The sequence below is a fragment of the Stenella coeruleoalba genome, assembly GCF_951394435.1.
Source record: "Stenella coeruleoalba genome assembly, chromosome: 5".
Taxonomy (NCBI): Eukaryota; Metazoa; Chordata; class Mammalia; order Artiodactyla; family Delphinidae; genus Stenella; species Stenella coeruleoalba.
The window spans coordinates 131,930,538-132,002,626 of NC_137150.1; the positions used below are offsets into that span (position 1 = coordinate 131,930,538).

Sequence of the window (72,089 nt, forward strand, 5' to 3'; positions counted from 1 at the left end):
GTAAAAAAAGAATTTTTAGCACTAGCTCATAGTAAAAACCCTGGTGTTTATGTCATTATGATTATTAATAATACTATTATAATTATCCTTACCCCTCACCCACATTGAGAATTATTTTTCAAGTAGCTTTAATAATTTGAAGACAAAAACAATTAGGAGACAAAAAAGAAGTATCTTGGTGTTGTTTTTTTGTTTGTTTTTATATATTTTGTTATTTATTTATTTTTGACTGTGTTGGGTCTTCGTTGTTATGCACGGGCTTTCTCTAGTTGCAGCCAGCGGGGGGCTACTCTTTGTTGTGGGGCGCGAACTTCTCATTGAGGTGGCTTCTCTTGTTGTGGAGCATGGGCTCTAGGCGTGTGGGATCAGTAGCTGTGGCTCGCGGGCTCTAGAGCGCAGGCTCAGTAGTTGTGGCTCATGGGCTTGGTTGCTCCGTGGCATGTGGGATCTTCCCAGACCAGGACTCGAACCTGTGTCTCCTGCAGTGGCAGGCGGATTCTTAACCACTGCACCAGCAGGGAAGTCCTTTGGTGTCGTTTTGATTCGCCCACTTGGATACCTGGAGAGGGTGACCTCTCTTCTTTATTAGCCATTTGTATTTATTTTGTGCACTGTCCCACCATTTCCTTATGCGTTTTTTTAGTGAAGTATGGTTGATTTATAATGTTGTGTTAGTTTCAGGTATACAGCAAAGTGATTTGATTATACATATATATGTGTGTGTGTGTATATATATATATAATATTTTTTGATTCTTTTCCATTACGGGTAATTATAAGATATTGAATATAGTTCCCTTGTGCTATACAGTAAACCCTTGTTGTTTATCTATTTTCTGTATGATAGTGTGTATCTGTTAATCCCATACTCATAATTTACCCCTCCCCGCCCTCCCTTTTGGTAACCGTAAGTTTGTTTTCTATGTCTGTGAGTCTGTTTTGTAAATAAGTTATTTTGTACTGTTTTTTCGATTCCATGTCCTTATGCATTTCTGACACAGCGTCAAGAAGGGCTTTGGGCTGACATTGCCCATTGAATAGAACTGATGTATTTTAATGTGCCTTGTGCCCCACTCCCACTTCAACTCAGGGAACGCTATGATGTCATGATCACAGACAGTCCTTGAAAATTAATTTCATTGCTCACTTGGAACAAAGTTTGGGAAGCAGGGATGTTTTCTCCGATAAATCAGAGCAATTTCATGGCTGTTGAGGAAAAGATGAACAATATGACCCACTCATTTTTAATGGAGGCACTAAAAGTAGAGTGACTCTTATTTCTTTAAGATGACTTTTAAATTTATATGTAAGCTCCTTCTTTGTCCAACCAGTCAACAGCCCACACAAGTCAACCAATGGGCAGGATTTTCAACTGGAGAAATGAAGGAGGAAGAAATTGCAACTGCCCCACCAAATCACACCTCCCTCTTCTCTCTCATTTTCAATCGGGAAATTATCTGCACCCCCTTCCAACTGTAGTTTTTAACTGACACCTCAGACACCATCTTCTAAGGACAGGGTCTGTTTTGGGAGATGGCTACCATCTCCCTACGATCCTTTCTGCAAGGTGCCCTAGAGATAGGCAAACTCAGCCCTCTTCCCACCAACTTTCAGCTGTACTCTGAGGGCAATCCTAGGCGGGCAACCATGATGGAAGTTGTAGGGAAGGAGCTATGCTGGACGGGGGATTAGAAAACTAACGAGCTTCCTGTCCCTGTTGCTGACCATTTGGCCAGGCCAGACATTTCTCCAAATGGACTTCATAATAACACAAACTGCAACAGCAGAAAGTAGAAGGAAAAGAAAGATGACCAGGATCCTATGTACAAAGAGCATAGCCCACACTACATGATTTAATCCCCACCCAGCTGCATTGAGAGAGTCACTTTAAGTTTTTCAGAGACTAAATATCTGATAAGACCCCAAACTCCATTTTTCCTCTCCCAGTCCTCTATCTCAATACCCACAAAGACACTCCCTGGGCTGCACTCCATCCCTCCCCACACACTCTGATTTTAGTGTCATAGATACCTGTGGGGAACTGTTTGGTGAATAAGAAGCTTGTGGAAGAGAGAAAATCTAAAATTAATAATGCTTTTTAACCAGAGGGTGAGTATGGGCTGATTATGCTATTCATGAAATCAACCTGCTGCAGGGAGATGGGACAGAGGCACGTCAAGTGAGAGAGGAAAGACGCACATCAAGGCGACCTGTGTGTTTTTTGTTTGAGCGGCCGGATGACTTCCCCTTATATAAAGCTGTTATTCACATTACTCAGAGAGGCCTGACATGTGTCAGATGCAGAGCGATCACAAGGCGTGACTTTAATGCGTCCTGAAAATGCAGTCATGCCTTCATCCTTCGACCTTTCAGGGTCGCAGGAACATGAAGCATCTCACTGCTGCCATCCTGTCCCTGGATGCCCCAGACTTTGCTTTCTCAGCTGCAGGGCCCTAACTGTTATCCAGCCATAAAGGATGCTGTTCAAGAAGGAGCTGGAGAAGTCACACTCTCACACCAGCTCCTCCAGGAGAGCCGAGGGCCATGTGAGGAACAGGAGGTGCTGGTCTCGGTTCAGAAGCCCCCTGGCCAAGGTAGGGGGGCAGCTGCTGAGGACACAAGGCAGGAGACTTTCCAGGCTTGGACGCTGGTGACTCAACTTGAGGCCCAGTACTTCTCCAGACTCCATTTGCAGAGCTGAGCAAAGTCTTCAAGTTTTTACCTGTCAAGTTGCTGGAGACGATCAAGTCAGATGACACATTGCGTTGCCAGGGGCTGAGGAACAGACAAGTTCAAACATTGCTGCTGGGAGGGTGAATTGGTACAATCTCTGATATGGGCACCTTGGCAAATAAAATCTCTATCCAGATAAAAAGTGCATCCTCCCCTTAGCAGAGTCATCCTTCTTCTAGGATTTTATCCCGTGGGTATCTTACATATACACAAAATGCAGTATTCCTAGGGTATTCAGAGCAGTATTGTTTGAACTGGAAAGAGATTGGAAACAACCCAAATGTCTATCAGTAAATGACTGGTTGTAAAAATGAAGACACGTACGTACAAAGGAAATCAACATTGCCGTTGAAAACAAGAATCAACACTGTACATTCTGAAACAGAATGAGCTCCATGATAATATGAAGTGAAAAGAGAAAGTACGCAGTACTGTGTATAATATGCTACTATCTGCATAACATGTATGTTTATGTACATATATGCTTCTGTATATGCAGAATTGCCCTGGAAGTATCCACAAGAAAGTGGTTAACTGCAGTTCCTTCCAGAGAAGAGAAGAAACAGGTGGCTGGGAGATAGGAGAGGAGAGAGAGTCTCTTTGCATTATATGCCCTTTTCTCTCTTTCAAGTATGGACTGTATTCAAGTATTAATTTTTTTAACTGAAAAAAATTAGCTATATGACTGTTAGTATTATTCGCAGGAACTCTTCTAATGTTCTTGAGGTCAGACGTCCAAAATCAGTCTCCGTGGGCTAAAGTCAAGGTGTTGGCAGGACCGGTTCTCTCTGAAATCTCTAGGGGAAGATCCAGTTCCTTGCTTTTTCCAGCTTTTTGTTGTCACGTGGCCGTGTCACTCTGACCTGTGCATCTGTGGTCACATCTCCACTCTGACCCTGACCCTCCTGACTCCCTCTGATAAGGGCCCATGCGATTACATTGGGCCCATCTGGATAAGCTAGGACAATTAACAGGGGATTACGATGTGGACGTATTTGGGGGCCATTATTCAGCCTGCCACAGGGAGCACGGAAGGAAACACTTCTGTCTGTTTCATTCCTTTTTCTCTTGTCCTCTAGGAAGAGCTCACCAGGGAGGGGAATCACACCATGAAAGGTCATGCTCCCTCACCCTCTGGCCCACCCATGCTTCACTCCTCCACTTTTCTTCTCCGATGAGCAAAGCAACCAAGTCCACCTGAAAAGCCTGGAAGCCTCCACTCTGGGATGAGACACGAGGCTCCACCACATTCCCCTGGCCGTTCACTCAGAGCGTTCACCACATCTTGGCCGCTGGTGAGGCTCTGCCTAGATCGTTCATTGCATTCAATCCGTTGACATTTCCGACAATGCCAGACCCACCAGCCAGAACCTTGGAGGGTAAGAGACCTGGATTTAGACAAGGTCACAAGAGTCCTAGTTCGGGAAACTTTGTGCCACACTTCCCAACTTTCTTTTTTTAACAAAAGGTTGACCGCTTTGTTAATTTTCTTCTGTGAGCTCTTAGACTTTAAAAGCTTTTTGTCTTCCAAGAAATGTATACTTACTAAGCAGAAGCCCATGTGTTCTAATCACAGACTAAGTCATAATTTTTATTAAGCTTTTAAGAATCCTTAAACCCCTATTACCATACCTAGGAATAAAAGTCTTAACAGTGTGAGGAGTCTAGCTTCAGAAACCCGGATTCAAAATTATGAGTAGAGACAACCGCAATATTAATAATAGTACAGTGGGCCCTGGGCTGAGCGTCCGAATGCTGGAGTCCAGTCCACTCGCCAGCTGTGCAGAATTGGGAAATCACCTGCTCATGGCCTCAGTCTCCTCATCTGAAAATCACAGGCCCCTCCCAGAGCCTCTGATTTAATTGGCCTAAAGTGGGATTCAGGTTTCGGTCATTTTTTGTTGCTGTTGTTTTTGTGTTTTGGGCTGTGCAATGTGGCCTGTGGGATCTTAGTTCCCCCGCCAGGGATCGAACCCGTGCCCCCTGCGGTGGAAACGCTTAACCCCTGGACCACCAGGGACGTCCCTCAGCATTTTTAAAAGTTCCCCAAATGATTCTGATGTGAAGCCAGGGTTGAGACCACTGGTTGGACAAAATCTAGCCATGCCAGAGCACACCCTGCACCTGTGTCTGGTAACTGAGTCCAGGATGCCAAGGGGGAACACCTGGGACTCTGTGAGAAGAAAGGCATCTGGGAGGCAGGTAGGGCAGTCGGGGGGCAGGGAAGTAGGCCAAGCAATGCCTGGAGATGGCAAACATTGACTCCCAAGGGGCTTGGGCCACCTGGTGAGGTCAAGCGGAAGAGCTATTGGCAATTCCGACATTGCTTATCAAGTCAGTGACAGCCACAGCCTAATGTGATTTGAAAGCCTCTGAAAGAGACATTGCAAATCAGGGTCAGCAGTCTGCTGCCCAGGCTTGCTTGCTCTCTCTCCTGCCCTGCCCCAGGGGGCGTCTTCTCCCTGCACTCACACTGTCCGGTCTAAATCACTTTTTCCACCAAAACTTACCAAGGCGGCATTGTGGGGCAACATCTGGGAGATATCTCTGGCTCTGGCCTGACTGTTAAAAGCTTTTCCACTAGCTGTTCCTAAACAGGAAAGAGGGTGGCTTCCCCACAAGGCTGATTTCCCAGAAAATGGGACCCAGATAGGCCAAGAAGCAAGGGATAGTGGCGTGAGGTGCGTGCGGGGTTGGGTCATGTACTAATAATGTCTACTAGGGAATAGTCCAGGACTTAAAGGAGGTCAGGATATATCACCCTAGCTCTAGAGGGAAGGCAGAGGCTGTCTGAGTGTAGGCATCTTCTTTTTGTTTGCACACGAACTGCTGTCTTTCTTCTTTGCCCTTTGTCCTCTAGAGGATTAGAAGGAGGCTCCTGGATTATTTTGATGAGCCATTAGTCACCTATTTCTCTGGCATGTGCTGACTTTGTTTCATGATCAGTGTAACCTAGATATCTGAACCAGAAATGGAAAGACACAGTTTAGTGTAAGCTGTTTGATGGTAGGTTTTCCCATTATTTGTAATTATAGAAACGAAAAGATAGCAAGATAGAATATCAAAGTTTAGACCATGATGAGAAATCTAAGATTCTAAGGAAGTTCCAAAACTTTGTGGTGTCCTCATCGTAAAATGCATCGTGTGGGATGTCAGCAAACATGGTGGACCAGTGGGAGTTACCTGGCGGTCCAGTGGTTAGGACTCGGCACTTTCACTGCTGGGGCTCAGGTTTGATTCCTGGTTGGGAAACTAAGATCCTGTAAGCCATACTGCATGGCCAAAAAAATTTAAAAAAAAATAGTGGACCAAGAATCTCTGAAACACCACCCCTCGATAAAAACACTGGCAAAAAACTGTCAAAATCCAAATTTTCAAAAATGTAGAAATTAGCCAAAGGCTAGCAGCAATCTAGGTGCACTTATTAAAGAGAAATGGCTGAATCTTTGTAAGAGCAGAGAACTTTGTAGCATTTTAACTTGCTCTAGTCCCATCCACTCACTCTCAGATCTGTAGCACCCATGAAAACCAGTAGCTCACAATCAGTGAAAACCAGCATGCTGGCAGCCATTGAGTAGGGCAGAACAGGGTTGGAGCTCCTTCAAAGCCTCATTTCCAGACAACTATCTTTATCTGACCAGTCTGGTGGTTCCTGGAAGAACTTGATAGATACAGAGTAACGGGACAAAGTAGGTAATTAAAGAGTTAATCCCACTAGAGGATGGTAAGTAAAGAAAAATGTGTGGGAGACCCCTGTAAGTTAATGATCACTCAAGAAAGCAGGTTTGCTTAACCGCAAAACCAAGCAGGCTTGCTTAGCAACAAAACCATGCAACAGAAGCATGAGACGTCTCGAAACAATAAAACAATGGTGGCATGAGACACATATCGTGCCCAGTGAGTTCAGTAAGGTGATGATTCCTAGGACACACTCCTCTGCACGCACTAAAAACGAAAATATAAGGAAAAGGTGACATTATACTAAAACCTGAGATGATTTACCATTTTTAGCATGTGTTACCACCTTTTTGTTCATTTCCATTGTGCCATGACAGTCCCGACTTGACCAGGTAGGGACAAGAAAACTCCCCCACCTGACATGAAGGAGGAGCTGATGATGGAAGCTTGACGCCTACTCAAGAATGAGGAAGAAGGTGGTCTTTTCCCCTCCCCACTTTTCCTTTGATTATAAAACTGTAGCCCACTAAGTTCTTGGGGCGTGGCACCCTCTTGCTGGCCCGCTTGTAAGCCTCACAAGCATCCTATTCTAATAAAACACTGCTTTTTTTTTTAATTAATTAATTAATTTATTTTATTTAGTTATTTTTGGCTGTGTTGGGTCTTTGTTTCTGTGCGAGGGCTTTCTCCAGTTGCGGCGAGCGGGGGCCACTCCTTATCGCGGTGCGCGGGCCTCTCACTGTCGCGACCTCTCTTGGTCCGGAGCACAAGCTCCAGACGCACAGGCTCAGTAGTTGTGGCTCACGGGCCCAGTTGCTCCGTGGCATGTGGGATCTTCCCAGACCAGGGCTCGAACCCATGTCCCCTGCATTGGCAGGAAGACCCTCAACCACTGTGCCACCAGGGAAGCCCTAAAACACTTTTATCTATCACTTTGCCTCTCCCTGAGTTCTTTCTGCACTGAGACATAAAGAACCGGAGCTCCTCGGAACCCCCAAAATGCCACCTAGCGGTTTTAAACTCACTAGCAAGACTGTCTTTTCTTGACTCAGAGCTCTCCAAGTACAAACAGCCTTTTCTTCAAGACATTTGTCAAAAACAATCAGAGACAGTTGTTTAACATCATGGCTCCCTGGGACAGTGCATAACAGCCAAGGCAAACAATAAGCCAACCAAAAAGCTTAAAAGGAAAGTCTGGGGGATGAGTTATTCAGTGGGGGCTTTTCAAAGCTGTGATATATTCCTGGGAATCTAGAAGGCCACACACACGCATAGGACTGTGGGCACGACCACAGCTGTGTCACGCTCAGGCAAGACCTGAGAAGGTCTTAAGCTCTCAACTCTGACTGACCTTGTGGCTCTGTGCAAGCAGGAAGTAAAGGCTAAGGCAAAGTTGTAAACTACTTGTCTGAGTGTTAAAGGTAAACACCCAATACACACACAGAGCCCTCACAAAGATTTAGAGACTTATTCATTCTGAGCATTTAAGAAATCTCTCTTTGGGCTTCCCTGGTGGCGCAGTGGTTGAGAGTCCGCCTGCCGATGCAGGGGACACGGGTTCGTGGCCCCATTCCAGGAAGATCCCACATGCTGCGGAGTGGCTGGGCCCGTGAGCCATGGCTGCTGGGCCTGCCTGTCTGGAGCCTGTGCTCTGCAACGGGAGAGGCCACAACAGAGAGAGGCCTGCGTACCGCAAAAAAAAAAAAAAAAAAAAAAAGAAATCTCTGTTCAATCATTAGGATACCACTAAGCTAACTGAGCAGAGACTTCATGGCCACCCACAACAAAGAATACAAGCTTTACAGAATTAATTCCGAAAAGTCACTAAACAAACAACAAGCCCTGGAGAGGGGAAAGAATCTGCTTCCCAGAGTTGGCACGTTATATTATTTAAAAGATCCAGTTTAACCTATGACCTAGCAATTCAACCCCTAGGTATACATCTCAGGGAAATAAAAACGTATGTTCACGCAGAAACATATACACAAATAATCCTAGGAGTCTACTCAAAATAGCCAAAAATAAAAAAAGGAAACAACCCATCCATAGATGAATGGATAAATAAAATGTGGTATGTAAATACCATGAAATATTATTATTTGGCAGTAAGAAAGGAGTGCTGAAATATGCTACAACATGGATTAACCTTGCAAACATGCTAGGTGAAAGGAGCCAGTCACAAAGGATCACATATTGGGGCTTCCCTGGTGGCGCAGTGGTTGAGAGTCCGCCTGCCGATGCAGGACACTCAGGTTCGTGCCCCGGTCTGGGAGGATCCCACAGGCCGCGGAGCGGCTGGGCCCGTGAGCCATGGCCGCTGAGCCTGCGCGTCCGGAGCCTGTGCTCCACAACGGGAGAGGCCACAGCGGTGAGAGGCCCGCATACAGAAAAAAAAAAAAAAAGAATATAAAAAAAAAAGGATCACATATTATACAATTCTGTTTCTATGAAATGTCCAGAATAGAGACAGAGAGAAGGTTTGTGGTTGCCTCTGGCTGGGGTTTCTTTTTGAACAAGTGACAAGAATGTTCTAAAATTGACTGGGAATTCCCTGGCGGTCCAGTGGTTAGGACTCAGTGCTCTCACTGTGGCGGCCTGGGTTCAAGCCCTGGTTGGGGAACTTTTGGCATGGCCAATAGTTTTTAAATTTTTTAAAATTAAATTGGTTGTGGTGATGGTTTCACAACTCTGTGAATGTAGTCAAAACCACTGAATTATATACTTTAAATAGGTAAATGGTATGGTATGTGAATTCTATCTCAATAAACCCGTTACCAAAAAAAAAAATGGTGGCCTTAAAATCTTGCCTTTCCTCCCTTCTTCTCTACAGGGTATTTACCAGACAGTGAACAGAGGTTAGAAGAATCATCAGGAACGTGGAAATTATCATTTTATCTTGTCCAGCTTTGACGTACACAGCAAGGTTGTTTCTATTTGAAAACAAAACGTAGCCACAGAAGGGCAATTGTCTGAGTTTCCTTAACATTTACATCCTAGCAAAGAAATAAGAGCGTTCTCCTGGGTTCCCTTACCTGCTGCTCCCTGCCCGGGCGCCCCTTCTCAATAAAGTCTTTTGCTTTCTCAGCACGTGTGTCTCCTCGGACAATTCATTTCCAAGTGTTAGACAAGAGCCCACTCTCGGGCCCTGGAAGGGATCCCCCTTCCTGCAACACGGTAATCGAAATGTCTAGCAATGGAGAAGGAATTTCAGGCTTATTGGCTTATGTTAAGCTTAGGCACAGAGAATAAAGTATGTAGCAGTCACATATTTGGTTCTGGTCAGAATCACTTAGGTTACTTCTCTGTAATTGCTTGACCTTAGCCATCGGTTCTGTGCCAATTCTTACTTTACTGTCTTGGGCGCATGTACTCATCTTGCTGGGAGTTGTGACTCAGGTCATCTGATCTTGCAGGGAGGAGGCCCTGGTTTGATCTCTGGGGTTGTAGGCATAAACCGAGGTGGCTGGGATTCGCAAAGATCCCCCGTGGCCCTGCTCTGCCTCACCTTGCCCCTGGCAATGGTCATTTGATCCAAGGAGGAAGGTGCTGGCCTCAAACTGGGCCAAAATTTGAAAGAAACACAAAGTTAAGCATATTCTACAAAATACCTGAACAGCACTCTTCAAAACTGTCAATGTCGTCAGAAACAAGGGAAGTCTGGAAACGCACAGTCTAGAGGAGCCTAAGGAGTCATGACTGCTAAATGTAATGTGGTGCCTTGGATGGGATCCTGGCACGGAAAAGGACATTGGGTAAAAACCAAGCAAATCTGAATAAGCCATGGAGTTTAGTTAGCCGTAAGGTATGGATGTCACTTCATTAGCTGTGGCAAGTGCACCATAGCAATGTTAACCATCGGGAAACTGGGTGTAGGAAATCTTTCCAACGTTTTTGCAACTTTTCAGTAAATCTGAAACTATTCTAAATGAAAAGCTGATTTAAAAGAGTGAGAGAAACAGAAACATAGAGACCAAAAGTGATTGAAGCTGAGTGTTACGTCACCACCCCAGGAAGCGGTCCATGAGATTCTGCTGCTGCGGTCCCTGGGGTAGCCCTAATTCCTGCTCAGCCTTAAGATCTTTCTTTGATTCTGCAAGCTCTCCCAGTTTCCTTTCCATAGTCCCAAATGTGCTGAAGTTAACCAGGGATAAATTCTGTTGCTTGCAGCCAAAGGACCTTACCATCAAGTTCTGCTTCTGAGTCCTCAGGAAATAGGTCATGCCAGCCTTCAATTTCTAAGGCAATGGCTGGGCCATAACACAAGTCTTGTTCCGTAATTTTCATACCCCTCATAACCAAACCTCTTAGTAGAGATGTTGACAGAGCAGACCCTATTTTAGCCCTTCCTATTCTCATAGCATGAGTCTCTACAGAGGTGAGGCCCATGCCCATGGAAGACATTACTAACTGATCACAATACCTGTACCCTGAGCATGACTGCAGAGTAATAGATGCTGTTGGTGTCCCACCCAGATCCCATTTACTGGAAAGTATGCCCTTCCATCTCCCAGCTGTTACGAAGGTCGGCTGCTAGAGGCTCACAGCTGCTCTCATCTCCAGAGAACTGCCATCGATGAAGGGGGAGGTACCTCCCCCAAGGCAGCCTACAACCGATAACTGGCTAATCAGGGGCCACAAAAGAACGGCGCCCTTGCCTCAAGGTGAGACCAACTCTGAGATGTGATTCATGCTCCAGGGACCCCACTGGGATCAGGCTGAAGCTAGGCTGCACCGCGACCACGTTCTTCTGTAGCTCCTTCCCCTGCCCTGTATGGCTTCCTTCACTCCCTTTCTCCAAAGAGTCCTCCCTCAATAAACCCAGAGCATCAGAATCCCTGATTCAGGTTCTGCTTCAGGGAACCCAACCTAAGACATGCGACACAGAATCCTTCTCAACGTTGTGGCCGTGCAGCCACTACCAATATACGAGTTGATACATGAGGTGAAACCTGTTTGACATCTCTACTGGGAATAATACTAACAAATGGGAGAAATTACACCAGCAAAAAAAGAAACATCAGGCTTCCCTGGTGGCGCAGTGGTTGAGACTCTGCCTGCTGATGCAGGGGACACAGGTTCGTGCCCCGGTCTGGGAAGATCCCACATGCCGCGGAGCGGCTGGGCCCGTGAGCCATGGCAGCTGCGCCTGCGCGTCCGGAGCCTGTGCTCCGCAACAGGAGAGCGAAAGGCCCACATACCGCAAAAAAAAAAAAAAAAAAAAAAAGTGGCAGTTGGGTTTTAAAAAAATAATAAACATCAACAAAGAAGCTAGAAGCCTAGATGACTCGCCAATTTAACTATTGGCCTCTGCAAAGGCAAAGGAGAGTAAGGAGCCTTGTGACTCCTTTGTTGTGACACAGGGTTTAGGTATGATTTGCAGACCTGTCTGTCCATATTTCTTCTTCCTCAGTCCACCATTTAGGACAAGTGTTTCGACAGGAAGGATGCCCGCAGAACAAAGTGGGAAAAGATGCAGTTAAAGAAGTACATCTTTCCTCCAAGAAGCTGTCATGTCTAATAGCTGAAGGCATTGCTCACTCTCCGTGGCTGGGTGAGCTAGTTGAGGAGCGGGTACACCGTCTTAAGAGCATCAGGAAACTAGCTGCAAATGGACGTCTTTCCTACTAAACAGAACCTTGCTTGTTTTCACCCTATTGTTTAATGCCAGCTGAGTTTTACCAAAGAAAAACAAAGGAGTGTATTGGGTGGAAAATGGGTAAGACTGCTGAACTAAAACTCAAACTTATAATGGCAGAAACTAAATCAAAATCTATTTATCTCTCGTGCAAAAGTACAGGCTGGTATGGCATAGATCTCGAAGGGGTACAAATTCCTAGTACCTTGTTGATTTGTCATCCTTAGACTGTCACTTTTGTCCACTGATGGTCCAGCACAGTGCTAAATTTCAGCTGCCTGGAGGTGGGAAAGGGTAGAGGAGGGGGGATCTGCCCTTTCCTTTTTTTTTTTTTTTTTTGGTGGTACGCGGGCCTCTCACTGTTGTGGCCTCTCCTGTTGCGGAGCACAGGCTCCGGACACACAGGCTCAGCGGCCATGGCTCACAGGCCCAGCCGCTCCGCGGCATGTGGGATCTTCCCGGACCGGGGCACGAACCCGTGTCCCCTGCGTTGGCAGGCGGAGTCTCAACCACTGCGCCACCAGGGAAGCCCTGCCCTTTCCTTTTAAGAGGATGATCTGGATCATGTATCACTTTGGCTCACTTTCTATTGACCAAGAGTTAGATACACAGCCACACCTAACTGCCAAGGAGACTGGGAAAGGGAAGCCTTAATCTGACAGCCTTGAGTCCAGCTAAAAATTAAGCCTTCTATTTCTGAGAGAGAAAAGAGAATGGATTGGGGGGACAGCTATTAGAGAGAGAAGATGCCAGGAACGTAGGTAACGACCTGAGAAGGACACTGTCCTTTTTAGGGACACTGGGCTGACTTAAAAGTCTCAGACACTCCCATTCAGGGCCTCTGGTACATTGTATTACTGTTCACCAAATTCTGTCTTCCTCTTGTGGTTTCCCTCCCCCCACCATCCACTTGCTTTGGCCAATGAAATGTGGGCAGAAGCGATGTGTGTCACTTACAGGTAGAAGTTTAAAGGCCAGCACATGGTTCATGGCCTCTCCCCTCCCTCTACCATGAGACCAGTGATGTTCTAGACAGAGGCTGCTCTATCAGCCTTTGAACTGCAGGTGATGAGAGCAGAGCCCCCGCTGACCTGAGATGAGCTTGCAGCACGAGTGAGAAATAAACCTTGATGTTGTTACAAGCCACCGAGGTTGCCAGGTTGTTGCTGTATAGAGACAGATCCAGCATTCCTGTGCTCCTGCCAGTGGCATCTTTGTTCAAAAAGTATAGCTCCATTGACATAAGCATACTAGTACTAATGGCTGCCTTTTACTGAACACTTGCAATGGGTTAAGCCCTAATAATTTTATTCAGTGTTATCATTAAACTTTACTTGGGTTTGATAATCAATTTACAGATGGCTCCTAATCCTTTCACCATATGGTAATTATAAAATTCATCACTGAAGTGCAGACAGGGTACTGCTAGTTGAAACAATTCTATCTGATAAATCCTCTTATAAAACAAGAATCTTTGGGGAATAAGCCCTGCCCTTAAATGTGTTTTCTAAGTGTAGCATCTCACAAATGCAAAACTATAAAATTATATTGTTAATAATTAGAAAAATGATAATATTAATGGTTTTATTGTTAGTGTACTGCTTAACATTAAACAGACAGCTAGAATACTTTGACTGCAAATAGGTGAAGAACCAACTAAAAGTGATTAAAATGATAAGGGTGTTCTAAACTGACTCAACCAAAAGCAAAGAGACAGGGGGGCCTAGGGTTGTTCCTTGGCTTTATGATGTCATTAAGGACCCATGCTTTCCATATTTCTGCTCTTCCATCCTTAGAATGTCAGTGGTGTCTCCCCTCATGATCACAATGAGGCTGCCACAGCCCCAAGCACCATATCCACATACGACAGCATTTGCCAAAAGAAGAGAATGGTACAAACTTCCATTTATAAAATAAATAAGTCATAGGGATGTAACGTACAACATGGTGACCATAGTTAATAATACTGTATTGTATATTTGAAAAGTTGCTAGGAGAGTAGATCTTAAAAGTTCTCATCACAAGAAAAAAAATGTGTGACTGTGTGATGACGGATGCTAATTAGACTTATTGCAGTAATCATTTTGCAATATGAACTTATATCAAATAATTATGTTATACAGCTGAAACCGATGTATATGTCAATTATATCTTAATTTTAAAAAAAAATTTAAGAAGGGAAAAAAGCAGTTTCTCCTCACTCATCTCTTTTCTTGAGGCAAGAAAGTCATTTTCTGAAGCCCCACGGTAGGTCCCCACCTGTGCCGATGGGCAACCGCCCACACCTAGCCACGCGCAAGACAAAAACGGCAAGGTTCTGTCACTTTCAGCCTCCACTGTGGGAAGGCGCACGGCTAAATTAGTCAGGAGAGAATAGGTTCTGCTGTGGTAAGAAACACCCCCAAATCTCAGTGGCTTAACACACTCGCCTGCCAAAAGTCTGTGGAGTCTGTCAGGGGTCTGGAGTGCACCATCTGTAAAGTAAGGCTACCTTGGTCCCCGCAGAGGGAGAAGAGGCAGCTGGGGGCTCACACACCAGCTCCTCTTTACTTCAACCTGGAAGTCATTGACGTTACTTCCACCTACTTTAATCACGACTTGTCCCATGACCCTGCCTCGCTGTGAGCAAGCTGCAGGGGACGTAGGGACAGATGAAACCCTGGTCTCGGTCATGCTGGCTTTTCCCCTTTAAAAAACAAAATTCAACCGAGTACATTTGAAGATCCAATGGGCTTTATTCAAAGCTTCATGAATTGGGCAGAATCTCATCCAGTAACTAAAATAGCATTTCAAGGGGTTGTACAAAAATGAAAGGTTTTTATAGGTAGAAGGAGGGTGGAGCAAGGAAGCTAACAGAAAAAGGGGAAAAAAAGGATTGTTTTCAAGTCAGGTCACCTTCTGTTGGGGGGAGGGGGAGGGCCCATCATGCAGGTTACCTCTGCTTCCTTGGGGGAAGGGTACGGGGGGCGGGGGTGGAGAGGGCCCACGTGACAGATCACCTCATTGGTTCTGACCAGAAAATTCCAGACTGGCCTATAAGGGATACTCTCCTGGGGAAGGTCGAAACTGCAATTAGGGCAGGGATTAAATCTAGGTTTGGTATCTTGGGCTTTAGCACAAGTGATGCCATTTTGGGCCTGTGGTTTCCTCTTTAACACCCCTTCGTCACCACTCCCTCTCCGTTATCCCCTTGCCCCTTCCTCAGTCAACCCCAATACCATCCTCATTACATCCTAGTTTTTCTAGCCCCTGCCACCCCTCCCTTCCTCAGAGGGCCACAGGTGCCAAGTCCCTCTGTAACCAGAAAGGGTGGGGGGTCCCCAGGGAAAGAGAAGCAGGCACTGCTGTCTTGACAGAAGAGAAGCCATTTTGGGCCTGAGCCATTTTGTGATGTAAGCCTGGCCACAGTGCTTGCCCTTGAACAGGTCTCAGTAACTAATGATCTTAAGGGAACAAAGGAATGCGGAAACAAATGATGTTATCAGGCAAGAGAAGTACCAATAGCAAAGATAATATTGATAACATCAGTTGTAAAGACTCCCAGTTCTGTTTCAATGGTAAAGATTAGGCTGAAGCTCAACCACCACATCAACTGGAACCTGAGGGAGGACAATGTTGACCTTTTCTGACCCTCGTGACTTCAGTCAACTAAAGCTTGGACTCTGTCGACTGCCCAAGCCCCTTCATGAAAATACGTGTACCCTTAGCTTAAAACTTCCCCAGTTTGGGGCTTCCCTAGTGGTGCAGTGGTTAAGAATCCACCTGCCGATGCAGGGAACACGGGTTCGAGCCCTGGTCCAGGAAGATCCCACATGCTGCGGAGCAACTAAGCCCGTGCATCACAACTACTGAGCCTGCGCTCTAGAGCCCGTGAGCCACAACTACGGAAGCCCGCGCGCCTAGAGCCCGTGCTCCGCAACAAGAGAAGCCACCGCAATGAGAAGCCCACGCACCGCAGCGAAGAGTAGTCCCCGCTCGCCGCAGCTAGAGAAAGCCCGCGCGCAGCAACGAAGACCCAACGCAGCCAAAAATAAATAAATAAAATAAAAATTTAAAACAAACAAAGAAACTTCCCCAGTTTTGCTGTTTAGGGAGACACTGCTTTGGGGAAGATCCCCGGTGCGCTCCTTACTGGCTACAAGTAATAATACATCCTTCCCTCTCTTGATCTTTGGCTTCATTGTGTCTTTTGCCTCAACACCCACCAAGAAGTGAACGCAGTTCTCAGGTAACACCTCCTGCATCTTAAAGAATGCACCGCTTCCAGTGACCTCCATTAAGTCAAAGCACTCTTGTCTCTGCCTGCTGCTGCTGTCAAGAAGGAGGGGGGAGTTTGGGGGCCATGGATAGAGGGAGAAGGACATTAGGAGTCCTCCAGGTCAAGGCAGTTTGCTTTTCTGCAAAACATCTAAATAATCATTCCAACCTCACACTGTGAGGATTAGTTTCCTAAAACAAACAAACAAAACCTTTCTTAGTTCTGCATAAGAGATATAGATTCCAGGCTTCCCCGGTGGCGCAGTGGTTGAGAGTCCGCCTTCCGATGCAGGGGATACGGGTTCGTGCCCCGGTCTGGGAAGATCCCACATGCCGCAGAGTGGCTGGGGCTGTGAGCCATGGCTGCTGAGCCTGCGCGTCCGGAGCCTCTGTTCCACAACGGGAGAGGCCGCAACAGTGAGAGGCCTGCGTACCGCAGATGCAGATTCCTCTTGTTGACATAACATTGACTTTTTAATTTCAGTTGTGTTTTAAAAAAATCATATATGAGCACTGGGGAAAAAATCTTAACAAAATATTAATAGTGTTTATACCTGTGCAGTGGGACTATAAGTAATTTTTACTTTCTTCTTAACATACAAATGTAACCCTTTTAATAAGGATGAGGGAGGGGCTTTTTAAAAGAAAAAGCTTTCATATAATTCCAAGGTATATCTTTTCTACCCTTGCTTTCAGGATGACCAGGAGAAGTTGATTCCCAGCACAAATATCAATTATTATAAATATCAGGGATTCGTTTTCCCGTGGGGAGGCAGGAGCGAGGGACAGGGGGAAGGTTATTTTACCCGAACTTGAACTTGAAGCCATCTGTGCAATGTCTGGTTCCCAGAAACAGTCTTCTAGCCCACCTCAAAAAATCTTCAGAGCCTACCAGATACTGATAAGTTCTGACAGAAACTAAAATTCCAATCAGTTTCACCCCGAAATGCTGAGAAGAAGGCCGAAGAGGGAGGATACCCATCATCATCCTTTCTTGAGCGGCCCTCTCTGTTATTCATGACTCTAACCAGAGAAAGGTCCCAGTGGAGGGGCCGGGTATGCGTGTGAGGTTCTTGACAGTGTCCTCGGGAAACTTTGATAGTATTCTGGTCACGGAGAAGCGACAAGGAAGAAAAGGGAATGGCTCAGCTGAGTTCTGCCCTCAGGTTTGGTGTTTGGTGTTTCTTTTTTTTTTTTTTTCTACGCGGGCCTCTCACTGCTGTGGCCTCTCCTGTTGCAGAGCACAGGCTCCGGACGCGCAGGCTCAGCGACCATGGCTCCCGGGCCCAGCCGCTCCACAGCATGTGCGATCTTCCCGGACCAGGGCACGAACCCATGTCCCCTGCGTTGGCAGGCGGACTCTCAACCACTGCACCACCAGGGAAGCCCTGCTGTTTCTTAAATAAAGAAGCCTCCAACTCTATCAAGCCCTTCGTGGAAAAAAAGTGCTACAGGATCGGCACATTAATTACATGCCCAGGGCATTTCCTAAGGAGAAAGTCTTTCATGGGTTAAAAGGAAAAAGACAGTGTGATTTGACAGCAAGGGGCTCCTGGGTTATTCCCGATCACGTTTCCTGAAACACAGACTTCTGTTTCTTCTTGGTACCGCGAAAACAAAAGAAGTTCTGAGGAAAGAAAGAGGAAACTTCGATGTTAGGATTGGATCTTAATTGCCGGAAACCATGTGGGAATCACAGACCCATGTCTGTAGGGGACACTCAGGAACATCCGTGCTGGAAGGGTCTGGAGATGAAGAGAACCAACAACGACCAGTTATGTGACCCTGGGCAAAATCAGGAGATAGAGCCAGCCTCAGTTTCTCCATCTGTAAAATGGGAATAATAGGAGCCCACGACGTTGTTGTCAAGATTAAATAAGACTCAGGTACACAATAAAAGTCGACTCCCGATCATATCTACATAGCTATCTTCATACGCACACTCTATACACGTGAGCTGCCGCAAGCATCCGTGGCAGAAAGGTTTATGTAAGTCACAATTTCATTGCTATTTCTGAGCGTCGGTTGGCTTGGCTTTTGTTTTCTTTTTTAATGACTAAAGAAAATGTGTGTAGAGCTCACTTCTCAGTGAACAATTACAGCAGAGGCCATTTACGTGCCTCCTCCCTGGTTTCATTTATTTGTGACTTATTTTCCTAACAGCCACTACAGTCCCCATAACACAGGAAGTTTTGTTCATGGCTCACTTCTGGGAGACTTGACAGTTGCTGGTTAAATATTTAGATATTTCTCTTTAAATAAAGGAGCAAAAAATGAGGCCTCTTACGCTGCTGAAATGTGGTCCTACCCCTCAAAGTCACATTTAAATGTCAAGGTTGTATTTGGCTTTCAGTGTTTTTAGAAAGGCCATAGTGATTTTATACTCACGTTTTTTTCAAAGTCAGTAGAGAGGGTACTTACCAGTTCATAACTTTCATATACAATTTCACAGCTTTGACCATTCACTGTCAGATTCAAGTAAAACCATTTGGTGTACTATTATGAAAGTAGAAGTTAAATTCTTCACCAACCAGGGAATGTAAATTGGTGCAGCCACTATGGAAAACAGTATGGAGGTTCCTCAAAAAACTGAAAATAGAATTACCATATGATCCAGCAATCCCACTCCTGGGCATATATCTGGACAAAAACTATAACTTAAAAAGATACATGCACCCCTATATTCATAGTAGCACTATTCACAATAGCCAAGACATGGAAACAACCAAATGTCCATCAACAGATGAATGGATGAAGAAGATGTGGTATATATGTATAATGGAATACTACTCAGCCATAAAAAGAATGAAAAAATGCCATTTGCAGGAACATGGATAACCTAGGGATTATCATACTAAGTGAAGTAAGTCAGAAAGAGAAAGACAAATACTATATGATATCACTTACATATGGAATCTAAAATATGACACAAATGAACTTACCTACAAAACAGAAACAGACTCACAGACATAGAGAACAGACTTGTGGTTGCCAAGGGGGAGGGGGAAGAGGGAGGACTAGATTGAGAGTTTGGCATTAGCTGATGCAAACTCTTACATATAGGATGGATAAACCACAAAGTCCTACTGTATAGCACAGGGAACAATATACAGTACCCTGTAACAAACCATAATGGAAAAGAATATGAAAAAGTATATATGTATAACTGAGTCACTTTGCTATACAGCAGAAACTAACACACCATTGTAAATCAACTATACTTAAAATAAATTAAAACAAATAAGTTCTTCACCAACTGAAGGGAACACAATTAAAATCCGAGCAACCTTCCAGTGGAGAACTGCTTTATCTGAAGAAGCAAAGTGTCAAATCGACAATCAGAAATGCTCAAGAAAGTAAGAGGGACAACGTTCATAGATCTGACACCAAAGTGGCAACTTGAAAATGGTCACTGGCCCATACTTCTCCGTCAACGAAGGTGGGGTGCTAGGATGATGTGTTACATCCTGAGTATGTCCCTTTTTGAGAAGGAAGACACGTAAAGTCTTTGAAAATTTAGAGAGACTCAGAGCCTACTTTCCCAGTCTCGTTATTTGTCTGCTAGACCCGACAGTCTGAAGCAAGGAAAACAGAATCAGAGAAGGGACCGGGGATCTCAGGCTGGGTTTCTGACACCCCCTTCGTCCCCTGATGCACAGAAGATAACACATGTCAATCCCCAACAGGTAACATTTCATTATCAACAGCACCATTTTGAAAGACTGCGTTATCAAGCTATTTCCACACCTCACTGAGGGCTCAAAGCAACTTTGCCTTGTCGATCACTTGACAGTTAATTCCTTACAAAAAAAAAACTATTTACAGCAGCAAGAAACAGCCTGAGACTGACTGGTTTCCCAGTGTGAGCTGTAAGCCACTTCAGGAAGAAGGATGATAAAGCTTCTACTGGCTGTCACTTCTCAAATCTACCTGAATATGGACATTTTCGAAGCTGAAAAGCAGTGCCAGTTTCCTCCTTCATGTTCTTTTATTGCAAGAAATAGATAATCTTAGATATAAAAACACATTGTCATCTTTTTCCGCAGGATTTAATACAACCATTTCACTTTGGGGAAAAAAGTCATAGGACACAAATATATTTCTTCACCTGAATTACATTATACTTTAAAAAACTGTTTCTCAGCGCTGCTGCATGGCAAAATGTCTCTGTCTGCTCCTCGTTTGTGAAAGTTATTCTGTGAGCAAAAAGCCTGCCTCAAAACGTGACTTCCTGTGTCTTCTTAAAAGTAGACCAGTTTGCAGCTGGTCCATGGTTACTCATTTTATTCAACAAATATTATTGAGCGTCCCCTATGTGACGGCCCTGTGCCGCGCTTAGAGAAAGGAATGTCACCATCCCTGCCCTCCAAAAGCTGACAGGGCTGTGGAGCTGTGATCGAAGGAAGGGGCAGTGAGGATTTACGGTGCGGAGGCCAGTTCTGCCTGGTAACGTTTTAAGAGAATTCTGCCAATACAGGTGTGAGCTGAGTCCTAACAAATGAGTGACCTCTCTGTTCATTTGTTGATCCATCTCCCCAGGACAGTGTGGTGTTGGAGGAACTGAATAGTGAACCTAGAAACAGACTCACGCAAATACGACCAATTTTTCACAAAGGTGAGAAATGATTCAATGGAAGATGGATGACGTTTTCAACAAATGGTGCTGCCGACTAGACGTCCATAGGCCAAAAAGAAAAACAAAAAACCCAGACCTTTAGCACAAACGTCACACCTTCTACAAAAGCTAATTCAAATAGACCATAAACCAAAACGAAAAACAAAACTTTAGACTTTTTAGAAGAAAACATAAGAGAAAATCTTTGTGATCTTGATTTTGGCCAAGAGTTTTCAGGACGTCAGAGAAGATAAGATTGTTAAATTGGACTTCATCGCAGTTAGAAACTTTTGCTCTGTGAAAACGCTGTTCAGAGAATAAAAAGACAAGCTACCTATTTGAAAATCACGTGTCTGATAAAGGGGACTTGTATCTAGAATATATCAAGAACTCCCCAAAATCAGCCGTAAGAAAACAAACATCCCAATGTTTTTTAAAGTCCAAAAGCTTAAACAGACACACTTTACCAAAAAGTAGTATAGGTGACAGACAAGCACATGAACAGGTGTTCATCGTTAGTCCTTAGGCAAATGCAAATTAAAATGCCAGTGAGGTACCACTGCCCCCCTATTAGAACAGCTAAAATTAAAAATCTGACAACAGCAAGTGCTGGTGAGGATGCAGAGAAACGAGAACTCCTAAACTTTTCTTATAAAGGTAAACCTAAACTTACCATATGACCACTCAAAGGTTTTTATGCAAATGTTCATTCCAAGTTTTATTCATAATAATCAAAAATTGGAAACAACCCAAATGCCCATCATCGGATGACTAGATAAACCAACTGCAAGTATATCCACACAATAGGTCACCACCAGCAATAAAAAGGAACAAACCCCTGATTCCTGCAATAACATGGAGGATCTCAAAAGCAGTACGTTAATGAGAAAAGTCAGATACTGAAGACTGCACACTGTCTGATTCCCTTCATATAAAGTTCTAGAAAAGGGAAAACCCTAGTGACAAAAGAAAGAACCGCAATTACCAGGGGCCAGAGGTAAGAAGGAGATTGACTGCAGAAGGGCACGAAAGAATTTTGTTGGGTGATGGAAACATTCTATATCATCATTGTAATGGTGGTCACAGGACTGTATCCATTTGTCAAAACTCATCAAATTGTACACTGACTCTATTTTCCACTAATGTTATCATACGTAAATTATACCTCAATAAAGCTGATTTTTAAAAAATCAATGGGAGCTAAAAATCTGTACATGAAGCCAAGAAACTTTGGGAAAAGCATAACAGTGGGAGGATTCTAGGAAATATCAAAATATACCATAAGGTTATCATAGTTTTCGAAGTGTGCTGCGGGCACAGCAACAAATGGATCAGTGGACATAAAATAGAGTCCCAAACCAGAGCAACGTACATATTCAGTAAATAATTTAGGCAGCAATTTAAATTAGAGGGGAAAAAATGGACTATTGCACAAGTGGAGCTGAAATCTGGATTCCGTTCAGAAAATCGCATTAGCCCTGTCATTCACACGTTCTCAAAGTTACAGTCTTAATTGGTTAACCGATCATTCACTTCATTACCCTCTTAAATGCTTAGGGGATCATTTAGCCCATTATGGTAGGGTCATAAACTGTAAATGAATTCTCCCGCACACCCAAACTGGTTGTAGTCACTTCTGCCTTCTAATGGAGGGTGGCATTTTTCATCCTCAGTGGAAAAGTAAATATCTAAATTGTTCCCTTCCACCTACACAGGCGAAGGAGAGAGAAACTGCAGAGTCCCTGCTGGCTCTTCTGAGATGATAAAGGGTGAATGCCAAAGTAGATGATAGCAGAGTCACTTAACGTTCCTTAGATGTGGAGGAGATGAACTGCTAAAATGAAGAAGGAGAATTTTGCAGAGTCCCTTCAAGGTACAGAGGATCCTGCAACACAAGAGGAGGACAAGTCTTGGGAAGGAGGAACCCAGGGAGGAGTTCCTGGTGGTGGTCTAGCCGTAGGACTTCCAAAGGCAAGGAGGGCCAGCAGCGCGTACTCCGTGTTAAGCTGCTGGTGTCCTGCTGGTGTCCTATCGAACCTCTCACACCTGAATGTCTTGGGTGCTTGTCTTGGGGAGACAGCAGTATGGAGGAGACGCTTTTCTTCCCTGTTCTTACATTTCCTCTCCTCAGGCAGGACATTTCCTAGCATAACACTCAGCCTCTCACTGGAAAGACCCTCAGTGACTCTTCCGTCATTTGTTGGAAAGAGTCACCAAACCAGCATCACTCAGCCCCTGGCGTTTAGATCTGGGACACACCGCTTGGTCTGTTCCTTCTTAACCACTGGTTTTACGGGCCTGTGTCTGACTCTATGGCTTCTATTAGGAGACATGACTGTGCCCTGGGGGCTCATCCTCTGTCCCTTTCTTCTGATCATCAGTTATTGCAGGATTCAGGCAAGGAAGGGAGAGTGCGGTGTATTGAGCCCCTTAACCCCAACAAGGGTTTCTGAGTAAAGGAAAAGCCCCAAGTCATTCAAATGAACAGTCAACCGACGGCATGCTCCTTGTGGGAACATTCCAGAACCAGAGCTGAGGAAATATTCCTACTCTTCGATTGTCTGACTCTTGTTCTAACTCCTTCACTTTGTCACCAAGGTCCAGGTTGACCCGTTTCAGAGGCTTCTCTCTCAGTAACTGGACTTCGGAATTTCCAGGGCAGCATCTGGAGCTGCGCAAAGAGATTCCAGCAGAGTTGGCCAGAGCTGGAGCCCGGCAGACAGGGTGACGGCTGAGGGGAGCAAGCAGAAAGTGTCTTTCTCTGAGACTCCCCCCAAAACCTGTGCTGCTTTGGCTCTGAAGGGCAGAAGTTTCTTTGTTTCGGTTTTGTTTGTTGGGGGGGGGGGGCTGGTTTGAGGGTGTTTCTTGTTTTTTGGTTTTGTTTGGCCAGAAGAAAAAGAGATGAGTTACTTTTGACCAAAAAAGTCAGTCAGTCCTGGAGGATGGCTGGCTCCAGCCCAAGCAAAGATTATGGGAAACACTCCATCCGAAGCAGGCGCAAAACCTTTCCCAGTGACTTGAGCCAACACCAATTACTTACCCCTCACTTTGGCACTCTGCCCTTAACTAGCGCACGGCTTGGAATCATGGAATCCTCAGGTCATTGCGCCCACTCACCTCTACCTACCCTCCCCATCTCACACACAAGAAACGACTTGAAAGGCGACATCTCTGACCCACTTGGTGAGCAGTGGCACAACACAGACCCGAACTCCCAAGTCCCAAGTTTGTGTCCTCCCCAGGGCTCGAGATTTTTTTCATGGCCCCAGGCAGGCAGCATCTCCCCTGGAGAAGGATGAGTGTTTTGCGGTGTTTTGCAGGGAGAAGAGGAGAGGACCCACATTTCAAAAGAGACTCCTACATTCCCAGCCCTGATCTCAGGCTGTTCTAGAGCAGACAACTGTGGGCTTGTCTTCCCAGCCCATGACAGCCCTCTTTGCTGGAGGGCATTGGTCTGGGCTGAACTGTGTGCCACAGAAATTCATATCTGATATTCTAAACCCCAGCACCTCAGAGTGTGACCGCGTTCAGACATAGGGTCCTTAAAGAGGTAATCAAGAATGAGGCCACCAGGGTGGGCCCTAATCCAATGTGATTGGTGCCATTATAAGAAGAGGACATTAGCACACAGATCCTCCACAGGGGAAAGACCACTTGAGGACACGGTGAGAAGACCCCCATGGGCAAGCCAAGGAGAGAGGAGAAACACCTGCCAACACCTTGATCTCAGACTTCCAGCCTCCAGGACTGTAAGGAAATCAACTTCTGTGGTTTAAGCTTCCTGCCCCACCCTTCCTGGTCTGTGGAACTTTGTTATGGCAGCCATGCCCCATCCTCCCCATGCTGCTAGGCCAGGCCCTGCCTCCCTCAGCCACACAGACGCCCCCTGATGAGAGGCAGAGCGAAGCAAGGCACAGGGAGCGGCAATGGAGCGGAACCTCGTCCTGGAGACTTTGTGGGGAAGACACTCCCGCTGCCGAGACCCCAGCATAGCCCCGGTCCGGCCCTCCCACTGGCCCCTACACTTAACCTTTCAGTGAATTCCAGGAGAGACCCCAGTGCCCTTCCAACACCCAGCTCCCTTTCTTGGTCAAATTTGTCTGAAGAGGGTTTTGTTCCTTGCAATCCAAAGAACTTCAGGACATTTATATATGTTACCTCGTGCAGTTTAATTTCTCCTCTAGGTGATCTTCTCTCCATCTTACAGACAAGGGAGCTGAGATTGAATGCTATTAGTAGCTAGCCCAAGGTCCCAGGTGCTGGATTCGTACTCATGCTCTTTCCATTCTCCACACGGCCCTTGTTGGTATATCTCTTCGGTTGTCTGCCTACAATACTCAGCGAGAAGCCAGGTATATAGTAGGTGCTCAATAAAAGCATGTTAAGTCAAATCGAACACATGGACTGGGTCCCATTTGTAGACCAGAACATAGACGAATACACAGCATGTTCAAACCATTGGAGCCAAAGGGAAATAAAACTAGTGTCAGAAATTAACTCATCTTTCTGCCCTTCTTTATTCAGACCTAACGGGGTCAGAGATCTTAACATAGGCTCTCAGTGGAATTCTTTGGTTCACTCAATACCAACAAGACATCGTTCTGGCCCCATGGACTTCATGAGTCCTCTCTAACTTTTGCCATATGTGTGATATTTATTTAACCTATGGACCAGGGGAGTTACTTCACCAGAAGAACTTCATATTCTCTAGAAAGAAAGATCTGAACCCAGAGTCTCTCTTCCTTCCTCCCCTTCCCCCATCTGTCTTACAGCAAAAGAATATAAACCACCCTTTGTTCGAGACAGTAAACTTGCCTTACTCCAGGCTCAGGAAGTTACAGGAGTCAAGAAGCTAGGAAAAAAAGGTGAAGAAAGGCCTCAGCTGGCAAAAGGTTTCTGGGTATTTTTTTCTTCTTTATATAAATAAAATTACTTTTCCCCTCGAGCTTTGGAAAGCCCCCAAAATAAATCCAAGATCGCTTTCTTAGCTGTCATTAAACTTCCCAGGCTGGGCAAGACTCAAGAGTTTGCTGGCAGAGAGAACGATGGCTGATAGGTCCTCACCATCTTGCATTTCAGCACGGTGTTCTGAAGTCTGGGTGGGGACCCCGGCCTCCTACCACAGCCTCGCAGAGCAATGAAGGGGCATTATTCGCTGACAATTTACAGACCTGAGGTGAGAGGCTGAGCATGGGGGTCTTTTTCCCCCTCCATGCAACACTCTGTGTGTACAGAGCCCTGCAGATATGCTGCATCTCCTTGTCTCCCCAAAACAGGATTACCAGCTGAAGAAAGACACAGCATAAAGGCAATCGAAATGCTAAGCAGACACTCATTGCTGACGTTCGTGTTTCTCTCATACATGAGTGATAGTTGACTCTGTCTTGGAGGTGAAAGCAAAGGGGAGACCCCGTGGATCTTCCAGTCTCAGTGGGGAAAAAATCACACAAACTTGTTGGTGAGACCTTACAATGTTTATGGGGAGTTTTCACCTAAGCCTCTCAACCGCTCTGTGAGGTGTCATTTAAGTCTTTCAACCACCCCATTTCACAGAGGAAAACACTGAGGCTCAGAAGATGGCTGCTCCCTGATGGGAAAGAGCAGGACAGAAACAAAAGCGCCACCTTGTGACTTCAGACCCAACATTCTTTCCCTGACGTTAGGCCCAGCCCATGAGCCAACCAGCAGCATGGGGCCCACCAGTCCCTAACACTGAACCTAACTGAGCCCTGATTCATGCCCCAATTTTTTTCCCCCAAAATGAAAATATCTATACTGGGGTTTTTTTCCTAATTATAAAATACACACTAGTTAAAAAAAAATTTTTTTTTGAACAATATAGATGTTCTGTACCAACCAAGCCTCCCTCTCCCCATAACAAATCCCTAAAGACAGCCAGTTATCTTTGTAGAGACACATAGGTGTAACCAGCATGCTGACCATTTCCCATGTTGACCGGCTGGGAGCCAGACCAGGTCACCCTGCTCTGACACCCAGACTGCCAGGACTCCACATGCTGTCTCTCCAGTCCCCCAGGGGGCTCACATGCAGCCACCCACCCCTTCCCTGCCCATAGTCTTTAGTCTCCAGCACTTGGCTCCCCCAGCTGGGGGCCAGCGGAGCCCCCAGGGCTTCTGGAAGGAGCCTTGCTGCCCATAGGTTGATGGCACAGGTATAAGATCTAATTCTTCTCTAACCACCCAGACTCCCTGGTGTGGCCATTCTGCTACTACCCTCTCTTCTCCCCTCTTTCTCAGTCCAGAAAGTCTGATAGAATTGTGAGCCCTGGAGGTGGTAAAGAAGGGGAAGGAAGGGTTTCTAACAGATTTCCTCCAATGCTGTCTCTTAAGAGGTAACGAGGTATAAGTGAGTCTTTCTCTCACTTGTGTGAACAGCCTTGAGGAAACAATATTCCAGGATGATTTCTGCGGCTCCTAAAAGTACCAATTCAACTCACAGTGTCTGTCTGTCTGTCTTTGTCTCTTGCTATCTCTTCTTTTCTCCCACACTCCTTCTCTTCAAGTTGTCTAACCCCAAATTCTTAGATCACTAACCATCACTTCTCCTTAAGAAATGATTCTCTCTATGTAACTTGGTGCTGCCACTATAGAGAACAGTATGAAGGTTCCTCAAAACACTAAAAATAGAGTTACCATGTGATCCTGCAATCTCGCTCCTGGGCATATATTCAGAGAAAACGAATTGGAAAAGATACATGCACCACAATGTTCGTAGCAGCACTATTTACAATAGCCAAAACATGGGAACAACCTAAATGTCCATCGACAGATGAATGGATAAAGAAGATGTGGTGTGTGTGTGTGTGTGTGTGTGTGTGTATACAGTGGAATACTATTCAGCCATAAAAAAGAATGAAATAATACCATTTGCAGTAACACAGATGGACCTAGAGATTATCATACTAAGCGAAGTAAGTCAGACAAAGACAAATATCATATGATATCACTTATATGTGGAAACTAAACAAATGATACAAATGAACTCATTTACAAAACAGAAACCCAGACACAGAAAACAAACTTATGGTTACCAAAGGGGAAGGGGTGGGGAGGGATAAATTAGGAGTTTGCAGATATGAACTACTACATATAAAACGGACAAACAACAAGGTCCTACTGTGTAGCACAGGGAACTATATTCAATATCTTGTAATAAATTATAATGGAAAAAATAGTTAAAAGTATATATATGTGTATATATATCTGAATCACTTTGTTGTACACCAGAAACTAACACAGCATTGTAAATGAAGTATGCTTCAATTAAAAAAAAAAATGTTTCCCCTTAAACACTTTATGCTGGGGTCTGGGAAGCTCAAAACAGAGACATAACCTTTAACCTCTCAGCCCCCAAGTGGAGCTTTTGAATATCTCTTCGCGAACTTAACATTTAAGAGAATAAACCCATATCAATCTGTCCCTCCCATTATGATTTGCCAGCAATTGAAAAACTGAAGTCGTCAAACAAAAATAGAAACTTGATATTTGAAGGTCACCACAAAAGTTAGCTATTTACTCCAAACGAACGCCTTTTTCCAGCCTCTATTTCCTGCAGGCAGGAGACCGTCTCTATGTGCACATGAGATTAATGACTCTAGGATGCATTCGTGTTTCATTGTTTATGGCCTAAAATAGGACACTGCCTCATATTTTTCAGGTACTACAAGTCTTTCTCTATAAATAGCAAATAAAATAAAGGTCAGTTTTACTAATAGGGCCCCCCATCTTCCACTCCATCATCATACAGCTTAAGAGAGTTGGGGAAATGTGCTGGGATGTTTAATTGGTCAGCATTATATATCATACTTAAGTTAGCTGGGAGAACTTTAAAAAATTGCAACCGAGATACCTACAACAAAGAAAGTTCTTTTCAAAACCTAGCACTTGTCCGTCTCTGCTCTAGTAAAGTGGACTCTTGTTGGTCAGCTCCAGCATGTGGCCAGAACTAGCCTTTGCTTTCTCCCTTACTTAACTCAGATGGACTCCTACCACGCTGAGTTCCAGTTTGGGGACCTCTCCATGGATGGAAACTATGTTAGCTTTACAATGCACATTTCAGATAACTCAGAATTGTTGTCTTTACAATTTTGCATTTACCCCTTTCCTTCTAACCCAAGACCTCTTCCTCCTACGTGGGTGGGAATAAAGTTATTTTCTTTAGGAAGCTGAGAATTACCGTGCAGGTCCTGCAGGCCGCATCGCTGGCAGGCTAGGGGTGCCAAGGTCTCCCGTGGGTGGGTAGGAGGGCCTCAGCTTCCCCTCTCTGTGTCCGGTACTGTTTACTCCTCCATTTGGTGAGCACAAAATGAGCACCTACTATGCGCTCAACATCTCCCCGAGGCAGGGGAGGAGGAAAGAGACAGAGTGTGTGCGGCCCATGGGGCCTCTCCAGCACGAGGGGATGCAGTATCTCGCAGAACACCGTGTGAATGGTGCCCGCCCACCAGCGTGGGGCATCCTGGGGACAAGGAACAGAGGGCAGGAAGGCTCTAGACCCCTTCATGTTTGGTGGATAGCATTTCGCCCTTTGCTTTTCCCTCTTATGGGTGAGTGACAGGTACGTGGGAGGCATGCAGTTTCCAGCTGTAGGCTTGTCCCTTGTCCTCAGGCCGCAAATTTCCATTCATGCTCCCTACTGGTCCCTTTGGGGCCCTCACCCAACTGGAGCTGGAATTCCCAGGATTCTTCGTTAAAATATTTTCCCCAGACTTCCCTTGTAACAGCTGTTGTTATCTCTGACAGCAGGCTGGCCTCTGTCTCTCTCAGGCTGGACAGGATCAGGCCCAAATCACTCTCCAGCTTCAGAGTAGCCTCCTGGCTGATGGGAGCCGGAGGGAGGGTGAAGGGGCCAGGGAGCGAACTCCCCGCCCCCCGGGATCACACAGCAAGGGGTGCTGCCTCTGCGAGCCGCGTGCTCCCTCTGCCTTTGGTGTGTGATCATCCAGGAGGTGGCCAGGCTGCCTGATTCGCCTGTAGCTTTCTATTAGCTTCTGCCTGGAAGTGCCCATTCAGGGACCACAACTTCCAAATTACCCAACACTTGTTGATTGGCTCGGAAAAATCCATCTTCTGGAGAATGTCAAAAATTAGAAACCGTTTTAGTTGACGTAATAGAAAAATTTTAAATAGCATTTTGGAAAGAAAAGAATATGTCCCTATACAGTAAATGGCTTTATAACTTACCCCATCTAATCCTTACATTTGTCCAGTTCAAGGGTCAGATTCATTCATCATCTCTATTTTTTTGTAAAGTCATTACAAATAAGAAAACTGAACCATGAAATGGTTAAGTGACATGCTCAGGGTTGTGTATCTGGGTGGGAACCAAAACCCACATCTCCTCTTCCATTCTTATCGTGTGTTCATTCCACAGGTGAATCACAAACGGAGCCCAGAGCTAGCAGATCTCAGCCCTCAGACCTACCGCTGCATCACACACTCCAGGTTCATTCACTATATGTGCACAAAGATTTCACTAGAAGATGTTCAATACCACATTGTTTATAATACAAAACGTCTGGAAACAAACTTCTACCTAATGCCAGGAGTTTGGTTAAATGAACTATTCAATACTGTGAACTATTATACAGTCATTAAAACAATGTTGTAAAAGTATGTTTGTTAACATGGAAAACTTCATAATTAATAATAATAATTACTGCAGCTGTCATTTTCATAATTATACGTATAAATAAATGCACAGGAAATACTGTGGAAGGATCCACACTAAAATACTAATAGTGTTTAGATTTACAGATGGTTTTATTGTCTTTATTTCAGTTACCTGTATTTTCTAATTTTTCTACAATAAAAGTACATTTCTGGATTACTTTTCAATGATCTGAATGCTTGTGTTTTGCCCCCCACCCCAAATTCATATGTTGAAATGTTAACTCCCAGTGTGATATTATTAGGAGGTGAGGCCTATTGGGTCATGAAGGTGGAGCCCTCATAAATGAGATTAGTGCCCTTATAAAAGAGACCCCAGAGAGTTCTCTGACCCTCTCGCCACCACATGAGGAAACAAGAAAACAGCTGTCTGCAACCTGGAAGAGGGTTCTTCCCAGAACCCAGTGGTACTGCCCCCCGGCTCTTAGACTTCCAGCCTCCAGAACTGTGAGAAATAAATTTCTGTTGCTTATAAGGCACTCAGTCTGTGGTATTTTGTTATAGTAGCCCGAAGTAAGACACAATTTTAAACTTTTAAGATTATTCCATCAGGAAAACTCATCTGGCTAAAAAACAAACATGTGCTTACACCTGAGGTAAGTATATTTAACACTATAAAAGGACTGCAGCCTTTTCCATTTATTTTATCTTATCATTAACTTGCAATATATGGCAAACTCAGTTTATTTCTTTGAGGATAACAATAAGTATATTTCATAAGCTTACTGATGTCCACTTTGAGTGAATTTCTTTACAAAAAACAAGATTAATCATAACCACAAACTGTTTTCATGTTTATTGTGTTGGGATTTTTTTTTCCCCAGAAACCTGCTCAAAGGTAAATCATAATTACTCTAGTCTTGACTGGATAAAGTCACAAATCTGCTGACTGGGGCCAACGAAAACTGTGTTCCCTCAGCGACAATCAAGACCTCCAAGCCTTTTCCATTCATTTCTGTTTGATTCCCTGTCAAGTCTCCCTGAATGACTGTTCAAACCCTCCCATGTTTCTCCATTTTTCTATTCCACTCCCACCTGATTAAGTCTCAACAGATGACCCGGAATCTTCATCACTTGAGCCTAGCGGTTTTCAAACTCTTTTAGCCGAGGGGATCTTTGTTCCAAAGCCTTCTTACCATGCAGCGCAAAAGATGGGGTGATGTACACACAGGCTAGCCTGGGAAGGTTTACATCTGTCATCCTGGCCTGACCTTTAATTACTATATCTCCCCCTTTTACCCTCTGATGTGTCTTGGTTTGGACAATAAATGTTATAGTTTCACTAACAATGAGAAAATCTTGAAGATGGAAGCTGTTCTGGTTGGGGACTGTTCTCTGCCCTTTTATCTGCATCTTGGCCCATGCTAATCCTTCATTTAATGGCAAAAATTATTTCTTTTTCCTGTGAGACTTCTGACTCTGTCACTTCTTCATCACTGGAAGATCATCTAGTGATTCTCAGACCCGTAGTGTGTATATATTTTAAATCTGTTTTTAACTGCCCATCCCCAAATAGTTCAATTCAAATCCTCATTTCAGAGCTAGAGAAAATAAATGTGAATAAGGTCTATCCTTACAGAGGTAAAACAAACACAGGGCTGGAATCAAAGTCTCCTCATTCACAGATCATTTCACCCCACGCTGGTTCTCTTCGGAGCCACGTCAGGACGAGATTCTCCCAGGTTTCCCTTCAGAGTGAAGATACAGACAACAGCGGTTGCCTTGGAAACTCTGCCTGGTGAGCTGGTATCACGGGATTTCACTCGCCCTACCCTGTGGCTGACATCCAACCCTGACTAATTTAAGTTCTGGTTGGTTATGTCTTTGCTAAGGGGACACAGTGATGGGACCGGGGGAGAGAACAGGGGGACAAGCAAAAGTGAAACGACTACAGAAGGAGGTGTATTTTTTTCACTGAAAGCAACTCAAGTACTGACAAAAGAAATCACTAATGTATTTTAATAATTAAGATTCTCAATCAAACATTGGTGACCAGAGATGCTGTTAAGTGCTCACACACCCATGTGTGAATCCTATTCAGGATTCTGTGAGCTGATTCAAGAATATCTTCAAGACGCGCCAGCTGCCAGCCACCTACGACTGTCGATGCCCATCAGATTACAGACGCTTGGTAAGATTCTCTACCAGCTATTGATAGAGATAGCTGATAGCTATCAGTTTCCGATTTCAAATCAAGGCTTAATTAAAACAACAAAACTTCTGATTGCTTTTACTGGATTAATTAAAGGAGGAGACATATAGACCATTCTAGTTCAGCCTCCTCATTATACAGTTGAGGAAACCGAGGCTGGGAGATAGGAAGCCGAGGACGCGAATTGCTCTGCTAGTTAGAGCACAGCGGGACCCACACCCTAAGGCACCAGGCTTCCTAGTCTGGTCCGACCTCGCAGCATTGTTTGTTTGCCTCAGCTATATTCTGTTGAGCAAAATAATTTAATGAACGAGTATAAAAGAAACAATCTTCTGCTTCGGTGAATAGAAGTCTGATTCAAAATGGAATTGTCTGAATTTATTTAAGATGTTGGGAAATGTTTTAATATGAATAAAATGCTTTTGATGCCTCATCCTATAAAGAAATAAGTGTCCCTTAATGTTTCCAAATGAATAAATGGTACTGATAGAGGCGAGGATTCCTGGGAAGTCTTGTGAGTCAGACACATGGGCCAGGTGATCAGAAATGTGCTTCCTTGGGAAGGCTGACACCCCTCTTGGCAATTCCAAAGGAAGCTGGCAAACACAGCATTAAGGTCTCAGAAGCACTGGGGGAGGGGACCTAGTAATGAACCTGAGTCATGGAAACATAAGAAATGACTGAAAGAGAAAACATCATTAACTTCCCAATGTAAAATGTAAATCTCTTGGGGGAAAGCTTGTGGGAGTGTAGGTGTGGACAATTTCAGAATGAATGGGCGTAACCCAAGCCCTTGGCACTGGTCGGGGGCTGGCGGGGAGAAGCCTTGCCCGTTACTTTAATTAAGGAGCTTGGTTACAAGAGCTGAGGTGGATGAACTCCAGGTTGAGGCTCAGGGGCCTACTTCTGGGAAGTGGCTTCTGCAGCAACTCCGACTGCCGCTGTGGATGTGATCAGGCTGGACGCGATGAGTATTTATGTGGTGAAATGCGACCCCTTGTGGTCTGATTAAGAAAAAAAAAAACCCTCAAAGCCCGGAGAGTAATACTAACCTACTTTACAAGTATCAAATGAGGCACTGAAAAAGTGACTATGGTGTTCAGAGGCATTAATAATCGTGACCAAACAGATGAGCCTACGAAAGGGGCGTTTATTCCCTGTCCTCTAAGCAGCGCATCTCAAATGTCAACGTGCACGTGGATTACCGGGGGTCTTGCTGAATTCGGGTTCTGGTTCACAGCGGGCCTGGTGGGGTCTGGGAAGCGATGCCCGTGCTGGGAGTGGCCAGGGGCTCGCGGGAAGCCCCCTTCCCTCTGGGTGAGCCCGGGCTGCTCCAACAGAGCCCTGCACTGTGGACCACAGGCACCCTGGAGAGCATCCCCAGGGGTTACAACTCCTTCCCACACCCAGACACTAAGGAACCCAAATAACCACTTTTCTTTTGCCTCTTCAAGCTTAAGGGCCTCTCTCCCCAAGCTCTGAGACATCCTTTACTACCCGCAAAAAGAGTGTCTTGAGAAGGCAAAGCCCCTGACACCTTCCTACCCTATCAAGTACCTTCTCATGAGAGGAAGCAACAATTTCAGGTTACCATAGGGTGGATTTCCACATTATTAAGAGCTGTGGTTTTCTCTCATGGCTTTCCTGATAGCTAAAAGCAGCAAGATATTTCCAATGCCATTTATTTCCAAACCTCCTCTTGCATATTTGAATGTGGCTTAAATGTCTATCTGCTTAGCTTCTGTCCCACACTGACTGCACACGTGAGGCCCGTTTGCATCTTGCTTCAAGTGGCAGAGTTGCATCCACACCCCACCCCCAATTCCAAGAATTCATTGTATTTGGTTAGGAAAAAAAAATGATACAAAGTATTTTTAACTGGATGTGGGAGGAGAAAGATGGAATACATAAGACAGTGGAGTGATCACAGGTGGGTAATTACACACGTAAATGAGTTCAACTTGGTATTTTTCCTTTGAATTCCTATTTACATTGGCTAACAATGAATTTTCTAACCCCACACCACCACTGCATTTTGGGGCAGTTTCGTTTTAGTCTTATATGTCACTTCTGAAATATTAAAAGCAATTCAGAATGCTTGGGTATAAAATTTTTTCTCAGCTTAGACATTTTTCACATTTTTCTGTTTATCATCATAACTGTACAAAGTAGACAAGGGATTAAAATTCTTCTCTTATTTAACAAGTATTAATTATCTCCAGCACACAAAGTCTCGTAACACATTGGGCCATGGGGAAAAAAAAAAATCCTAGTCTTACAGGAAAGTTTCCCACAAAATTATTATATGAAATCATACGAGGCAAGAAGAACATCCTGAAGTAATTCAGGAATGGTGAGGTGGGAGAAGTTACTTCTGACTGAGAAATCAGCAAGGGCTTCCTGGAAGAAGTGGCATTCAAGCAGGACCCCGAAGGACAGTAAGAACTCTCTATATATAGAAAAAGGGCAGGGGTGAGACACAAGCGTGTTCTGGTTGACAAAAGCTTAGAGTGCCAGATAGGAAAAGTGGGCGATATAGCTGGGAAGCCATCTGGGGCCAGATCAGGAGAACTGGAGTCTCAGATTAAGAGAACTGTATTCCGTGTGCTATGATGTAACACCGAACGTGAGAAGATTCATTTGACAATAGTGAGTTCATTGGATCAGGGGGTAGGAATTAAAGCATGAAGACCAACTAAGCAATAATTCAGGCAAGAAATAATGAAGCCTGAATAAGGATAAATGGTAACGGAGAAATGGGCAGGGAGGGGAAGAAGAGGCTTTGGGAAAGAAGAGAGGGCACCTGACAGTTGACTGGAGGTGGGGCAAGGAATGGCGAAGAGGCTGTGTGACTCTAGGGTTTTGCGACCAGGGCACAAGGAGGAGGACAATGTCACTGAGAACTCAGGAGGCATGGGAAGGGGACAGGGGTGTGCAGGGCCTTGAGAAGAAACGGTCAGTTCCCATCAGAGCAAACATGCTGCATGCATCTGGAGGGCATGGGGCTAGGGTGGTGGAGGGATTCGGGTCATTGGGAATTCAGAGCAGGGCCTGGGGAGACAGTTCAGGGCTGTAGGAGTTAGAGACCCAGCACTGGCCACTGAGGTCATGGCAGGGTGGGAAGTATCCAAGAGAGCCTAGAGAGAGAAACAAAGGCAAGGGCAGAAGCAAAAGGAGGCAACAGGAAGGAGAGCGGACGGAAAGGGCAGCAAGGAGGAGGGCAGGTCAGATGCCGCTAAGGACGGAGCACGAGAGCATTTGTTTTTTGGTCTGACAAAAACTTTCACACAGGGACTTCCCTGGGGGCTCAGTAGTTAAGAATCCGCCTGCCAATGCAGGGGACAAGGGTTCGAGCCCTGGTCCGGGAAGATCCCACATGCCGCAGAGCAACTAAGCCCGTGCACCACAACTACTGAGCCTGCACTCTAGAGCCCGTGAGCCACAACCACTGAGCCCACGCGCCACAACTACTGAAGCCCGTATGCCTAGAGCCCGTGCTCTGCAACAAGAGAAGCCACCGCAATGAGATGCCTGAACACCACAACGAAGAGTAGCCCCTGCTCGATGCAACTAGAGAAAGCCCGCATGCAGCAACAAAGACCCAATGCAGCCAAAAATAAATAAATAAATAAATTTATTAAAAAAACTTTCACACACACACAACAATAAAGATATAATGAAGCCTGATAGCCATGCAACCATGACCAGTGATCAAGCCATGCCCATGCGATCCCTCCCTCTTGCTGTATAGTTACTTTACTGAAACGTTTTACAGCAAATCCCAGGCCTCATGGCATCTTGCCCCTGCATATTTCATCATGTGTCACTGACAAATACGGACAACTGAGAAGAGAATTTTAAAGGGGAGGACAATTTTAAATTGTTGGAAGTTTTAGGGCTTTCAGAGACAGTAGCACTTTGAAGGAGCTCCTTGGTGGCTTTCAAAAGAGTGGATTCAGTAATGCCCAGGGTGGAATACCACACGGGGTGGAGTGGGTACAGTTACAAGTAGGATAGCAGGGTCACAGGCAGGATGTTTGTCACCAAGAAGAGACCTGGGCATGCTTGCAGGGTGAGATTCGAGAAACCAGAGTGGACGGAGGCTGACAATGTGAGAAAATAGGTACGTGATGCAGCAATATTCAAGCAGTCCATTGAACAATAAATGAGCATTTACCACGTGGCTGCATTCCTCGCAGCACAAGCCAAAAGACAGATAAAATCACTGCCCTCATGGAGATAACACTCCAATAGAGAGACAGACATTAAACACACAAACATAAAATATGATGTTCGGTGTGATAAGTGCAGTAACATCAATGACACACAGAAGGTGGCTGCAAGGGAGACGTAAGATACATGGAAAGGTGAGAGCCTGAAACAGGCCAGCCAGCACCTCTGGGCAGAGCAGGGGAGAGGCCGGGAGATACGACAGCCAGAGAATCTCAACGTAGGGACAAAGGAAGGGAAGGCAACTCACATCAAGGGGGCTCAATCAGCTTCAATTATAAGAAAAAAACAAGGGAGAAGCTCATGACTTCTAAACCCTCTGGACACTAAATTGCTAATACTACAGTAACGGATATAGCTTCCCTTTATGTGTTTTACTGCTAGGAAGCAAGGAAGCACCACAAATGCACCCAGTGTAAAGAAGCAGCAGCATTGCACAGGAGGAAAGCCCAGGCTCCGTTCACCAGCCGAGCAGGACTTCAGGCACTTTATTTAACTTCTCTGAGCCTCAGTTTCTGCATCTATAAAATGGGAATAAGGATTTCTATGAAAGACGGTTTCGTGAGAATGGGGTGAGACAAGCTAGGTGGAGCTCTGAGCACAGCCCTTGGTACACAGTAAATGATCACTAAATGCTGCCTAAGAACAGAAAGGTGACCCCCGGGGGAGGCAACTGTGACAGTGAAAAGCAGCTGTCTGTCCCCTTCAGGGAAAACTCTTTGATGGCTTCATAAGATTTCTCTTCAAAATGGTCACACACTCTTGTATTTGCTTTGGAAAGTGTTACTCAATGGAACATACATCCTACTTTTGCAAAATTTCTATGATTCTCAAGAAGCCTCCGAAATTACAAGCCTGCAGCTGAGACACAAAGGTGACGGTGTTAAGAGAACTAAATTATCCTCAAGTCTTCGAACAGCTCCTGGATTCTCATTTCTTTCCTTTATTTCTGGTTTCCTTTCAGCTTACATGAGTTGTAAGGTCGAAAGGGCCCTTGAGAAATTACCTTGTCCCCCTCTCCGCCTTAAAATTAAATAGAGGATCTAAAAACCACGGTGGTCATTGTTTAGGGGAAAAAAGTTATCGAGTTAATTAAATTTTGTCAAGCGCGCAGAGGTCAAAAGGGGGCTGATTTGAATGAAATGAGGCCAGTTCTCTTTGAAATCACATTTGGGCCAATAAAACTCCAGACTCCAGAACATCCCTTCCTCAGATCCCCTCACTTCACACTCTCTGCCTCTCAGATTATCATCACAAGATTTTTAGGCAAGTGTAAACACTCCAAAGAGACTACAGTTATATAGACTGGCCTTGACTGCACTCGGACCATCGTGATCAGAGGCCTGGATAACAAAACACCCTACAGACGGAACCCAGCTCTCATTAAACAAAATTAACCATCAGTACCCAGAACATGTCTGGGTTGAAGAGTAAATTATCTTCCCTCAGTTCAAAAGTGATGGCAAACGAACTTTCTTTCCATGTTCCCAGGCAAGCAACTGCCCAGTAATTTATCTTATTCAGGAAGAACAAAAAAATGTGTGCAACATTGACTACATAAAATCTTAAGCCATTTGCTTTCAGGTATCTTACTTTTTCCTCAGAAGAGGTCAAGACGGTGACTACTGAATCACTGAGGTCTAAAGATACAGCATTTCATGTTAGATTTATTTAATAAAAAGATCTTAGGACTTGGTCTTCTGGGTGTTGAATAGAGAAGTCATTTTCTCTTCTCCAACTTCAAGTCAAACAGTATAGAGGGAGGTTCAAAATATACAGTAATGTGCTGGGAAACCAGCTCTTTGGGGGGAAGAAATCCTGATTTTTTTAGCACTTGCAAAGTTCTCTGGTGTAAATATTCCTAATCGTGGCCAATTTGAAGCTACCAAGGATTGAACAACTGGCTCACAAATTCCTGAAATTTTAACCATTGGCTCTCAGCTCCTGCGCACCCTGGCGTCAGACAAAGAGGCGACTGGTTGAAGATTTCTTTCATGTCTCCTCTCTTATTTGACAAGTAAACTCAATTGTTAAGCCACTAAACAGTGTGAATTTCATACCATAGGATCACTTTTAAACAGGTTTTAAAGTAGATATTTCATCCTAGGTAGTCATTAAAAATCAGGTTATAAAGGAATGTTTAATGATGCAGAAATGTTTAAAGTATTTTTATTAAAAACAATATGACAAGAACAATTCCAAATGTGCATATAAAACAAGGATATACTCCAAAAAGTGAATAATTATTCTAGTTGTGAGATTGTGCGTGGGTTTTATTTTGTTCTTTGTACTATTGTTCTACTTTTCAAATTTTCTACAATGTTCATGTATTTGTAATTAGAGAAAGAACTAAATCCAGTGTGTGTATATATATATATATACACATATATATATATATACACACACATATATATATATCTTAATATGGTGTTTCAGATTTTTTTCTTTTACATCCATACAATCTTATGGGTAGACTGGCTAGAAGACTAAACCAGATCCACCCTATTTAAACAAGGCTAAATCTTTGTCACTTGTTTTTGGACGCTTTACAGCTTTCAAAGTACCATCATAAGCATTGTCTAATTTATCTGATGCAAGGGAAGCAGGTTATTATACTTCATTTTACAGAAGAGGAAAGAGGCTCAAAATGACTAAATGATTTGCCCAAGGTCACATGGCTAATAAAGCAATTAAAGGGGGGACTCTAGCCCAGGATTTCTGCTACCCCTGAGATTTCCCTCAAAATCTCATCACGTTGGTCATCAGGGGCTCTTCTCTCAAGAAGTTCCTACTGAACACCCAGACCCATCTCTGCAAGGAGGCACTCTCCTGGTTTTGCCCATTTTAAATTCCGGAAGCCTGACTAGAATCACCAGGGAGGACGCACTCCATTCAGGTATCAATCCTACACAAGCAACCCCCAGAGCAAGCGCTTCAGCTTGGAAGTTTATGAACATAACAGGATAGCTTGCTGAGAACAGCAGAACCCACACTCTGGGATGAAAACCATGTACAATGTTCGACACACATGCATTTACAACGATCTGTCAATGTCATGTAACAGATCCTGATACTAGCCTCCATAGCTTCTCCCTAAAGGACTGGGTGGTACCCTTTCACAGAGATGGCTGAAGAAACAAATTCTGGGTAGATCCTATCTGAAGCCTCTTTGGTGAGTCCTGTGCAATTTGCACTGGAATGTCCATGTCTAGCTTCAGGACGCTTACTCCTGCTCATGGGCAGTGCTTTGCCAGGGCTTAGTAACCAGAAACAACAGCGCACAGCATTATTCAGTGATAAGGAATAGAAACAACTCATTCCTCAGGTCGTAGGTTTTAGTATGTGGCTATATAAGGCAAGTTTAAAAAAAAAAAATAGCATTCTGATGAGACATCATGCAAAGCCAGAAAAGCCAGGCCACCAGCCTTCAGGGAACAGGTGGCCTCAGGAGAGGCTGGCCCGGAGTGTGGGAAAGGCCCGTCTCCTCCTAAGTGCCACAGAGCAGCACACAGGGAGGATGAAGCAGTCTCACGTGGACCCCTCGAGTAAGCAGTGTGGGAGCCTCAGAGCTCTCTCTCCCATGGTGATAGCAAGGCCATCCCTTCAGTGACATCACGGCAGAAGCCAGATACGGACTGTGCCTTACAAGGAGATATATATTTTATAAATATATATTTTATATATAAATATATATATTTCCTGGGATTTGCTTTTAGATGCTTCAGCAAAGACCCTGTGATACGAATGTGTGCGAGCTCTCCACCTGCACCCCAGGGACGGGTAGTTAACTTCATCTGAAGGACCCCAACTGGAGATAAAATTCCAGGGGTGGCGAATTTGCAGGGAAACACTAATGAAAGGCCCACACTTGGAGAAGCCACAAAGGCACTTGGGCTGTTTATTTCCCAAACCACCACAGAGGCTTGCTTAGCACTGTGGATATTAGAAATTACTCTTCTTTGGTGAAATGAGTAGTTTTCAAGATGTATGGATTAGCTAGAAATTCTGCCCCAGAATGAACAGGGTAAAAGGAATTAGGGAGCCAAACTGCCTACCTCTTTGGAATGGCCCTGAAAGTGACTGTTGGAGAATTCTGTTACCCGTGCAAGCAGAAAGTTAGCTGAATCTCGCTGTTAAAATACTCTCCCATCTGTTCTAAATGAACATCCATGCAAGTGCCACCGAAGCACCTAAAAGGACAGGCCCCTGGGACTTCCTCAAGCTTACTGAGGCAGGATGACTGTTTTGTTGCCAGCAGGTGTTGAGAAGAGACCTGGACGGCTCCCTAATTTCAAATTATTAGAGGCTGCTGACAGATACATCAAAAAAGAACTCAATAATTGTGAATGATCAATGATCGAGTCAATCTGACTTGGGAACTTTTATATGACAACTTTAAGTCTCCTCAGACATAATCAGGGCAGTTCTCAAACATGCTGAGTACTAACATTATGCGGCCTCATGTCCACTCGAAAGCAGAGATGGCCTGGGGAAACGTGGGGTTACCTTGACGGTCCTAAGCTGGACCCTCACACTGCCATGCCCAGTATATGTGTAGAGTTCATGACACCAGGATTTCTGAGCTCAGGTAAATAACTGTTTTGGAAAAATCAACTGTAAAGCACTTTGTTTTAATCTTTATTTTCTCCCTCATTATAAAAACAACATGTGCTTACTCGACGTCTTACATTATAGAAAACTGGAAAACTGGAAACTTCCCCAGAACCCCACCCTCAGAAATGATTACTACTCTTTTTGGTAAATATTCTGCCAGGTTTTTTTGGCATATAGTAGTAAATAAACAGGGTCAAGTGGAATTCTACCGCCACTAGAATACGTGCTATTCTGCTCTCGTGCAAGGTTTTGAATAGTTCTGACAAATAACTGACCAGTTTCTCCACAGAGCTGTACGCATTAGTTTTCAGAGGAGATTCAACCACACAATGGGTGGGAAAACTTCTAAGATTTTCTTACCACTCAATATTAAATATTGTTCAAAGTATTAAAGGTGAAATAAAGTTTTTAAAAAATAAGAAATAAAGAATAACGAATTTGGTACTGAGGAGAAAACCGTTCAGAAAATTATGGCGGTTTATCAAAATAAAAACTACTAAATTTCACTTCCAGGAAGTATCACGACTTTAAAATTGGAATTTAGGAAACAATCATCTTTTTACCATCAAATACAGCTGGAAAAGTAATTCTACAATTCTTCTCATTTGATCAGTTGATCAGTTCAAGAGAATGTAAAGTACATGACCATTTTGAATTCTTTCAGTTCTAAGTGAAGTAAGTTATAACGAGAATTGCTACATATGAAACAACTGTCCATCAGCGAAGGACTCCAGAATGGGAGACTTGGAACAGATTTCAGCTTTTGCAGCTGGTAAAGGGCAATTTTGATTCAACCTCCCAAAGCTTTGTTTGCAATGCTGTCAAAACATCTTCCATCTATTGAATTGAAATAAGAATATAAAAAAAAATACATGATTAAAATCATACATGGTTAAATATGATTAAAATATTCATCATTAATACAATTTCTGAATATGTTATGCATTATACACAGATAGTAAGTATTTAACAGAATTCCATTTAAATAAGACATAAGTTTATTAACAGTAGTTCTCAACCTCTAATCTGTAGCTTTTTTATACATTCATCACTATCTTGCCTATCTGTGAGAGGATGTTAACATTCAAAAACAAGGCTATTTTTACCATGCAATAATGATTTAAGAAGATATATTTCTATTTTAATAGTTTTAGAATATATACTACTTTGATTTTAGTATGAAATGTCTTCTTTATTATTTTTTTGATATAGCTTTAGCTTAATTTGTAGTTTGGCTCCCCCCAAAATCAACTTTACTAACAACTGAAATAAATAAGTAAGAATAAAATAAAATAAGCACTCTCTTCCCATGAAAGTGCTAAGGTCAAAACAGAAAACACATTAAGGATTATTCGCGGAGGAGCACTTGATCACTGACTGGAAGTTGTTCATACAAAGATACAAAAAGTGCAGAACAAGATTACCTGCTTCAGAGATTTTTCTATTTCAACTCGGCTTTCAAGATTAAAAAGCTCTTTATCTTCTGACACAATTTGCTTTTCAGAGGACCCTAAAACATAACTGAAGTATAATAACAGTACAGAGTTAAAACGTGAAAAGGGAGTAAATATAAAATGTACATGAATAATATTAAGGGAATTCCCTGGTGGTCCAATGGTTAGGGCTCTGCGCTTCCACTGTAGGGGACACAGGTTCGATCCCTGGTCGGGGAACTATGATCCCACATGCAGGGCAGCGCAGCCATAAGTAAGTAAATAAATAAATACAAAAAATAATGATATTAAAACTTGAATATGTATATCAAACTATATATTAGTACCAAGTAAACACATAAAACAACTACTTTTGTTAATAGCAACCTACATAGGAAGCTGAACTACATGAAATCATGTTTTTCTCCATAACAGCTTTGTCCGAGAGCCCTACATATTTCCCAATATTATAAGTATTTTGTTATTGGAAATCAGCTTGCTCTGTAGTAAGTTGGGTGGCAAAACATTACCACTCATGGTTCAAAATTCTATTTTAAAGTTTTACAAGATCCTGAAGAAGCCACTGCTTTATATCACTTTTTTTTTTTTTTTAATGTAACTTCTCAGGAACGTGTGCATTTTCAAGTTTGACTTTTAGTATATAATTTGTGTAGTCAACTCTTGATTACCTAGATTTGGGCAACTTCAACAGTTATCCTGTAACTTATGTTTTGCTCCACTCTCTGGGGTGATGAGATGCTGTGGTTTAGAAAATACAAAGAACAGAAAAATTGGCCTGGTAATGGAAGGAAAAGAGGCCCAGCTTTGGTAACAAATAAATCTAAACAGTAGGGAAGGAGGTGCTGGTATTTCTCAAAGAAAGAAACTTGACTCTTTTGCGTTTCTTTAGTAGAAGTCTTTCCTTACATGTTAACGACTTCAATATGTCCCTTCTTTTGTCAAATAAGAACAGTCTTCTCTTGGAAACCCAAGATTAAATTGATTAAATTTCTGAAAAATGACATGGGAGGCAAAATTGCAGAAGGCAATTAATATCCTGTTTAGAAAAGAAAAATGAGATGGGGGAAAAAATTAAACGGTATTGAGTAATTTATAACACTGTAAATAAACATTACAGAGGGCATCCACTTCTAAAACAAACCAGGTTCCTCGTCATTAAAATTCTGCCCCAAGAGGTATTCAACTGCTCAGGAAAAAACAGCTTCAATACTATGACCCTCTATGGAGAAATCTTCCACACATTTTCTCTTATACAGATATGCATCACTTTTAAAGTTTTGTACCCACCATACTGAAGAGTTCATGTTGTTTATACCTGTACTCTCCCCCACATAATTTTCACAAATCTTAGTAGAGCTCTCATGGAGATTAAGGGAGCAGTTGTTTGGGCCTGGGTCTTCTATTTAAAACCAAAACAGATCGGATCCCTCTCTAGGCAGGCCTGCCTGCTTTACATCAATGAGCAGTGCTTGCTATACTATTCTCTTGTGTAAGGAATATAAAAAGTTTGCAGATTTTATCATTTTGACCTAAACCTGTCTAGTTTCAAAGAAGGTGGCAAAACTGCAGTCATCAAAGAATAATTAAATGAAAAATTATAATTATAAGAAGAAGAATACTGTTTTAAATTCTTTAAAGAGAAACTCTAAGAAATTCAACCGGAGTGACGAAATACCTCGAGTGATGAAAGTATAGGCATTTTTTTTTTCTTCTTAAATTGTTCTTCTTTCCTGATACTTAAGGTTTCCTAGGCATCTTTAAAATCTTAAGGGTTACATCTTTTCCAGGATAAGTGAAAATACACTGGGGTCAACTGATTAATTGTTTCCTGTTTTAAAAAGGCTAGTGAATTAGAGGGCCATTAAGATATCTGTCATCAGACCCTAATTCACCTGGTCTCCTCACGCTTTTTAGAAGTCTTGAAAAATGAAGGTACTTCCTTGCATCTCTCAAAACAAGCAGACAATTATCTACCACCCTCAAGGAAATAGTTGGACTTTGTATTTCTACTTTTCCAGAACACCAAAGGGACTTTCTTTCCTGACCATTTCTGTCCTATTTCTTTATGATATTCTAGGAGACTAAAAACTAGAGGGAAAAATAAAATGGACAAAATATATTGATCCACACAATGGCTTTTAAAAAAAATCCTATTAAACTAAATTCGATTGTTAAGAAAAACAACATATTTTTACTCTGAAAAATGTTCTCAGTGTTTTCTCCTACAATTTAGAATGACAGATTTTTCCAATAGCAAATAAATCGGGTCCAAACAAAAAATCACTAGCAGGGCTTCCCTGGTGGTGCAGTGGTTGAGAGTCCGCCTGCCGATGCAGGGGACACGGGTTCGTGACCCGGTCCGGGAAGATCCCACATGCCGCGGAGCAGCTGGGCCCGGGAGCCATGGCCGCTGAGCCTGCGCGTCCGGAGCCTGTGCTCCGCAACGGGGGAGGCCACAATAGTGAGAGGCCCGCGTACCGCAAAAAAAAAAAAAAAAAAAAAAAATCACTAGCTTTATTGTCAGAAGTTACTTAAAAATATATTTTAACCAGTGTTGATTTAGTTTCGATGTTTTCATACCAATTTCTCTGGAAGCAAGTTTCTGAGAATTCATTTGTGAGCTATTCATTTATACATCAAACTTACCTTTCAATGGCTTCGACACTGAGACAGAACAAGTCCCTCTTGTAGTCTAGATTCTTGGGTGTGCACCTGTATACGTAGCCGAGGTTGAGGGAACACCCTGCGCAGTACAAAGTCTCCAGGATGCTGCAACAAGAAATGCCACTGCTTTAGCAACTGGTTATAACAAAAATCCCACTGTTGAGATCCATAAACACCTAAACATTTAAGTTGCTAAAGTATGTTATTCTGACCCTACTAAGTCATATGTACAGAAGAAGGAAAAAAATGATAGTAAGATGCTTACATCAGAAATGTAGACAGTCGCCTCCAGGCGGCACTGCCTTAAGCATCCAGTGACAAAGGGCATGTACAAAAGTGACGAGAACAGGGTGTACTAAGGTAGTGTTTTCCTAGAATGCAAATGCCTCAATTCAGTATTAAGAAAAATTAACTAAAATTGTGAAATAAGACAAAAAGATTCTACATGTCCTTGTAATGTTATACTGTCCACCAAGGATCACTAACATTCTGGGGAAGGGATAGGCAAATTTTTTTCTGTAACGATCCAGAGAACAAATATTTTAGGCTCTCAGGCCAGATGGTGTCTGCTGCAACTACTTGCCTCTACCACTGTTCGCACAGAAGCCGCCACAGATAACACATAACTGATCTGTGTCCCAATAACAATGTATTTACAAAAACAGGCGCTTGGGACTTCCCTGGCAGTCCAGTGGTTGAGACTTCGCCTTCCAGTGCAGGGGGTGCGGGTTTGATCCCTGGTGGGGGAACTAAGATCCCACATGCCTCGGGGCCAGAAAACCAAAACATAAAACCAAGCAATATTGTAACAAATTCAATAAAGACTTTAAAAATGGTCCACATCAAAAAAAAAAAATTAAAAATAAAAACAAACAAACTGGTGCTTGGCCCATGGGCCATAGTTTGGCATAAAGGATGGGTTCAGGTGATACAAGTAAATAGGACTTAGAAACACTGGTTCAGAGCGAGAGTCAATTCCCTTTTCAATTCTCTAACAATCCTGATTATATATAAAGAGAAGAAAGTCTCAGTCTGGTGCTAGAATGTCTTTAACCTGCATCTCACAGTTGCAAATCTTTTAACAGTAGGAGAACAGACCTCAGGCTCAGCACCAGCCGGGCAATACTATCTCAGCTAGAATTTAATAACATGTGTTTTCAGTGTAATTATCTTCACAGTTACTTTCCAGTTACAGCAAATGACACATTTATGGCAGTAATAGAAAGATTCCTTTTTAAATAAATTTAAATAAAAATTAGGAGTCAGTTTAATGAAAAATATTAAGTACATGATAGCACAGCTGTTACACGGATATGGCAAAAATGGTAAAGCTGACGTCAAAGTGACCAGAGCTGGGAAGTAGAGTACACTCTGCAGGAAACAAAGAGAAATAACAAAGCATCATCCTCGCCCTTACTAATCAGTCCTGCATCCTGAGTGAAGCTGGAACCTCCTCAGGCCTTGCTTTCTTCATCTACAGAATGAGAAGTGATCTAAGGCTGGGTTCTCCAAATTTTAATCACCAGCATGCCAACAGTATAATTTTTGTTATATCCACATACTACCTGTCCTATTATGAATTTAATTCTCCTTAAATAGAGTCATTTTTTAAATTAAAATACACTTCATTTGAATGGGACACTCTAACGTTACTAAAATGAAAAGCCACCATTTTAAAATAAAAAATATATATGATCATTAATTTCTGTTCAACTGCCTGTGTCCCACGTATTCATATACGTCAGTATGACACGTTTCGGGCAACAATACTAGAAGGCAGAGCTTCCCATTCAGTTTGCTGAGGACGCCACTTGCAGCAGATGCGTGGCAGGTATAGCAAGATTCTGACCACTTCAACCATTGGAGTGGCAGCACAGGGCCTGCGAGTGCTGGAGGCCCCATGCTGCTGTTTCTGCAGCCCTGTCTGTTTACCTCAATAGGCCGTATACGTGTGTATGCATGACCTTAGCATTTTCTCTGGGCGCCATGACATGAAAAAGGTAGGGAGCGTTCACCTAAAGCATCCTTGGGCTTGGAGAGTCCATGATACAGATATTTTCCTTTTCTACTTTTATTTTCGATTTTCTTCACAACAAGCGCAAACACCCAAAAAGGGAGTGTCAGAATGTGCCCTGAGAGGTTTAGAAACGCTTCCATCTCATGTCTAAGGGAGACCACCAGCACTCAAGAATTGGTATATTAGAATGACTGCTTTTATACTGATTACCATGAAAAAAGTTTGATCCCAAACCTTACTGCTGATGGTCTCCTTAAAGACTTTTATTTGAAAAATAAACATTTTCGCTAATGTACATATTCACATAGATATAGCCTTACTCACCAACCATTTTCATTTTTACGTTTGGATAGTATCTGTTCCTTATCCACAGAAACATTACAGGAAACACCTAGAAAGAAGAAAGTAACAATAATTTCTTAATGCCGTTTGTTACAATACACACGCAGACATTGAGAGAACTTCTAATTCAACTTTTATTTTAGAACCCAGAAGGCCAGAAAAAAAAAAAAGGCTCAAAAGTCCCACACACGGGGTAGTTTAAGACTAAAGGTACAGGGTCTTCTGGAAAAAGAGAGCAGAATAAGAGTTATTTCCTTCCGTTCCCAGAAAACTCTGAAATTAACAAAGTGAATAAAAGTAGGAAGAAAAAAATTCAACTGACGGTAAACTTTGGGACAATTAGAACCTCAAATCACAGACTATCAAGAATATCCGCCAGACACAGTAAAACTGGGATCAACCCAAGGAAGAGGCTAAAAGCCTGTGCGTACATCTCCAGATCTCACACGCAGAGCTCGTTTCTCTAGAAGTAACTGAGAGGGTCCTCAGGAGCTCAGCCCAAAACCTTTTAGACCACAGCCTGGACAGGGGTCACAGCTGAACCCTAGAAGCAGCAGGAAACATTCCCGTTTCCCAAGTTCAGAACACACTAAAGGCGGGGGAATCGGGAGCAGAGGGACATGAAGAAAGGACAGCAGACCTACAATGGCCAGAACAGACTCTCGATTTCACCTCCCCTACAGTCTACCTTAACTCAGTAAATTCCACTTCCATCTACCCATCGCTCAAATCAGAAACCGGTATCACCCCTGAGTCACTGTCTCCTTACACTTCTCCCCGCAGAGACACTCCACAGATAAACCCTGTCAATTCTACCTCACAACCCTCACTCCAGCCCCCAAACCACCTCCACCTCCTCTGGCTGGACGGCTGCACTAGCTCCTCACTGACCTGCCCACTTCCATGCTTCTTCTTCTCTTCAGTGCATCCTCCAAAGAAAAGACTGGGTCATATCACTCTCCTGCTTAAACAACAACTCACGCACTAGAATAGATTCTCATTCCATAGAACAGCCTACAAGGCCCTAAATTTTCTGGCCCCTTCCTTCCTCCCTAAATCTTATCTTTAATCTACCATTTGGTCTCGCTAGCCTCAAGGCCCTTGCACTAGTTGCTCCCTGTGCCTGGAAAAAGCAAAGAGCATGACACCAGAACTGAACATGCAGCCAAGTTGACATTCCTGTATAAAGACAACAGAAAGACATTTTCAAGCGCTCAAACTTGACGTTTTCTTGGGGATGGGAAAACCACTGGTGAAGATTAATCAAATAAACAACACAGGAATGAGAAAGCTATTAATAAGCCTTCTCATTATTAATAAGAGTCCTGGACTTCAGAAATAAGTTCATAGAAACATTGTATTAAAGCTAAAGGACGATGCTATGGCTACGGAACAGTATGTAAATGTTATAAACCTTGACAAAGTAAAAACGATTAAACTAACTCCAATTGGAGTGGGGAGGGGAATGGAAATTAATCCAACATTCATTTTCTAATCTTTCACTGGGAGGAAGGGGGGAGGGTGTTAAATCAATTTGTCTAAAGCTGATAAAAAAGGATATTTATATATACTTTTTAAATTTTAAAAACTACTGGTATAGACAAACTAAATAACAGAATAGTGTTTTCATAGATAAAACAAAAGCGCCCACGTGATAAAGGAGAGAAAAGACGTAAAAACAGAAAGGATGGTAAAGATTTAGCACCAAACATATCAATATTATTTCTTAAAAATAACCTAAATGTCAATGACATTTATGTCAATGACATAAACTCACCTACTAAAAGGAAGAGCTTCTCCTACTGTATCAAAATCAACCCAAATACATACATGTTGTTCTAATGGTGGCAACACTGGGAAAAAACCCAGACCTCTGTCAACAGGGGCAGACTGGGAGGATGAATGGCATCTCCATTAAAGATATCACTTACGTGGCGCTTCCTGTGTCTTCTGAGCATATGACACACATCAACTCACTTAATCCTCCTAATCACCCCATTAAGTATTATCCCCATTTTTACAGAGGAGAAAACTGAGGCACAGAGAGACTAAGTAGCTTGCCCAAAAGACACAGCTAGTAAGTGGCAGGCCAGGATTCAAACCCATGCAGTTGAGGTCCATGATCTATACTGCCTCTCAGCAGGGGTACAACAAGAAGCTATTAAAAACGTGAAGTATATCTATATGCACTAATATGGAAAAATACTCAGAATATATGTGCAGAATAAAAAAGTAAGGATGCTTAACAGTATAAATAATATAATCTCAAGTATGTTTTGAAAAATTTACATCTTTAGGGAATTCCAAAAAATTTACATATTTAAACATGCTCATACATGCACGGAGAGTATCTGGAAGTATAAATGAGAATAAAGCATGTTGAACTCTGGGGACATGAGAGCGTCAGCATTGGGGGATAAATCCTTTTGCATTGATTTTAATAGCTGCAAAGGGTTAATCTCAATGAATTGTATGGGAAATGTATGTTCTTAGGCTTTTGTTTAACAACTGAAAGGGACTATCGTTAATTGCATCCTTAAGGAAAAGAGGTTCCAAAAAGTTTCAGGTTAACAGGTGGACACTGCTGTCCTCCTTTCTTCCCAATATATCCCAGGAAGGAAAACATTCCACAAATGTCAACGAATCGGTGGTGAATTTCTGCCATAAAATATTTACAGAATTCAAACAGAGCATAAATTTCATCTTGAAAACCACAAGTCCAAAAAGAACATACATTTTTACACCAACTCAGAAAAAATATGTGAACCACTCCCCTATACAAATACTATGAAAACAACAAAGCCAGGAAACGTTGGGGAAACATAAAGGTTTCAAAAGATACTGGCTCTACCAGTTACCTGTATGTTTACTACATCCTCCTTCCTCTCCAATTTTGATAGGATTGTTGGTGCTTTTATTGCAAGTCTCCTTTAATTTTTTTGATACCATTATGTTCTGTCAACTCTACGGTTGTTAACACTTCAGACGGTAAAGGTGTCCGCTGATACAACTATGAAGACTTGAGAAATCAACCCTGACATCCCCCGAAGGAAGCACGCAGCTGAAAAGCTTAATGTCCTAAACCATTAACAATACTATTTACCGATTAACAGCCCGCTAATTTCTATGAGGCGTAACACAGAATATCTACACCCTAAATGCTTACAACCTAGTTGGTCATTTTTTTCTAAGTAATGCTCACGACGACACTGATTCATCCACTGCTCTTCCGGGACGGGGGAACCTCAGAAAAGAACCTGTCACTCGTGAGTCCAAGGTGCAGGGATGACTCTCCTCCTCCCCTTTTTCTGGGACAGCTCACCGTCTCAGATTTTTCTGCTTTTAAAGACCCTGGGAGGGTCTTCCGTGGTGGCGCAGCGGTTAAGAATCTGCCTGCCAATGCAGGGGACTCGGGTTCGAGCCCTTGTCCGGGAAGATCCCACGTGCCGCGGAGCAACTAAGCCTGTGTGCCACACTACTGAGCCTGCACTCTGGAACCCGCGAGCCACAACTACTGAACCCATATGCCACAACTACTGAAGACCGCGCGCCTAGAGCCCGTGCTCCGCAACGAGAAGCCCCTGCAATGAGAAGCCCGCGCACCGCAACAAAGAGTAGCCCCCGCTCGCCCCAACTAGAGAAAGCCCACGTGCAGCAACGAAAAACCCAACGCGGCCAAAAATAAATAAATTTATTAAAAATAAACAAATAAATATAAATAAAGACCCTGGGAGGCCCCGAAACACCTCCGCCTCCTCCGGGGCCGCCCAGGTGCGGCACACCCGGCAAGAAGGCGGTCCTAAGTCCTAAGCCCCCCGCCCGAACTGACAGCGCAGCAGGATGCAGTTGGTGTCTTCCTGGCTCGTCACCCAGCTCAGCGAGTCGCCCAGCGGCCGCCGGCAACCAGAGCACAGAAACACCAGCGGCCTGTCCTCCTCCTCCGCCGGCTCCGCAGTCTCCTCGCGCCGCGTCCTTTCTGTGCTGGCCACCGACGCGTCCCCGCTCACGCAGCTCCACATGCTCGCCCACTTCTGCAGCAGCTGGTGGCGGCTCGAGTCTTCTGAGAGCCGCTTGCCTAAGAGCGAGGAGTTGCCCCACTTGCCCTTGTCGCCACACGCACAGCTAGTAGAGGAGCATGTTTTGCAACAAGCCTGAGACCAAGAACCCGCCATTAGCTACAAATTGCCTGCGCCGCGGAGGGTCACGGGGAAAACGCCGTTGCGCGTGCGCGAGGCGGGGCGAGGCGGCGCAGGGGGAGGGGGGAGGGGCGGCAGGCAGCCTGGGAGCGCGCTTGCTCGCGGTGGAGCGGGGCCTGGCGGGGGAGTCACTGCGCCTGCGTCGCGCTTTCCAGCCTTAGGAAATTGAGGCTGCCCGAGATCCGCTCGCTAGGCTGCCTGGGGAGAGAGTGCAGCCTCTTACATAGGAGGGGAAGCGTCTTTGAAAAAGTTAGTCCCACCGAACTACATTACCAGCCCCTCACGGAGACCTTGGCAATGGTTACGAAAGAGAATATGCCGCCTATACACCACTCAGAGATAGAGGAGTTGGGGCGCAGTCCTGCTTTCTCCGGCCTCCTCCCTCTATGTTTCTGTGGCTACAGCCCCTCAAATTTAGCGTGCCTGAGAGTCACCTGGGAGCTGGATGGGACACAGGTTTCTGAGCCCCACTGTGGACTGAAAAAACAATGCACGACTTAAAAGTTGAGAATTATGTTTTATGTGGTGGATTCGCTGAGGACTTCAGCCCAGGAGGCAGCCTGTCAGATAGTTGGGAGGGACTGCTCCAAAGAGGTAAGGAAGGAGCCAGGATACATAGGAGATTTTGGAAAAACAAACAAGTCAACAACAACAACAAAAACAGGTAGTTGGAACATCAGATGATGTTGTCTTTTTAAATTTTTTTATTTATTTATTATTTATTTTGGCTCTGCCGGGTCTTAGTTGCGGCACGCGGCACATGGGATCTTTAGTTGTGGCCTGAGACTGACCTTCATGGTTGTGGCTTTAGTTGTGGCATACGGACTCTTAAGTTGTGGCATGCGAACACTTAGTTGCGGCATGCATGCGGGATCTGGTTCCCTGACCAGGGATCAAACCCGGGCCCCCTGCACTGGGAGCGTGGAGTCTTACGCACTGGACCACGAGGGAAGTCCCAAATGATCACTGTTAATTAAAGAAAACCAGACATCTGAAGTTAATGAATTTAGTGCTTTTTTGTATATGGGAAGATGCAAGAATCTGGGCTCATTGAAATCAGGGCTGCTACAGTGGCTGATGGCTCGATAGCCAAAACATCCTTTGTTTACTCGTATGGCAGGCACCATTCTTCGTCCACACCCCCTTCACAGATTCTCCATCAATAGGTCAGGATGGGCCCAAGAATTTGCTTAACAGGCTCCTGGGTGATGCAGATGCTGTCAGTCGGGGCACCTCCACTTTTGGTTGCCACTGCTTTAGTTTGTCTGCCTAACTTCCTTGAGGTGGAGAAAGCAAGGGTTGTTGGGGAGCCACCCTGTCACATGTTCCTTTTATGCATTGTTATTGCTCTAACGAGACCCCGGAAAGGGCCCCAGATCACTCAGACTAGCACTGCAAGGACAAGCTGGAAAGGTGGGTGTGGGCAGCAGTGGTGTCGCTGGAAAGCATGGAAGTGCCTCTGCTGTCTGGATCTGCGAGCCCCTCGCCCCTTGCACCAAGCGAGCATTCCTTCTGTCTGGTAAGGACAGCCTTCCTCAGCTGCCCCAGAAAGCCGGCCTCTGACTTTAAAGCACCACAGGTTAGGACAGGAAAGGATGGTGGGAAATGGACCGGCTGCATCATGGACAACCTGGCGGCATATCTGGGAAGAAAGGAACCCCCAAGGTCCTATGTCTGTTCTTAGAATCCTTTGGGTGTGTCCTAAGTCACTGCCCACTTTGCTTGGTCAGGTCAACTATCTACCAAAAAATTTGCTTCCAACTTTAGTGCCTCTGGCCACCAGCAACAAGCAAAAACTTTGGAGTCAAAAGCCTTGGGTTGACCTAACCCTTCAGGAGGTATAACCGTGTAGGAAACCGGAAAGGCTACTTGCCTTCCCTGAGTCTAATTTTTCATGGTTTACGTGGGTCAGTACTGCAGTGGGGTTGTTATGGGGATCGTGATATAATGCATGAAAATACTTTATCTCTAGCTAACTGTGCCCATGTTCATTAGTCTCCAAGTGGGAGAAAATTCTTCAGATATTTTAGGCTTTTATTTCACCCGTGGAATTGCCTTCCCTCCTCTGCTTCTTTTGTGGAGGCAAGCCTGACCTCGCAGGACTGCTGTTTTCAAGCACAATATCTCTGGTACAAGTAAATGGGTAATAACCTTGGACTTCAAGGGATAATCTCTTTGCCTCAGACTTTGGGTTCCTACTGGCAACATTAAATACTGTGGGATATCCCAGTAAGGAAGGAATGCAGAGCAGGGCTGCCTGATGACTTTCAGCGGTCCTAGGAATTTGTGCCTTGCTGGGCCCATTCCTCCTTTTAAATTTTTAAAACATTGTTTTAAAATAAATCATCATAATAATAATAGTTTACAACAGTATTGCTATAAAGATACATATGCAAATATTATACTTTAAAATATTTTCTTTGACCTAAAAGTTCATTTGTTTCCTGCTGACTTCAAAATTCAAACATTTTCATGGGGCCCTAAAAATATCACAGGCCCTCAGCTTTGTGTCTAATGGAAAAGTCGTCCCCAAGGCAAAATAAACGCCTTTTAAAGTCATGAGTATGTTTGTATTACGAATATAAAATATTTAGATACCCACAAAATCATGTTTTATGTAGGGACAAAAAGAGATGCTTGGGTACGATGACCTTGGACTGGGTGGGTGTAATTTTTTTTTTTTTTTTTTTGTGAGGTATGCGGGCCTCTCACTGCTGTGGCCTCTCCCGTTGCGGAGCACAGGCTCCGGATGCGCAGGCTCAGCGGCCATGGCTCACCGGCCCAGCCGCTCCGCGGTATGTGGGATCCTCCTGGACCGGGGCACGAACCCATGTCCCCTGCATCGGCAGGCAGACTCTCAACCACTGCGCCACCAGGGAAGCCCTACCACCCTTCTTCTGAATTACACAACTAGGGGATGTGGGCAAGGCTGAGTCTAAGCCCCATCACCACCACGACCATCACCACCAATTCCAAGAATGTGTCCCCAGAGGTTTAACCCAATGGGGAGAATCCACGTCTCTCCCACAGTTACTGAGCAGGGATGGGTCCTACCCCAGGCTTAAGCCAATTGGCACACGGTGCTCCCCTGGCTTTAGGAATTGACTCGGGATAAGAACTTGACCTACGTTGTCAAATTTTATCCAGTCAGAGTAAATCCCAAGACTCTTGTTTAGTGGTTGAGGGAAGAGATATCCTCTTTGTTCGCTGGAAGCACATACCCATGTTGTATGGCAAACACCTTGTAAACACAGATGGGCGGAACTGAGAGAATTACAGAGAAATGGAGCACGTGATGGCTGGACTTCTTCAATTATGTGAACCAATAAATTCTCTTTATTGTGGAAGCCAGTCTGAACTGTTTTGTATCTTTTTACTACTAACTAAGAGCATGTGTAACAGTCTCTTACAGCCTGTTAAAATTGAGGTTTCGACTGAGAGTCCAAGATGAGGTAAAGATGACTTACCAGAATGTGTGAGACCCATTGCTTCTCCCACCCCACGCCCTGGAGGAATGTTCAGAGCGGATATTGGAGAGCTAATTCACTCCTGCCCTTAAACCTCCTCCCACATTTGGGGAATATTAGAGACTGGAGTAAGTGGTGACAGGGATGACTTCCTGAGCGTTTCTTTGGAGACTGGCTGGGTTGTAAGCTCCAGTCCTCTTCCCCAGATAGGGTGAAGGGTATCTGCCCACTTGCTTCAGTCTGGCTGAGAGGAGACTTCAAGGAACCATTCCCAGAGCCTGTGTGTCCCCAGATGTTTGCACACACAGTGGCCCGCAGGAGAATTCGGCAGTTGAGTTGTTTTGGGGGCGTGGGGGGGGCACACAACAAAGGTGAGCCAGATAGGGACTTCCCTGATGGCACAGTGGTTAGGAATCCGCCTGCCAATGCAGGGGAACGGGTTCGAGCCCTGGTCCGGGAAGATCCCACATGCCACGGAGCAACTAAGCCCGTGCGCCACCACTACTGAGACTGCGCTCTAGAGCCCGCAAGCCACAGCTACTGAGCCTGCGTGCCACAACTACTGAGCCCGCGCGCCTAGAGCCCGTGCTCCGCAACAAGAGAAGCCTCCGCACTGAGAAGCCTGCGCACTGCAGCAAAGAGTAGCGCCCGCTCGCCACAACTAGAGAAAGCCTGCGTGCAGCAACAAAGACCCGACGCGGCCAAAAATAAATTAATTAAATTAATTAAACATTAAACAAAAAAAAAGGTGAGCCAGATAGATTGTCAACTAGATACGAATTTTGCTGGTGGGAAGGTCACCTAGAATTTTAAGTTCTGCCCAAGAAGATGACCTGGAAGGATGAAGATTCTCCAACAGGGAGCATTCACGTGTGAAAGGGCCCCTGGAGAACCAGGGGGGCAGCAGCCCAAGGGGAGACTCCCCGCTCGTGGGTGTGCAGCTGAGGGGTGGGGTACAGGGAGTTTCTGAGGGACCAGGAGAGAGAGCTGGTTCTAATCATGCCAGGCCAGAGGGTGCAAAACCAGGTTATGACAGAACCAGTTCAAGGGAAACTGCCCTGTCCCCTTTGTCCCCCACTTCAGTCTAGGAATGGGATCAGCAGGGGCCAGATGTGTAAAAAGGAGCAGAGCCAGCCACGTGCCCTTCCCCCACTAGAGGCAGGAGCCCACTTGCACATCCTACCTGGGGGAGGGGGGTGATTCTTATGCTGGAGTGAGGATTGCAGTGTTGATTAATATCTTGGACTGAATGCTGTCATTTCATCACTGAGATTCTGTTTGCAGCTAAAGTGGCTGCAGAATTGTTTACTCCCTAAGTGGGAGGGTGGGGGAGTACTCAAATTCCAACAACTTGGGGAGGGTTGCTTTACAAAGTGTCAAATAACAAAGGTGGAGACTGCCTGGCAGGAGAAGACCTCAGGGATAGCAGGAACCTCGGTTAATAGCATTGGAACTGACACCACCCCTCCCTCAACCCACAGGTATGCAGGGAGGGAAACAGAGTTAGGAAGAGCAGACCACCTTGAGAGGCTCACCCTTCCATCAAGGGAGACAGCCAGCTGGGCTGACCTCCCAGGGAGGGAGACTGGACATGAAATTCCTTGACCATGTTCTCATCCCTCCCTCCAGTTTCCTGCTGGAGCTCCCCATTGCCCAAATCCAACTGGAACCCAGAGGGCACGAAGCATATTGATGTGATCCGTACACATCAAGGTAGAGAGTGAATCTGGAGGGGCAACTGGAAGGAAACCCACACACAGCCCACCTTTGCTCAGGAGCATGGGAAATCCATCCTCGCCAAATAAGTTCTTAGGGCATAATAGGAAGCAAAATTCAAAATAAGGTCTGTCTTGAAACTATCCTTCAGTCCATCTTTTTTTTTTTAATTAATTAATTTATTTATTTATACTGCATTTTTGCTGCGTTGTCTTCGTTGCTCCACACGGGCTTTCTCTCTTTGCTGCGAGCGGGGGCTACTCTTTGTTGTGGTGTGTGTGGGCTCCTCATTGCGGTGGCTTCTGTTGTTGCAGAGCATGGGCTCTAGGTGCGCAGGCTCAGTAGTTGTGGCTCGCAGGCTCTAGAGCGCAGGCTCAGTAACTGTGGTGCACAGGCTTAGTTGCTCTGCAACATGTGGGATCTTCCCAGACCAGGGCTCAAACCCATGCCCCCTGCATTGGCAGGCGGATTCTTAACCAATGTGCCACCAGGGAAGTCCCTATCCTTCAGTCCATCTTGCCCAACATACCAGTTACTTGGACTATCTGATTCAACCCTCATTTCTGGCTGGGTTTAAAAGACTTGGTGTAATTAACAGTCAAATGCTAGTCTAATTTAATATCTATGGCTAGCATTAGAGAAAGAGAAAGCGGTGAAGCAAGAAACTATAACTGGGGTAGAGAAGGAGGAACAGGAAAAGTGGGAGAAGAAATGCATGAGACCTTGACAGTTTTGATGGAAAAAATTTGACTTTTTAAAAGTGCTCTGGCAATGGGGAAAATCAGAAATTAATGGCGTCTGATTACGATCAGGGACTAGATGTTAATTGCATGCACTTCCTTACACTTACACATAGAATGACAATGAGGTGTGTATTGTGAGATGATCACAGAAAAAAGAAAAAGAAGAATGACAAAGAGGTGTGATTACAGGTCATCCGAGTCAGCCACTAGCCCCGTTAGTATTTAGGGAACTGGCTGCAGCTGCATTTGAAGAGTGTTTGGTCCAGCTCTTACCAGTAGAGAGGTGTCTGGGAGCCAACTTGTACTGCCCTCCCCGACTAGCTGGCACGAAGAGAAAGCCATGCCACGTAGTCAGCCCCCAGGGACCTTCTGCCACAATCAGAGCCTCCTTAGGGCGATCAAATACACTGTGGGAAAAGGGTGGTTAGATAATTATATCTGTGTTCCAGGGGTGAAACAATAACTAGAGGAATATGCTTCACCTTCTGAAAAATTCTCAGAGGCAGGATGTTCTTTAAATAGTTCTGTTTCCCTCTCCTAGTTAATGTGTGGAATCACGATTTTCCGGTCTTTAACAGAGATATTTAATTCTCATGCAAGTTAAAAAGGAATAAGGAGAAGAACTTGTGACTTTTCAGCAAAATCATGTGTTTTAGCTGGAAAAGAATCACAGAGATACTTCATCCTCATGAAGTATCCACAAATAGAAGAGTGAGATCTGGTTTGTCTCAGAAGTCATGGGTCTGGCTGGTGGAAGAGAACGGTAGACATCTGGGCTGTTAGATGTCCAGCGCTCTTCCCCTTTCTCGGGAAAACTGTTTCCCCTTCCCCCCCAACAGCATGGTTGTGGTAGGGCTTCCCATCTTGAGGGTCTTACCCGACTCCTGCCCCATCCCAGAAGTGGGCTCTCACCGGTCTCAGCCACCACCTTCCTGGCCACAGAGATTGGCTCTCGGTGAGCAGATGTGAGAGCTAGAGCCTGTCCAAGTCCATCCCTGGAACTTTTCATGGCAAAGCTTGGAGGGAGAGTCCTCTGCTCACCCTTTCCTCTTGACTCATGATCCCAGAACTGTCATCAGCCATGTCCCCAGCTAGGTGGAACAGCCTGGCATGACACTGACCGTCAGAGAGAAGCAAGGTGTGAGGTGGAGATCAAGAGTAACAGCAGTATCCCGGTTCCCACCACACTCCCCCCCCCCCCCGTTCTGCACGCACCCCTCACAAAGTGTTCCCGTTACAACCCACTGGTGTTTAAGCTAGTTAGAATCAGGTTTCTGTTGCTTACTACCAAGAGTTGTGACTAATACACAGATTCCAGTCTAGAACCTCATCTTGACCCTAAATACAGCGGTCATACCACTACACCAAATCGTTGAAATTCAACACCATACATTTGATAATGCCTTGTAGTTTTCAAAATATAGTCCCTCAAGGGGGCTAACTCTGGAGAATTACAATATCAGGTAAGGGAAGAATATATTTCCAATATCAAATTCTTAAGTCAGTCCCTGCTTTCTTTCCAAGCACCCCTTTGTTTCCCCCTAGTGCTTTTCATCTTTTTTTTGTGTATAACCGGAGGAAGGTCTCAATTAGGGAATAGTTTATAACACCCATACCAAACACCTAAACTCAACACAGACTGATCCAAAAGTAAAGATTGTAACTCCTGGATCGGGAATAATACTAGAGAGACCTTAAGTATCAAAGATATAAATTATGTATTTCTAAAGAGATTTGAGGCAATGTTGCATCCATGGTAGAAGGACTGGAAGATAACATTGAAGAAAATTCACAGAAAATATAGTAAAATAACTAAGAAATATAAAAAGTAGGGAAAAAAGATGAGAGGCATAAGCTATCAGTCCAAGAGGTCCAACATCTGACTAACAGGTTGTTCTAACAGACAGGAAAGACAAAATAAAGGAGAACAAATAATCAAAGGAATAATACAATATAATTTCTCAGAGCTAAAAGATATCACTCTTCAGACAGAAAGGATATACCAACAGCCCAGCACAAAGAATGAAATAATCTCACACCCGGACTTAGCATTGTAAAATACCAGAACTCCAACCTTCAGAAAAGATTCCAAAGTTTCACAGAAAAGAGAGGTGCAAGAATCAGAATGGTGTTAGACTTCTCATCAGCAACTCAATTTCAGAAGCTAGAAAGTTCAGAGGTCAAATAATATTTCCATGGGAATTACCCACTTGAATCATGATCCACGTACTGTTGACATTTTCAGACATAACTGGACTTCAAAAATATTTCTTAAACATATCCTTTCTTATTCAAAAACGTGTTGCAACAAGAAATGTGAGAGCAAGGTCGCAGTTAAAGAAAAGCAAATATTTAACATGTGAAGGGATTCTCCACCACCCTGATTTTTAAACTACACTGAAAACCAACAGCTCACCTATCAGTTTGATAAAATCCGCAAGTTTGACAACATAATCCGTTGCCCAGACTATTGTCCGGGAAAACAGGTAGTTTCCTACCTGATGAGAATGCAAGATATTATAACTTCTACAGAAAGGAATTGTCAACGTCTAACACAATTACATATGCATGTATCCCTTGACACAGAATTCTCACTTTCGGGAATCGATTCCAAAAATGCAATGACAAAAATATGATAAAAACATGAACCCAAGGTATCACAGCACTATCAGCAAGAACAATGACTGAAAACAACCCAAACAGCCACCAGCTGGAAACTGGATGGGTAAGTTGTCATATAGCTACACAAGGGCAGCATTATGTATCTGTAAAAAAGAAAAAGTATCTCTACGTGCCACGGAGAGATAAATTAAGTGAAAATAAAGCAAGATAAAAAAAATGTAGTTTGCTACTGCACATCTAAAAAGGGAGAAAGGGAAAGAATGAATATATATACATATTTATTTATTTATTTTTAATTGAAGGATAAACCAAAAACAGTTTTTTCTAAAGTGCTTACTTGGGTGGAAAGTAACAGGAAGAGAGAAGAATAGAAGCTAGAGCTCTGTAGATACACCTTATTTTGTATATTTGATTTTGGAATCAGGTAAAAATTTTATAAATATTACATAATTATAAAACAAAATAAAAATTTTAAAGTGATCTCTAAATATTGCAATATTTAATATGTTTAGTGGTAGCGTAACTTCATACAGAAGAACAATTTCAAGTGACTAAAACATGAAGTTGACTATACATATCTTGTAGGAGATACTCCAAGAACAGCAGCAACAGCAAAAAAAAACCCTGCCCCGGGCTTCCCTGGTGGCGCAGTGGTTGAGAGTCCGCCTGCCGATGCAGGGGACGCAGATTCGTGCCCCGGTCCAGGAAGATCCCACATGCCGCGGAGTGGCTGGGCGCGTGAGCCATGGCCGCTGAGCCTGCGCGTCCGGAGCCTGTGCTCCGCAACGGGAGAGGCCACGTCAGTGAGAGGCCCGCGTACCACAGAAAAAAAAAAAAAAAAAATACAACCCTGCCCCAATCCCCGAAAAGAGATCTAAAACTGTTTTCAGTAATCATGTTGTTGATATTAATATTATTATTCTGAGATTGTATGTGTATTGTATATTGAGTAATTATAATTATTTAGGGGAATAGGATTTTAAATTTTGGAAAAAAGAGATGCAGCTAAGAAAGTTAAAGTTAATTAAACCTCCACGGTGATGATTTTGAATTTAAAAGTATCAGTATGAGAGAAAAGAAAATAATTAAAAACAGGAAAACAAGCACAACAAACAAAATATAAGTATGAACTCATGATATTTTTACCTTAAAAAATAAATGTTTCCTAGCTCTCTACATTGACTCGGCCTGAGCATTGTAACCAGTTCAGTAGCAATAAGCACCCTTAGCACCCAGATTATGATAGCTAAATATTTCCTACTGAAAGAAACCAGGAGTCCTTGCAGAAATGGCTGAATCCATAATCTGGGGTAGGAAATGAGCCTGGAACATCTTGTCATTCCAGAAAGCAAAGAAGCTATAAAAACCAAAACAAAGCAAACTACTAATGTAACCAACATGAAGAGGCTCTCACTGTCCAAATACTGTATGAGGTAATTTGTGCATCAGTAAAGACAATAGCTGTAATGGATTGGAACACACACGTTTAATTGCACGAGTTCACAGTGATTCAGAATAAAAACGAAAACAAACAAACAAACAAAACCTCTCACTGTTCACTGCTAGAAGATGCTAGAAAATCCAACTATTATTTTGAAAACTGGCAAAATGAAAAAAAAGGAAAGAAGGAAACAAACAAGTAAATCAAGTATTTGTCCCACCTTGATATGAACTGTACCTCGAGTAACCAAATAGTTCATAAAGGAAGGGTTTCTTTCTTTGTTTGTTTTCTTTTTTGTTGTTGTTTCGTTTTGTTTTGTTCTTTTCAGAAGGATGGTAGCTAATAAGTGAAGAAGGAATAAAGAAATCACCATTTTTACAATACTTAATGCGTTAAAGGATCTCACTGGCTGATCACATCACACAAAAGACACAACTGGACACTGTGTCTTCTGAGTGTAGGACACCACACCACATATGAGGTATTCTTGCCAAAAAAAAAAAAAAAAAACTGAACGTAAATCTGATCCAGGCTCCAGATCTAACTTCACTTTCCAGGAAATACAGGGAATGGGGAACATGACTAAACCCACATGGGATCCAACTGGCAAACTCTTCAGGGCAAATAACTCATTTCCTCAACAAATAAATTCCAAATTAAATTTTAAAAAGTAGGAGGGAGAGGAAGCCTACAAATTTAGCAAGAGACTTCAGAGTCATTTCAACCAATTGCAACACATGCAACTTATTTGCTCCTGATTTGAGCAAATTAACTATAAAGAAATTATGAGACAAACTGGGAAAATCTTAACATTGACTAGATATTTGATGCAATTAACTACTATTCATTTTTAGTGGGATAACAGTATAATGGTTTTACTTAAAAAAAAATCCTCCTTGGGCTTCCCTGGTGGCGCAGTGGTTGAGAGTCCGCCTGCTGATACAGGGGACACGGGTTCGTGCCCCAGTCCGGGAAGATCCCACATGCCGCGGAGCGGTTGGGCCAGTGAGCCATGGCCGCTGAGCCTGCGCGTCCGGAGCCTGTGCTCCGCAACGGGAGAGGCCACAGCAGTGAGAGGCCCGCATACAGCAAAAAAAAAAAAAAAAAAAAAAAAAATCCTCCTTCAGAGATACATACTAAAATATTTACAGATGAAATGATGTATTTAGGATTTGCTACACAATAGTCCAGAATCGGGGGAGTGGGTGGAGCTACAGATGAAACTAAATTACCCACGACTTGATGGTTGTTGAAGTTGAGTGATGGTTCCACGGGGTTTTATAATACTATTCTCGCTGCTTTTGCAAAAGTTTGAAATTGTCTATGATAAAAATTTATTTCTTCAAAAAAGTCATGCAAAGTTTGTATTTACTCTGTTATATATCTATGCTTATTTCAATATTAAAATGTAACTTTTTACCAGAAATCTTTGACAGCAATGGATACCCCAGAGAGAAGTGCTGTGTTTACCTTAAGAATTTGTATACCCACAACATGACATTCTCTGCCCCACGTGGCAGGCTGAATAATAGCCCCCCAAAACGTCCACACCTAATGCCTGGAACCATGTGAATACTACTCTTTATGGCAAAAGGGACTTTGCAGATGTGACTGAATTAAGGATTTTGAGATGGAGAGATTATCCTGGATTGTCTGGGTGGACGCAATGTCATATGCATCTTCATAAGTAGGAAAAGAGAGATTTGACTACATAAGAAGAAGGTGATGTGACAAAGGAATCAAGAGGAAAAAATGTATGGCGGGAACACAAGCTGAGGAATGAGAACAGCCTCCAGAAGCTGAAAAAAGCAAGGAAACAGATTTCTCCAGAAAGGCCACCAGAAGGAACCAGTCTTGGCAACAGCTTGATTTTAGCCCCAGAACTCATTTTGAATTTCTGACTCCCAGGACTGTAAGATAATAAATCTGTGTTGTTTTCAGCCACCATGTCTGTGCTAATCTGTCATGGCAGCCGTAGGACATGAATACACCCAGTTTGCAAGTCCAAGGTGTCCTGGGCAGAGCTTGCAGGCTGCCCTACCTGCCTGTATCCCAGAAAATGGGCTGCCAACACCTGAGTAGTGTATTGTGAGAATCGCAGAAAACACGGAACACAGTGGCCAGCTTAGGTCATTGTCCAGTAAATGTTTGTTCCCTCCTTTCTTCTCTTCCTTTACCTTCTCCCCTGTACTCGATCTGTAATCAATCACAAGATAGTTAACAAGCATGCGCATTTCCTGTAAGAGAAAACATTGAAGGAAAAACAACTTCACCTTCAAGTTTGGGGTTATAAATTAAAGTGAGAAGAAAAACAATACCAAATGTCAAGGTCTTCGAGGTATTTGTTAATATAAACATGTCATTATTATCTCGGAGAGCTGACCTTGATGGGAGTATTAGTTCCTACTTATGTCAAAGGGGAAAAAAATTTTTTTTAATCTGTTTTTCTACCAGGGCACTTTCATGGGTGTTTAAAAGTCAAGATTATTACCAGACCAATAAATTCATTTTTAACAATCTGAAGTGTGAATTCCAGTAATATACAGATGTGATTCCTTTAGACAGAGGAAATTGACTTAAGTGGGGTTTTGTTGTTGTTGTTGCTGTTGTTTTGAAATGGTCCTTTTACAGACAATTTATTTTATTTACAGGTCAGGTAAAATTTACGTACAGTGAAAAAGCATATATTATATCTTAAGTGCACAATTCAATGTTTTGAAAAATGCATATGCTCATGTAACACATCTGTGTCAACAGAAAACAATTCTATCACACCCAGAAAGTTCCTTTGTGCCTCTTCCCAACCTCTCCCCAACTGCCATCCCCAGAAGCAACTAAAAAAATTTTTGGCATAGTTTTGCCCTTTTTTAGCATTTCACATATATGAAATATACTGGTTTTATTCGCATTTCCCTGATAGCTAATTCTATTAAGCACTTTTTAATGTGCTTATTGGCTATTCGCATATCTTTGTGCAATTCAAGTCTATTGCCAATTTTTTAATTGGGTTTTTTTTTATTATTGAGTATATATTCTGTATATAAATTCTTTATCAGATATATAACTTGTAAATGTTTTCTTCCAGTATGTGGCTTGCCTATTCATTTTCTGAATGGTCTTTTTTTTTTTTTTTTTTTTTTGCGGTATGCGGGCCTCTCACTGTTGTGGCCTCTCCCGTTGCGGAGCACAGGCTCCGGACGCGCAGGCCCAGCGGCCATGGCTCACGGGCCCAGCCGCTCCGCGTCATGTGGGATCCTCCCGGACCGGGGTACGAACCCGTGTCCCCTGCATCGGCAGGCGGACTCTCAAGCACTGCGTCACCAGGGAAGCCATGAATGGTCTTTTTTGATAAGCAGAATTTTTTAATTTTGGCAAAATACAATTTATCACTATGCCAATTTCTAGTTTTAAAAAAGCTACTGAGATTATGATTGGGATTGCATTGAATATAGAAATCAATTTGGGGTCCATTGACATCTTAACACCAATGGGTGTGGTTTCACCCATAAGCATGGTTTCTGTCTCTAAGTTTTAGGTCTTATTTAATTTCTCTCAGCAATATTTTGCAGTTTTCAGCCTTGCCCACCTTTTGTTAAGTTTATTCCTATGTAGTTATAGGGCTTATTTTTACATAACAGCAGACATTTTTAATAGTATCAGAAAGCATAAATTATACTTGAAAAGATGTGTATTCTGCAACTGGAGGGTATAGTGTTCTGTACAAACAATAAGGTCTAGATGATTGATCATTGTATGAGTTTGCTAGGGCTACCATAACAAAGTACCAAAGACTGGGTGGCTTAAGCAACAGAAATTTATTTTCTCACAATTTCAGAGGCAAGAAATCTGAGATCAAGGTGTCAGTAGTGTTGGTTTCACTCTGGGGCGTCTCTCCTTGGCTGTAGACAACCACCTTCTCGCTGTATCCTCACGTGGTCTTTCCTCTGTGTGTGTCTGTCCTACTCTCCTCTTTTTATGAGGTCACCAGTACATTGGACTAGGGCCCATTTTAACGGCCTCATTTGAACTTAATTACCTCTTTAAAGACCCTAACTTAAATCCCTAAATTTATGCTTTTTACTTGATTTAGGGAATTTTCAGCCATTACATTGTCAATATTATTTTTTTCTGTCCCATTCTCTCATTCTTGCTTTTTGGGGTACCATTTACCCATATGCAAGAATGCTTTATACTATCCCACATATCACAGAGTCTATTTTCTAAATCTCTTTTCTCTTTGTTTTTCAGATAGAAAAAGTTCTGATTATCATTCCTCAAGTTCCCCAGCTGTGCCCACTACCATCTCCATTCTGGTTGTTAAGCCCATCCAGAGAATTTTTCATTACACATGCCGTACTTTTTCAGGTCTGGACTTTCCATCTGTGTTTTGTTTTTGTTTTCAGTTTCCCTTTCTTTGCTCAGATTCCCCCATTTGTTCATTCATTTTCGTTATATTTTCTTTTTAGACATTTGGACATATTTGTAATAGTTGCTTTAAGGTCCTTACCTGCTAATTCCAATATCTAGATGATCTCAGTGCTGGTTTCAATTGACTTCCTTTTCTTCAGACTAGAGAGAAGTTACGTCTTTCCTATGTCTTTGTAATTCTAGTGTTTCTATTGTATACTGAACATTGTGGATGACATGTTACGGAGACTCTGGATTCTATTATCAAACTCTGCAGTGTTGATTTTTTTATCTACAGGCAGTTAACTTTGCTGGATCCAGACTCCAGACTCTGCTTCTCCTGAAATGAGAGGTAGCTGAAATCTCCATTCCATTCTTTCAGATTTTCAGCTGTTACTTTCCACCAGGCTACTTTGACTCTCCCCTTGCACATATACAGCTCAGGAGTGACCCAAGGATTTTTTGTTAATTTATATTTTGAAATAATGTAAGACACACAGAGGTGTTCAAAAATAGTACAAAGAGCTCCCAGCATCAGCAAAACCAAGAAATTAACATTGGTGGAATACTATTAACGAAGCTATCGATTTTATATTGATCTCACCAGATTTCCCACTAATGTCCTTTTTAATTTTTAAAATATTTTTTTCCAGTTTCACTAAGATATATTTGACATACAACATGTGTACGTTTAAGGGGTACAACATAATAATGTCTTTTTTCTGATCCAGGAGCCAATTCAGAATGTTATGTCGCATTACTTGTTACGTCGCATTACTTGTTACGTTTCTTTAGTCTGCACCAATTTGTGATAGTTCCTCAATTTTTCCTTGACCTTCATCACCTTGACCGTTTTGAAGAAGACTCGTCAGTTATTTTGTAGAATGTCCTTCAATGTGGTGTTTCCTGTCGGTTTATCATGATTAGATTGAGCTTATGCATTTTAGCAAGAATACTGCAGAGGTGCTATGCTCTCCTCAGTGGGTACATGATGTCCCTGTATCTTATAACTGATGATGGTAACTTGATCACTTGTGTAAGGTGTTATCTGCTGGATTTCTCATTGTAAAGTTATCGTTTTTATCTGTGTAACTAATAAATAATTTGGAGTACATATGTTTTAAACTATGCACCTGTAGTTTTTCTTCCAATACTTTCACCCACTAACTTCAGCATCTATCAGTGCATCTTGCCTGCCAACAGTTACTACCATGGTGCTCTCGTGGTGGTTTTCTATTTCCATCCTTACTTCTCCATTTATTTATTATAATTCTTCTGTTAGGAAGGGCCGTTCTTTCTCTACCATTTATTAAGTCGTTTATTTATATCAGTGTGGGTTCATGGATATTTAGTTTATCCTATGGGTTATAATCCAACACTGTTGTTAAATATAGATTTTGCTCAAGTTGTTCCAGATTTGGCTATCATGATCGCTTTCGGGTTGGTTCTGTACCATAGCCAAGGATATGAGCAATGTTTACACACAGATTTGAGGGTTTATTCTTCTGTGACCCTGTACTTTCCAGGACTCCCCTCCTCCCACTTTCTGTAATTTTTTTTTTTACATCTTTATTGGAGTATCATTGCTTCAATGGTGTGTTAGTTTCTGCTTTATAACAAAGTGAATCAGTTATACATCTACATATGTCCCCATATCTCTTCCCTCTTGCATCTCCCTCCCTCCCACCCTCCCCATCCCACCCCTCCAGGCGGTCACAAAGCACCGAGCTGATCTCCCTGTGCTATGCGGCTGCTTCCCACTAGCTATCTACCTTACGTTTGGTAGTGTATATATGTCCATGCCACTCTCTCGCTTTGTCACAGCTTACCCTTTCCAATTACTCAGTCTGTTGCCCCAAGCTCTGTCCTCTGACTCCTCGAGCCAATGAAACTTTCGTTTTCTGTTTGAGTTCAAGCTATTCCATGCTATGAGGAATGAGGAAACATACAAGCAGAGAAACTGCTGTATAAATACAAATGTCACCCAGTGCAGTTCCCTTTTTCAAGAGTTGGCTTCCCTTCAGTTTCTGCCTGCTCTCAGTCACTCTCCAGTGCCTCCAAATAGTTGCTTTATCATATCTCATCCAGATTTTATAATTGTTATCTGTGGGCTGGTTAGTGTGATACGCACCATGCCACAATTATTGAAAACTATTTGATTGGTTTTTAATTTCATAATTTCCTACTTCAAGAACCTGAATTATCTGACAGCTGTTACATCATTCTTTGCAGCCTTAAGATTTCTGGTTGTTAGGAATAAGTTTTGTTTATCTCATGGAAAGCTTTTAGTATGGTTGATGCTATCAACAAATACTGATATTATAGTTATTGTGTAAAGCATGGTCTTTGTCTTCAAAAACTTTAAAAAGCAGTTAAGCAAGTAAGGGCATGTACGGAAGTGAATTTTAAAATGTGGTAGGTCCTTACCAGAGTATTTAAGCATTTGACACTAACAAAAGTTGGTGAAGATGTGGAGCAACTGGAAATCTCATATTTTATCAGTTACCTTTTTCTGTGTAACAAATCACCCCGAAATTAAAGGCTTAAAAGAACAACGATTCACTTATGGTTACCAAAAGGGGAAGGGGTGGGAGGAGAGGGATAAATTAGAAGTTTGGGATTAACAGATACACACTATCTATATAAAATAGATAAGCTACAAGGACCTACTGTATAGTACAGGGAACTATATTCAATATCTTGTAATAACCTATAATGGAAAAGAACCTGAAAAATATATGTATTTTTTAATATACAGTTATATATATATATATGTATGTATAACTGAATCACTTTTCTGTACACCTGAAACTACATAACATTGTAAATTAACTATACGTCAATAAAAAATTAAAAACAAACAAACAAAAAAGAACAACCGGGACTTCCCTGGTGGCTCAGTGGTTGGGAATCCGCCTGCCACTGCGGAGGACACGGGTTCGAGCCCTGGTCCGGGAGGATCACACATGCCGTGGAGCGACTGGGCCCGTGTGCCACGGCTACTGAGCCTGCGCTCTAGAGCCCGCGAGCCACAGCTACTGAGTCCGCGCGCCTAGAGCCCGTGCTCTGCAACGGGAGAAGACACCACAAGGAGTGGCCCGCACACCGCGACAAAGTGGCCCCCGCTCGCCGTAACCGGAGAAAGCCCGCGAGCAACAACGAAGACCTGATGCAGCCAAAAATAAATTAATTAAAAAAAAAAAAGAGCAACCATTCAACTAGCTCCAACTCTCATGATTCTATTGATCGTCCATCTAAGTCAGGCTCAGCTGGGGGTTCTTTGGATTTCGACTGTGCTCACCCAGGGGTCTACAGTCAGCGGCTGGTCAGCTGGAGTGCTCCAGCCCTAGGCATTAGCTGGCTGTTGACTGGGCAACACGTCTCTGATCACCCAACAGGCTGGCTTCTGCTTATTCAGAGTAACTGGGCAGGGGTCCGGGACAGTGGGCACATGGCCTTAAGGCCTAATATGTTGGCCTGAAACTTACAAAACTTAATCGTCCTATTTATTAGTCAAAGCCAAAACAAGTCACAAAATCAAAAAATGGAGAAATGTGCTTCATTTTTTGATGTGAAGAGAATATACAGTCACTGGGTGTATAAGGAAGAGGATCGTAGGCATTTTTGCAATACTCCATATATATACTTGTGAGCGTGTAAACTGGTATTGACACTTTTGAAAAATGTTTAGCTATACCTAGTAAAGCTATCCCCATCAATTCCACTCCTGATATATACCTGATATATAAATTAGTACTTATGTCCACCACATATGTGAAAAAGAATGATGTTAGGGGCCTTCCCTGGTGGTGAAGTGGATAAGACTCCATGCTCCCAATGCAGGGGGCCCAGGTTCGATCCCTGGTCAGAGTACTAGATCCCATGTGCAGGCTGCAACTAAGAGTTCCATTGCCACAAGCAAGGAGACTGCATGCTGCAACTAAGGAGCCGGTGAGCTTCAACTAAGGAGCCCACCTCCTGCAACTAAGACCCGGTACAACCAAATTAAATAAATAAATAAAATACTTTTTAAAAAAAGGAATGTTCATAGCCCATTTATTCATAATAGCCAAAAAAGCGAAAAGAACTCAAATGTTCATCAAGAGGAGAATGGATAAATAAATTACAGAATATTCATACAATGGAATACCACAGAGGAAAAAAAAGAACATGGTGAATAAAAGAAGTGAGACACAAAAGAGTCATGTTGTAGTGCATGATTAGATTTATATGAGGTTTGAAATGAAGCAAAACTAATCTGTGATGATAGAAATCAGAATAGCAGTTTCCTTGGTGTGTATGAAGAGTGGAGGCTGGTCATCCACCAGGAAGGATCCCGAGGGAACCTGCTGGGGCACTGGAAACGTTCTGTATCTTGATCTAGAGGACGCTCACGTGTGTGTATGTTTCTGTGTGTATAATAGTCCTCAAGATATATACATAAGGTGTTTGCATTTAATTATACATCAATTTTAAAATAGTCTTTTAAAGGGTGGTAGTGATGCCAAATACATGTGATTAGCGTTGAGGGGAGGAAAGTCACTGGGGCCCGGCAGGATCAGAGAAGCTGTCTTCGGCCGTGGGGAACTTGCACTTGAAGGAACCGAATAGGAGGAAGATCCAGGGATTGGCCGAGAAAGGGGCAAGCGCTCCCTCTTGACTCAGCTATTCTCACACTCTGCATCAGTCCACCTGCCAATTTTGCAAATCCCCTTGACTCCAACCTTCCAACCTCTTCAGTTTAAAATGAGAAAAGAAAAAATTATAGTGACTTGGACAGGTACGTGTTAAATTGCTTAAAAGTGTAAAAACATGTACGACCCCAATTAAGGTAGAGCTGGTAGCATAATTGTTTGTTTCAACACATCCTTAAAAGTCAGAGATCCTCTTATTTACAAAGCAGAAGTAGAGACACAGACATAGAGAACAAACGTATGGATACCAAAGGGGAAAGGTGGGGGTGGGATGAATTGGGAGATTAGGAGTGACATATATACACTATTGATACTATGTATAAAATAGATCACTGGACTTCCCTGGTGGCGCAGTGGTTAAGAATCCGCCTGCCAATGCAGGGCACACGGGTTCGAGCCCTGGTCCGGGAAGATCCCACATGCCGTGGAGCAACTGAGCCCGTGCGCCACAACTACTGAGCCTGCGCTCTAGAGCCTGCAAGCCACAACTACTGAGCCCACGTGCTGCAACTACTGAAGCCCGCGTGCCTAGAGCCCATGCTCTGCAATAAGAGAAGCCGCGGCAATGAGACGCCCGCGTGCCGCAACAAAGACCCAATGCAGCTATAAATAAATAAACAAACAAACAAATAAATAAATTTACCCCAAAAAATCACTAATGAGAACCTACTGTATAGCACAGGGAACTCTACTCAGTGCTCTGTGGTGGCCTAAATGAGAATGA

At 43.5% G+C, this 72,089-nt stretch overlaps 1 protein-coding gene across 1 annotated transcript; it reads right to left on the reverse strand.

The window, feature by feature from the left end:
- Positions 1 to 39,284: 39,284 nt before the first annotated feature.
- On the reverse strand, positions 39,285 to 52,260 carry MIS18A (MIS18 kinetochore protein A). Its single transcript, XM_079922896.1, has 5 exons — positions 51,909 to 52,260; positions 48,062 to 48,128; positions 45,703 to 45,825; positions 43,027 to 43,123; positions 39,285 to 42,439 (listed from the first exon to the last, which is right to left on the reverse strand). Exons 1-5 carry the CDS (start codon positions 52,249 to 52,251, stop codon positions 42,359 to 42,361), a joined length of 711 nt encoding a protein of 236 aa, XP_079779022.1. The 5' UTR covers positions 52,252 to 52,260; the 3' UTR covers positions 39,285 to 42,358.
- Between the last annotated feature and the right edge of the window lie 19,829 nt (positions 52,261 to 72,089).

Excerpts from the sequence above, each read along its gene's own strand:
- MIS18A (XM_079922896.1), bottom strand. The coding sequence starts at position 52,251 with ATGGCGGGTTCTTGGTCTCAGGCTTGTTGCAAAACATGCTCCTCTACT. Across the intron at positions 45,826-48,061 it reads CGTAAAAATGAAAATGGTTG|CATCCTGGAGACTTTGTACT; the intron begins GTGAGTAAGGCT and ends TTCTTGTTGCAG. Across the intron at positions 42,440-43,026 it reads TAGAAAAATCTCTGAAGCAG|ATGGAAGATGTTTTGACAGC; the intron begins GTAATCTTGTTC and ends TCAATTCAATAG.